General features: G+C 49.8%; 1 protein-coding gene across 2 annotated transcripts; it reads left to right on the top strand.

Moving 5' to 3' along the window:
• Nucleotides 1-14226: 14226 nt before the first annotated feature.
• On the top strand, nucleotides 14227-51064 carry Tent4a (terminal nucleotidyltransferase 4A). 2 transcript variants are annotated; one of them, XM_036206888.1, is made up of 13 exons: nucleotides 14227-15115; nucleotides 36058-36181; nucleotides 37086-37132; nucleotides 38990-39110; nucleotides 40125-40232; nucleotides 41028-41156; nucleotides 42234-42447; nucleotides 44237-44363; nucleotides 45255-45355; nucleotides 45910-46082; nucleotides 46613-46771; nucleotides 47674-47838; nucleotides 48910-51064. In XM_036206888.1, exons 1-13 carry the CDS (start codon nucleotides 14391-14393, stop codon nucleotides 49099-49101), a joined length of 2385 nt encoding a protein of 794 aa, XP_036062781.1. In that variant the 5' UTR covers nucleotides 14227-14390; the 3' UTR covers nucleotides 49102-51064. The 2 variants fall into 2 exon arrangements, with proteins under 2 accessions (XP_036062781.1, XP_036062780.1); XM_036206887.1 differs by having other exon boundaries at nucleotides 48907-51064.
• The last annotated feature ends 19549 nt before the right edge of the window (nucleotides 51065-70613 follow it).

The following is a 70613-nucleotide window of genomic DNA, read 5'->3' as shown; positions in this document are numbered from 1 at the left end:
TAGGTACGTTTACCCCCACCTTAGAAGGAACCATGCTCACCTCTGGAGGCAGTGGGTCTATGCCTGTATCAAAGTAGCATGTAGTCCAGAAACTTTTTTTTTTTTGTACTAGCTAAGGCTAAGTCCACCACACAGCATAATGTGCTTACAGACACTTCATTCCCGCCATACTGCAGGTCAAGCGCGCACACCAGGAACCCGCCATAGTAGCTCAAACCTGCAGGCTGCCACTAACTTGAAAGAGACAACTAGGAAGCTGTTTTTAGCTCCATTTTAGAATCTTCTTTCTCAGGTTTTATGTGGAAACTCTTGCCAACCCGCTGGGTGCCATTTGTAGCTAGAGTTCTCTCCAGTCCTGCCCAGCCCCATGGACCCCACAACTGCTTATAAAATAATCACTCAGAAGCTCATATTAACTAAACTGCTCAGCCATTAGCTCAGGCCTACCATTATATAGCTCTTACACTTAAACTCAGCCCATTTTTGTTAATCTATATGTCACCACATGTTCCGTGGCTTTACCTGTGTGCCATTACATGTTACTCCCTGGATGGCAGACTGGCATCTCCTCACTCAGGCTTCTACCTCCCAGCATTCTCTTCTCTGCTTGTCCCACCTATCCTATACTTCCTGCCTGGCTACTGGCCAATCAGCATTTTATTTATCAATCAATCATAGCAACACAGCATACAGGACATCCCACAGCACTTCCCCTTTTCTGTTTTTTCAAAAAAAACATGGAGTTGCCTTAATATTTCAACCAATATCTTTGCTATCATTTAACTTGACAATACTAATCCATAAAACCTTTTATGTTTCATACCTACAGGCTGAGAACCATATGCACATTTATCCTCAGTTCTCTAGCAAAGCCAAGCAAATCATAAAACAAAAGACAACCACAGAAAGTTAAAAGATTTTTCTCCCCCAGAAATGGGCTCAAGTTGATCACATTTTTTTTTTTTTCTCCCATGGAATTATACTGGACTTTAGACATCAGAAGAATTTAGGTCATAAGGGGCTGCAGCTCAAATTCAATCCTGTCCAGTTTTTAAAAAATATTAACCAGTGGAATATAAATAATGTGCAAGTGTTGGCAACACTCACTTGAAGTTATTCTTAAATCTTGCAGTCTGGATGGGCTTCTCCCAGGGCAGCTTACTGCGTCCTCTGGGGACTTTGCCGATTCCATGCTTTGGTAATGGGCTTTCTCTCTCCCCTGAAATAATTTGTGAGCCACCCCAGGGTTTGCCCTTCATTGTTTAGACTGTCACTCATCAAGCCTTCATTAACTACTAGCTTGTCACAACATTTGTGCATACATTTCCTCCAGCACTCCAGGCTCACAAGCTCCTCCTTAGAAATGAGGTACAGGCAGCGAGGGTGGCTTTCTGTTCTCTGCCACAGCCTGTGCCTTCTGGAAGACATGTGCCAGGGCCCGCATCTCTGAAATGTGCAAAGAGCATTTGAAAAGAAATTGCTTCTATGAAGACAAAAAAAGAAAAACAACTCAGACACAGTTACTCTGTAACTTGATGATAAAACCAACCAGTCGACAGATACATTGTTGTTGAAATGCACACATCCCGCTGCAAAAGAAGTAAGTGGATTTTAAGTGGTTTTGCAGATGGAGCTGGAAACAACATAAATGAAATGCATCTTTTTACTGTTTCCTTGAAAGCTTGAAACACAGGGATTTGGTTTTCTTCCTAAGCAACCCAGTTCAGCCTGCTGATTTGCACTTATTGATTATCACTTAAGATGTGTATAAACACCTGCCCCTCTTCCAGGCTGGCCTTGTTTCCAGGGGATGCATTCAACCGCCAAGGGCTTGAAGGGGTTTCTGGTCCCACAGACTGTCTTTGCACATGAGTGTTGCCTCTCTTGCTCTACTTTAGGGCTTTCTCCTAGCTTTTCTCTAGAACCCAGTCACTGCTAGGGAACTTTCTGCTCCGGGACAACTCCTTGGGATGCCTGTTGCAATCCCAGAAGGACCCTGTTCCCTGCCTCCACATGAATGACAAAGACAGAGAAGTACATGGGCAAATACAAATCATGAGAACATGTGTTAATTGAGTGCAGGCCCCAGAGGTGGGGCTGCTAAAGGGCTGAGATTCCCAGAGGCAAGGCTCTTGCTATGACAAAGCCTGGTAGTGCATGTGGGGTATTCAGTTAAAAAAAAAAAAAAGAAACATTAAATATTGCATATATGACTTATGTCATTTTTTTAGGCAACAAAAGAATAAACCAATATAATTAAGGCAGCAACTGGAGTCCTAGCACTCATTTTCAAATTGTGTCAGTCGCTGTCATGTGACCACAGATCTCTGTCTCCATTGCTTTGGGAGCGTTTAACCAGCAGACCCCTATGAAGGCTTCACAGATAGACCTGGGTCCAGAAGGCTTGGGATGTACTGAGGACGGCAAAGATAGAGGTGAGAGGCATTCCCGAGCTTGCATGGTGGGATGGCTGTAAGCATCTGATGCCTCTAAATTCCAGACTCCAGCAAGTGGGTGGGTGGCTCTAACAAGGCTGGTCTGGAGCTTGAGAGCCAGATAGGGAGGGTCTCGGATGCTAGTTCATTAGTTCAGTTGACACAAAACACAGATCCTGCTCCAAAGGAGGTTGTTTGTTCTGAGTCTAATATGAGGGACCGTAGCCTAGGAAGACAAGATGGCTTTTGTTGCTCTGTATGACATGTTCCTTTGTGGAAGAGTTTACATGAACATCTATAGTTACAGAACAAGAGAAAGCCATAATTAGCACGTTCACTAGATCCATGGTGCCGACAAGACTCAGGACATTTCTTTCACACTTTTCAGATGTTAGGATATTCCTTCTTTGCTTTTGAGTTGGTGGGGGTAGTGATCTGCTAAGGTAAAACATGCCCAAGTTTTACCTGATAGGTATAAATGTTAGGTCAGACAAAGAGAGGTTCATGCCAAGTGGCTAAGAAGGGAACTAAAGATTGACTGTAATCTTCCATCTTTACATAATTGTGATGTTCTTATCAGTGAATCAACCTACAAGACTGATTCTAGGATTTCTTTCTAGATGTGGCTTTCTCAGGGAACTTCAGATTGTAGCCAACAGTGATGCCGGTGGCGGGGGGGGGGGGTCTCCTCCAGGGTTGGTAGTGTTCCTGCTGTTGACCCCAGGTACAGGCAGCTGATGTAGAAATGGAAGTGAGTGAACTCAAAGAAAAATAGCCATAGGTCAGGACCATGGACAAAAAAGATGGCTTCCCAATGGCTAGCTAGGCCAGATATTAGGTGTGAGTGGGACCAAAGGAGACTAGCGGCTCACAGGCAGGAAGAATGACACTCATGCCTTGCAGTGTGGAAGCAGGATGAAGAGAGGTGATGGCAAGTCCACACGCTGGAGAGGGATCCACAAAGATGGAGAGGGTGGGGTCTGAGCAAAGGCATTCTAGAAAGGGCTGTAGCCAGATGCTGGACCATGGACAGTGAGGAGGGGGCTGGGCAAGCACATACCCACTCTGAAAGGATGCAGGGTCCTTACATGGTACGAATGACAGTCTCGGCCAACAGGGGACTTCTCTGCTTCTATTCTTTAGAAACTCTTGTTATGGAGAATTGGATAAGAACCTGAGTTGGCTCACAGTCTCTTCACGGCTCACACTGTAGGCAGTGCGGAAACTCAGCACAGCCTTGAACACCCGCATTGAAGGATTTGCTTTGTCTGAGCTCACAGACACGGGCTTAGTGTTAGAGACCACTGGGGGTATTGGACTTGAATCCTCATCTAGCCTTCTGATGGAAAGTGCCACAGGGGTGGATTCCTGCCTTCCCTTGCTGAATACCTAGCACCTACCACATGGCAGAAACACTATGTAGATTTGTTGCCTGAATAAGTCATAGATGGATGAATTTATTTAAGATCAGATAATAACCCACAAAGACAAGGTGTGATTTTGAGTCTTATTTTTCCCCCTTTCCCCAAACAACTTGGGGTCAAAACATGTATTAATTTTAAATGCTTTTATGATAAAAGGCCGCAGACTTGTTAATGGCTGTTTTTAAAGTTAGCCAGATTGAGGCATGACAGACCAGTGAAGCACCGACTTGGATCACTATTTGTGGATTAGGTCAGTGGAGAGCCAGACAGCCACAGGGATGCAGTACTTTGTGGAGGTTCTTTATGTCAAGGAGAGAGCTTCCTGCTGCTCCTTCTTGGTCTCTGCTGGGCAATTGCACACCCCACCCCACATCATGAGGTTCACCGTGCTTCCCCAAGGTTGATGCCACCAGTGAGATGTGATCTGAGCGACATCACCACATCCCTGTGGCATCAGCAGGGCCTTTCCCTGACCACCACAGCCATGACACTGAGACTGAGGAAGGCCGCCAATCTGGCCTCTGATCCCGAATGGAAGTATGTGGAGCAGAACCAGAGAGAAGAGACACCATTCTGTGTCATGTTTTCCTGATCGGCCACCGAGACCTGGGGGTTGTTGCTCTTTACAGCAGAAATGATCAAAAGACAATTTATGAAGACATTCACATTTAGAGAACCTGAGTGACACAGTACAGGGATTTCGACTCATGGGACTCCTCCCAGTTGTGCTCCATCGAACACACTGACCACCCTCCAGGAAGGAACAACTCCTACAACAGGCATTACTCCACATGCCAGCCCATGTCCTACTCGTGTGTGTGTGTGTGTGTGTGTGTGTGTGTGTGTGTGTAGGAGGCGCTGGTGGAGAGCCCTTGGAAGCCACAACCAACCCCTGTCCTCTTTTTTTGGGGGTGCGGTTGTCTTCCTGGCCATCTGACTGACTGGATTACTGAGATATTAAAATGCTGCTGCAAACCAGAGCCCACATCCAGGCGAGGCGCAGAGCTCCTCTGTGGGGTTGCCACATTCCTAAAGGTGAGGATGATTCTCAAAGTTAAACCGAACTCTGACAACTTGAGGCACAGGAACGGCAGCAGCAGGTACCACTGTCCTCTCTTGGACGTTTGCCTGAGCACCACCCCTGGGTCACTTCTCTGCTGGGGGTCAGAGGACATTCTTCCAAAGAGTGTCTATGAGGGAGGCCCTGAAATGAACAAAACTGACCGCTTTTCAAACCTTAGATCCTGGGGTAGGGGGGCGCCACACATGTTCAGTCTGCCTGCTCTCTATTCTCTCACCTGCTGCCCTTGGTGGACTGTGTGCTCTGGCCACCATCGGTCCAATGACTAAGGTTAAAAAGGAGGTGAAATTCTGAAGAACAATCCAGAAGGAAGGAGCCCTGCCGGCAGCAGGCAGTCTATGCCTGGGCCAGTGAGAGTGCTGGTCATGGCCAAGCTTTTGCAGCATGCAGTGTCCCCTGGAACACCCCAGCAGGCAAGGCTTTGAGCTCAGCCTTGGTCTGTCTGTGTCTGGAGCTGGGGGGGGGGGAGGGTGCCTCCCAGGCAGCCAGCAAGCTCGCCAGGCCTCTCTGTCATGAGGAAAGAATCTGCAGGTCTGTAAACTCGCTATTTTTAGGCCTTTGTGGGGCTGAGCCAGTTCCCCAGTGTGGTAGGACCCACATATTTTACTGAATAGAACCTTGAAAAGTTATAACACATGTCTTCAACCGACTCAGAAACTTCAGGGGGTTCAAATGCCATACAACTAATTCCTGAGGACAAAGGGGCAAGCCCCCAACCACCTCTGTTCTCTCTGGTTGCTCCCCTGGTCCACACCCACCTCAGTGTGCAGCTTACCCAGTGCCACCCACTATGAGTCTTCCTGCATGTGATCCTCACCAATCCTGGCTAGGCAACTGTGCTCCATGCCAGCTCATGTCAACTAGCTCAAGGTGCCTCCCACATAGGGGGCATTTCCTGCTCTCCCTGGTGTCTCCAAAACCAGGAAAACAGGACCTCCAGACATTGTTAAACTCATATCCCAGAAACTACTCTCTGACCAACTCTTCCAAGAGACCTGGTGGCTCTCTTCAAGATGTATGCTGTCTATGGCTACCTGTCCCCATTGCCACTATACAGAGTCCTTCCCAGGGCTTGGCATGATCCCTAGCCTGCTCCTGTGCATGGAGTATACCAGATGGCCTTCTAGAGAAGGCCTTAGAGATTCAATCTAAGTGGCTGGCTCAGAATTCTCCAGGCCTAATCTGTGACTGTGGGGTGAGAAAGCCTAGTCTGACACAGGTACTCAAGGTGGCTTCCCTCTAGAGGCTTACCTAGCTACTCCTGTCTCCCCTTGGTAAATGCCATGGATAAAAGTTAATAACTCAGCTGGATATGGTGGCTCACACCTATAAACACATTCAGAAAGCAGAAGTAGGAGACTGTCCCAAGTCTGAGGCCAGTTTGGGCTAAAGAGTGAATTCTAGGCCAGCCCAACGTGTAGGCAGAGAATATAGAACAACTTGAGAAACAGAGATGAAGAGCAGCTCTCTACAACTGGTGAAAGAGAACCAGCCTGATCCGAGAGTAGGAGGCAGGGTGTGGGTTAATGTGCCGTCTTCCTACCTCACTTAGAGGAAAAGGCCCAGAGATGCCTGGAAGGCTTAGAGGAAATCCTAGATTCTTACAGAATCTCAGAGTAGAGTTGCCTGTTTACAGGGCCTGTGAATGGTCACTCTTGAAATCCAGCTGCAGTGTGAATCCCTTTAGTTTTCATATAATCCTATGTGTAAGTGACAAGGGCCATCCACTCCTTCCTGAAGGTGCAGTGTGTGAGGTCAGAGGTTTACCAGATGGCACAAAGCTGTACGACAAAGCACAGAAACTAGGCCCATAGGCCCTGGTCTTCACTGAAACAGGAGAGGTCACCTGACCTGTTCACAGTCTTGGTTCCCATAGGAGCTTTGCATATTTTCCCTGGGGTAGACAGGCTGCGTTTACTTACCTAGGCTGCCTGCCTGGATGGGGCCTCTACTTACTGACTGATGGCACCTGAGGGGGTGAGGTGTGGCACTGGGTTGTCCTGAGACATGACCTCAGCCAGGAAACACAGCCAGCTCGGCTGTTTTGGCTGCAAGAAGTGTCCTAGGGTGGCCTGTGGTGTGCAACACTGGCACTCAGCAATCACTTCCTGTTGTCCCTTCAGGCTACAACCGGGAGAGACAGAGAGGGGATGTGGAAGAAATATGGAAAAGCATGGATGGTCCTGTCTTACTTTTAAGTTATATGTCTTCTGTACTATAGATTCTGGTCAGTTCCAAAATAAATAAATAAATAAATAAATAAAAGAAGCATCCTATAAACAGAATACAAGCCAGAGACACCAGTGTTTAATGTCCAGTGCTCCATGGTGCTTCTACCATCACCCATGTTGTCTTGCACCAGTGATGGCTCCCGTGTTCACATCTGAGGCCCGCTGCCATAGTCTCTTCAGCAGAAACCCATAGCTCTTGACATCCCTCTCTCCTGCTTTCACACACTAAACCAGTCATGGATCCTGTGACTTTACCTCCCCAACAGTTCGTGGCAGAGTCGGTACTACACACCTGCCAGTTCCAGTGCTTATGTTCTGGGCATGGCTAGACTAACTTCCAGCCTTTCTTGGGAATAGATATCTGAGCTCTGGATGCAGAGGTACTGACCACCCCAGGCCTGGCCATTCAACCTCCTTCAGGGCTTCCTCCATCCCCTGCTGGCTCTCCACAGGGAAGCAGAGGACTCTCAGATCCCAGGAAATGGCAATGTTGGGAAGATGCCTGGATCAGAGTGAGTGGATGGTACTGAGTCACACCTCATACTCAGTTCCCTATTGGCCAGCTGAGATCTCTTTGGCCCCACCTGGATGGGGTCACAGATCAAATGCTGATTTCTAGCACCTTTTGACAGCAGCTGGCTGGTGCAACGGGCAGGAAGCAGGCAGCCCCCTCTGATGTTAGCATTCCTACACAGCACCTCAGGTCTTGGGACCCGTGGACCTTGGACGCAGCCGGTGTTAGAGCTGTCAGCCTTGGGTCTGTGCTCCTTGGACTTGGAAGACTTGGCAGTTCTCTGGAGGTCTTTTGGTGACCACGGCCTCAAGCTCTCTTCTCTGGCTGTTTGTAGCCTACTCTGTCATTGTCTATTTCCCATGGTCCTCTGGTCTTGGCTGTTCTTGGACTGTTCAGGCCTCCTTTAGTTGTTAGTGGCTGCTGCTGGGACTCAACTTCACTCTGGAAAACATACCAGAGCCAGGATGCAGCTGAGGCATCCTGAAGGCCAGATAGGAATTGGGCATTGGGTGTAGTTGGGATCAGTCAAGTGCAATCACTTCCTCCTGTAAGAGGCGGGATGCCAGTGGGCCAATGGAATGCCCAGGTGGGTGTTGTGAGAATTTGTTCAGTTCAGCCAATGACCTTTGGGGTGACTGGCCTGATGGGCGTGGTTTTCTTTGGGTATGTGACTGGTTAAAACTGGGAAGGGGACAGGTGCTCTCTCCTGGGTGGCAAGGACCAGTCAGGCGGCATGAAGCAGCTGGCGGTTGGTCTCCTCTTCCCTGGGCAGGGCAGGACAACAGCTGGATCAGCAGGATCAGCAGCGGGCATCTTCCTTATTCTGTATCAGTGAGTGTATTATCCCCAGTCTCTACCTTAACACATTCTTGAGACCCCGTAACAGACTCTCGTGGGTTCACATTACAGGTGGGCCCCAGTGGCACTGCCACACTGGTACTACTGCTGTGGTCTGACTGTGGGGTGCCCTGGGCCCCCATACTCAATGGGTAGCTACTTCAGCTGACTCTCCAGTCACATCCAGGCCAGCTGTCAGCCAGCACCCTCTGTCCTCACCCATCCTCTGCTGGTTCTGTCAACAGCTCAGCATGAGCTACTGGAAGCAGGACAGGCTAGTCAAGAGACACCTTCACGGGGTCTGATGTTGCAATGTCATGAGAGGTAGTAGTAAGAGATCTCCCAGGCAACTCACTAGGAATCTAAGCAGTCTTCTGACGCATCCTGGAAAGGGTGTGTTTGGACCAATCCCAGCCATTTGTTTCCGACCAATTATGGTTATTAAGCGTTGTGTCTTTGGCCACTCACAGGCTTGCTGCAAATCAGAGTCTCCCTCTAGGAGGGACATGTTTCCTCTCTTCCAGGTAAGAGTGGCTTGAGGAGGCTTGTGATCCCAAGCCTGGTGCAGACTGACAGCCCTGTCTGGGTCTGTGCCTCTGAGAGCCAGGGCAATCACCTGCAGCCCTTCACAGGTGTCTGGAGGTGCCCGCGGCATGTTCAAAATGGCTGACGTTGGCACAAGCATTATCCTGCTGGCAGTTAAGGGGACAGGCCTTTTGCTCAAGGCAGCGAGGGCAACAAGAGAGAGTTTTATATCTAATTAGGAGTCAAGTTGCCCCATTCTGGTGCTGGTGTTTTCCTTATTTGCAGAAAATACACACAAGAAGGAATGCTTACACACTTAAAGGACTCACTATTAACACTAACGCTTGAGCCCTGCCCAGTGCCCAGAGAGCGTCTACTTGTTCTGTCTCAGCTGAGCCCTGTACGTGGCACTCAAATCCTTGTCTGACTGGGTAGAGCTGAGTCCCCTCCCCACCCACATCCTGAATGACTGAATGGAGCAAAACCCCCTTTCCCACATCCCAGATCCCTGGATAACAAGGTACAGTTGAAGGTCCTTCTCTTTCACCCAGATTTCTGGATATTCAAATCCCTGGATGGCTGGGTGGGGGAGCTGAGTACTCCAGCCTATACTCCCTGCCCATCTGGGACCCGCACTGTCATGGCTGTGTCAGAAAAGCTCTCAATATGTAATCCCATTCCAGGTTGAGATTACTTCCTACAGTGGCTGTGGTTACTGACCCTCACTCTCTCCTCCTGAATGATCTCCACACGAAAGCCTGCACCCATCACTGGTTTCCTGCCTCTGCCAAAGGGCATCACCCCTTCCCTTCACATCCAGCCAGTAAGGCAGAGTGTCTCTTCTCACGCAGTCAGACTACATTGTTCTAGGAATAAACCTTTAAAGGGAGCCAGCATCCCCAGTGTCAAGGAGCCAGCCTCCCCAGTCGTCCCACACCTGTCAGCAGGTGTAGGCTCCAGCATTTTGGTCATGACCCTTCCCTAGGCGGCCTCCTGGAATGCATCCACCCCTGGTATTGGTCCAGAAGTTCTTCTTGCCCCCCCCCCCCCCCGTCCCCCACCCATCACGATTCTCTGTGCATTCAGGGCACTTCTCCACTTACTTCACTGAGAATCTCTAGGCTCTCTCTCACCTGGAGGCCGTGCAGGTCATCTGTCTGTCTGAACACACTGCAGGGACCGGAATCTTCCAGTTATAACAAAGTGCCCTCTTGTGGAGACACAATCAGCCCTGTTGACAATTCCTGCCCTGGAGTGAGCTGGGGAGAAGGCCATCTAGGGCCCTGTAATCAGAGGGTTGCATTCTCCAGGCAGAGTTACTCCAAGGATGACCAGAAAACATCAGAACAGAAGATGCGTACATTGGGTTTGGGGTCCCCTCCCCGACCTGGTTCCCCCTTGGCTAGCAGACCTCCTTTTGTCATCTGTCCCTTACTCATGCCCAGTACAAGCCACGACTCTATTGGTTTTGTGTCTCATTTCTTAGCCTCTCTGGCAGTTAAAAATGGCTATAATTATGGTCAGTTCATCAATACAATTTAAGATAAAAAAAATGGAGAAAGGTTTTCTTGGAAAATTATTGCTGTTCTGACAAAAAAGGAGGCACATGCAATAGACACTGCCCTTTACTTCTCCTTCATGTCCCAAGTATGGACATGAGGGCTGGGTTGGGACATCCCTCAGCAAAGGTCTGGACAGCTTGCATAGGTTATGAGAACAATAGCCTGCATTGCGTTGTCCAGTAACACAAAAAGACTATAATCAGACCCACTGGTCTGTATCAAGATCATATCTGTCACTTGGGCTCACAGTGTAGTGAGAAATGATGCCAGGCCCGCTCACAGGTTGTGCACACCTGCTTGCTTCTTGCCCTGCTTAGCCACACTAAGAACGAGTGAGCGGGACAGCTTGCTGCATGAGGAAACAGAGGAGGCCATCAGGCTTTGTGCTCCAGCTGCCTGACAGCCAAATGTCAGCTGTGTGAAAGGTGCCCTCTGGGAAGGCCCAGCTTTGGCTGTCCTGCCAATCGACTACAGCAAGATCAGCCATGTCTGATCTCAGTAGAACCATAGGCTGGCGTTGAGAAGTACTAAACACTAACTACTCTGCCATTGGGTTTGAGGGCAGCCAGCTACCCAGCAGTAGCGGAGTGAAATGCCACTCAGCCAGGGAACTTGGGCCCTTCAAGCCCCAAAGAGAAAGTGCTGGGTTTTTTTCTCTGTGGAAACTGTTGACAAAAAGAATGATCTCCCTGCCCAGAGTTTCAAAGACTGGATTTTACTCTCAGCATCAAGGAATATATGGCTCCTGTGGCTGGAGAGATGGCTCAGCAGTTAGGAGCACTGCTGTTCTTGTGAGAGGGTTTGGTTTGCACCCGCATGGTAGGTAGCTCATTATCATCTGTAGCTCTAGTTCCAGGGGATCTGGCATCCTTCTCTGGCTTCCATGGGCACCAGATACACACATAGTACACATAAAATACATGTAGGCAAACACTTATCTATACACATAAAATAAAAATAAGTAAATCTCAAAAGGAAGAAAGATATGGCTTCTAATTTACATAAAAACATTTGTGATCAAATACACAACAAAACCTTTGTTCTCATTACAAAACTTGTCTGGTGGCTGATTAATCAAAGGAGGGGGATTAGCTAAAGGCAACTATAAAGACAAGAGCATGAGACTATGAGAAAAAAACACAGGAAAACACGGTAATAAAAAACGGCAGCATGGATGGCAGACTCTGGAAGCTGGCAAGGGGACTGTGGTGCTCATGTCCTTGGCTGTTCTGCCAACACTCAGGGAGGACTTAATCCCTGTGCCACACTGTCGTAGAGCTGATGTCCAGCAGAGGACAAGCCGTCATCTCTGTGGGGACCTGTCATTCTGATGGAGTAGAGGGGACACAGATAAATGATGTAGTAGATGGTGCAGTGGGTGGTATCAAAAGGTGTTGAAGCCTTTACCCTGGGGGCCTGAATGGTCTTATAGGGAAACAGATCTCTACAGATGTTCTCAGCCTGATCCAACGTAACAGGTGTCCTAAGAGACAGACACAGGGGAAGTGCCATGGATGATGGAGACAGGTTAGTGCTGTGGCCAAAAGAGCAGGGCCAGGATTGACGGGGGAAAGGAAATACTTGGAGGAAAGCAGGAAGCAGGGGCTGGCTTTCCACGAACAACCTTCTCAGACAACATGGCCTGCTGACATCTTGATGCCAGATGTCCCAGTCTCCAGAACTGGGAAGGCACAAACTTGTTTTCTGGGCGCATGACTGGTAAATTAGGGAAAGAAATGGGGGGAGTTGAGGACACAGTTTGCAATTTAAGCAGAGCCACTTGGAAGTCATGAAAACGTGAAAAGGGGATAGAATCCTCTGTATGTCTGGGGAAGAGCATGCCAAGTAGCTTTAAGAGCCAGTGCAAAAGCTCTGGGACAGGAGGGTACCCCATCCTCTGTGGCTGCTGCAAGTGAGGTTATAGGATAGCCCGGGAGAAAAGGTGTGAAGAGGGTGAGGATGACAAGGTAGAGTCTAGAAGGTTAGCAAAAAAAAGCAAGGTCATCGAAAAAGCAAGACACTGGGATACATGTTCTAATTTCTTAAAAGTAACAACTTAAATATGTATGAATACATGTGTGGACATACAGGCATCTGAATCACTTAAAGAACCACCTGTGGGAAAGAACTAAAGGGGCAAGGATGGGATGTGGGAAACCATCTGGGAGTCACAACTTAAAAACAAACTGAAGGCAGAGGTGATTGGAAGGACCAAGGAGAGGAAAGGTAATAGGTTTGGTTTTGGATGCTCCTGGCAGCAGCAGAGCCAATAGGGCAGAGGGATGGAGAAGGAAGAGGGCAAGGACTTGAAGGATTTCCCCTGAATCATTAAAATTGAGTTCCAAACTAAAGACTCTTTTCTTTCCTGTAGTATTTAACATAACACCCCCCTTCTCTTGGTGACAGGGCTTCTTTGTTTGATCCAGGCTGGCTTGTACTGTTTGCAATTCTCCTGCCTCAGCCTCCCAAGTGGTGGAATTACAGGCATGCACCTCCGTACACAGCTTAATGCACAGACTCTCATCGTAGGCTGTGATCGCCACATAGACAGGCGGTCAGAAAACGCCGGAGACGAAACATTCATTCATTTTCACGCCACTGAGGAAAAGAACTAAGTACGCACTACGGCTCTATCACGTTGGTGCCATATTAGAAGCGCCAAGCACTCATTAGGGTTTGCTCCTCCCTGGTACAGGCCAGGGGCAGAGCCGCTCCCTTTTGCTCAAAAATAGCGGAGCCCAGGTGCAGCGGGCCCCAGCGCAGCCGGAGCAGACAGCCAGCGTCTGCTCACGCTGCCCAGGCTCGCCCCGCACATCACATGCACAGGACACTGGGACTGCTTCCGACTTCACCGGCCGCGTGGCCCCGTGGCGCATCCCAAACCAGGCGGGGCCCCCGGTCACGACTGCGGCGAGCCACGCGGACCTCGGAGGCCAGGCTCTGCCCGGGTCACTTGACTGCACCGAACGCGCGTGCAGACACACGTCCGGAGGGCGGGCGGCGCCGTCGCAGCGGTTTCGTTTTCCCAGCCGGCCGGGGACCGCAGCACGCCAGCCGGCGCGGAAACTTCCACCCGGCCGCCCTGCGGGCCTCTGCGCACGCGCGGCGCGGCCCCCACGGCGCTGGCCCGCACCCCGCCCCCTCCGGCCCCGCCCTGTCTGTCTGGTCTGCAGGCGCCCGCGCCGCCCGTCTCTCCGCCGCCGCCCAGGGCGCGAGGTGCGCAGGCGCGGTAACCAAGGCGGCGCAGCCGAGTGAGGATTTGAAATCCCCGCGCGTGCGCACTGCGCCGCGGCCCGCGAGGGAGGCCGCGCCTCCGCCCCGCCGCCCCCGCGCCGCCCCCCCCTCCCCCCGCCCATCATTGGAGCGGAGGCGGCGCCCCCCCCATCCCTCCCCGCGCCCGGGCGCCGCCGCCGAGGGCGTCTTTCCGCCGCCGCGCCGCAGGAGCGCCGTGACTGACGGACGGACGGCCCGGCGCTCTGGGCCCGCCCCCTCGGCCGGTCGCCGCCCCTCCGATGGCCTCTCCCCGCCGCCCGCACGCAACGCCGCCGCCGCCACGGCCCCCTCGCCCTCCCCGCGCCTCCTGAGCCGCCCGGACCGCAGCTGCGCCGCGCGCCCCACCGATCGCCGCCCGCGCCCACCCGCGCGCACCGGAGCGCGGCTCAGGCCGGTGCCGTCCGTCCGTCCGTGTCCGTCCGTCTGTCCGCGCGCGGCCGGCCCGGGGCGCGGCGGGGGCGGGGCGGGGCGCGGCGGGCGGCGCGGGCCCCGCGGGGGCGGCGCGTGGATGGATCCGCGCGTGGCCTGGATCCAGCCCGAGCAGAAGGGGCCGGCCAATGCCCTGTGGATGCAGATCTGGGAGACCTCGCAGGGCGTGGGCCGCGGCGGCTCCGGCTTCGCGTCCTACTTCTGCCTCAACTCGCCGGCTCTGGACACGGCGGCCGCGCCCGGGGCTGCGGGACGCGCAGCGGCAGCGGCGGCAGCAGCGGCGGCGGCGGCGGGAGGCCCGGGGCCGGCGCCCGCCGCGTCGCCCCCACCGCCTGCGCCCGGTCCCGCCGCTGCGCTGCCCCCGGCTCTGCTGACGGCGCTCGGGCCCGCGGCGGACGGCGCGCGGCGCCTGCACAAGTCCCCGTCGCTGTCGTCGTCGTCTTCGTCGTCGTCGTCGTCCAACGCCGAGTCGGGCACCGAGAGCCCCGGCTGCTCGTCGTCGTCCTCCAGCAGCGCCTCGCTCAGCCGCGCGAGCGGCGGCCGCACCTTCTTCAGCTTCGCCGACGGCGCGGCCCACGCGCACCCGGGCCCACGCGGCCCCACGCCCGCCGGCTCGCCGCCGCAGCAGCACCAGTTCCACCCGGGCCGGCGGAAACGCGAGAACAAGGCCAGCACGTACGGCCTCAACTACCTGCTGTCCGGCAGCCGCGCGGCCACGCTGAGCGGAGGGGGCGGCCCCGGGGCCCAGGCGGCAAGGCCCGGCACGCCGTGGAAGAGCCGCGCGTACAGCCCGGGCATCCAGGGGTGAGTGCGCCCGACCCGCGGGGCTGCCGAGGACGCCGGCACTTTAAAAACTCCGTTAGGACGAGATTGACAGTTCGGGATGGAGGAGGCCTTGGGGGGCAGACTGGAAAGCCATTCTCAGCTTCCTCCCCTCCAGGGCTCGGCAGCCAGGGGAGCTCGCTGGTTCAGACGGGGGAGCTTAGGAGCTTGTTCTTTCCTAGGAGTTGAATCGTGTATTTTAGTGTAGTCAGGTTGAAGGTAATTTTTTTTTCTTCCATTTTTGAGACAGTAGGTTTTTGATAGTGATATAGCTTAGCCATCAGCTGAGATTGAGAAGTGGGGTGTTGTGTGTGTTGAGGTTACCTAGTACGTTTTAATTCTGGGCAGACGTTAGCAGAGCATCACCTGGGGATTCTAAAAAGCTGCTTAATGGCACGCAGAATCCTTTCCTGTGTACTCACAGGAAGGTGTCGTTTTCATTTAAAAAATTTCCACACATCCCAGAGGACCTTTAGGGTTTAATGTCCCCAGTGACAGCAAGGTGGGGTGTTGGTTTGGAATTGCCCCAGGTATGATTGCTCTTGTGTGAAGCTATTCATTCAACCCGGTGGCTTTTCTGAGCATCTAGAACAAAATATTCGTTTATACTTCGTGCATTTCAAGACTGGTGAGCCTGGCTTGCCTCAGTTCCTGCGGATCTAAAAGGCATCGAAACCCCTCTCCCCTCAGGCCTTCTCAGGGAGCTAGATCTGCTGACAACCCAGTTTATGTTGGCCCCAATGTTGCTAGACCCTGAGACTCCTGTGAGGTAACTTCTTAGGGGACTGATACTCTCTAAGCCTAGTGTGTGGTACATTGTAACGGTTGCCCATCATGCAACTTGTTTCACCTGGTTCAGGGTGGGAGTCATGAGCATGCACTACAGACCCTGGAGGAACCTAGTTTCTTCATTTCTCCAGTGCTTGTTTGTAGAACTGTCTGAGGCAGGTGTCAAGAACAGATTGTGTGTGTGGCAGGCCTCCTAAGGGAGGTTTCTAGACTGTTACATAACTGTAATGGAACCAGTATCTCTACTGTTAGTTGGGGCTTGACCCCTGACAGTTCCGCTTGTGCGCTTCTTACTCGTGAGCAGCGTTTTCTGCCCCTCTGATGTAACTGTGGCTCTTGAAGTGGTCTCCACGGTGGTTTGTAAGCTGGGCAGCCTCTGTGTGTTCTTCTGGGCTTCCGTCAGTTTGGGTGCCACTGTGGGCCAGGTGTGTTTCTAGAGTCTGGGGTGGAGTTGGGGTGGGTGACATATAGTCTTATGGATCCCCCAGACCCGGCCCCTCCCTGGAGTGCCCTTTCCTGGTCTACTTGAACACTGCTACCTGGGTGTTCACACTCTGCCTCCTGTCATCCTTTTTCCCCAAGTCCAGTCGTTGATGAGATGCTGTCCCCTGGACCTGAGTGTCTCCTCATACTTCAAGCACATCAGAATCATCTCTGGTGGAGGCTGTAGGAGCAGTCCTAGACTGGTGTCTAATGTCACTGTGGCCTAGCCTGTGTCCTTGATCAGAACTGTCAGTGGGATGAGGTGCTACCAGCTCCCAACTCCAGAAGACTGGCCTCATCTCCCACCCTTCCCCCACCTCCAAGAGAGATGAATGCCTGAATTCAGTGGTGCTTGGGCTCTGTTAACTCAGCTTGCCCTAGACCCTGCCTCAGTTTCCCATTTACTCACCTTAGGGTACTATGGTATAGGTCCTAAGAGGACTCTGAACCAGCTAAGAGCCTTGATCCTCTCTGGACCAGGAGATGCCACCCACATCTCTTTCCCGTGCCTGGTGACTTGTCTCAGGTGGCTTGTGTCATGGTTTTGTTGGGGGAGGGGTGAGGGGGTGAGGGAGGTGAATCCTGGAGGAGGAGCTTGCCAGCCAGCTTGGCCGGCCTGGGAGGGCAGGGTACCCCTGTCTGGTTCCTCCGGTGACTGACCTTTCACAGGGGGTAGGGAGAATTAATCAACCAGGACAGTAGTAGAGTTGGGCCTGTGTGTTAGGAATAAAGGCGGCTCCAGTGATGGTTTCATGTGGCTGGTTGGTCTTATGTGAACTGACCTTGGGATGGCAAGAAAGAGACCTGTCTGAATCTTGTCTCGTCTACCAGCTTGTCTAGAGGGATGTGTGGGCCAGCATCAAGCCTTTGTGACTTAGCAAGAGACAGAACTAAGGTCAAGTGTTGGCTGAAGTGTGGCCCAGTTAACAGTGAGGGGCCACCAAGTGTTCTTTCTAGTCCCACTCTGCAGACCTCAAGGAAGGTGGGGTGGTTTTCCGGTGGGTGAGAGTCTGCAGCTCCTGCTGAACCCAGCTGGGTCTCTGCCTGGTGGACACGTGGCACCTGCAGCACCCATCCTTCTCTGGGAGGAGTCTGCCCTTGGAAGCTGCTTGCCGGCCTGGGTTCATGGACTGCTAGACTGCTTTCTACCTCGGGTACAGTGAAGAATAGGGGGTGAAAGGACAGGCTTAGAGCTTGGAGAGTAAAGACTGTGAACCCCGGTGTGAGTGCTGCCCTGGGTACAGGCCTAAGCTGAATTCTGAGACCTTTGTTTCGGACATGGCATACGTAGTGTCAGACATGCCCGCTCCACAAACTTCTCTCCTAGAGATGGAGGCAGGTGTGGATGGGCTCTCTGGGTTCTCCCTTTTCCTGTTTAACCCGCTTGGCTCTCTGAGTCCTCTGACCCACAGTTTGATTCCTTTGCCGTGGTCAGTCTCAGTGGCTTTAGAAGCTGCCTCAGGTTAAAAGTAAGGGAGAGTCCTTTAGGTGAGGGTGGGAGTGTGGGCTCATGCATTAGCCAGATCCTCACTGGTGTCTTCCAGCAGGAGTGCAGGTGGACATGGGGAGGCCTTTGCATGCAGCTGCAGCACCGGGACCTGAGTTGGCTCTGTGAAGGCTGTGGCCTTCCAGGTGTGCCTGTAGTGGCTGCTCTCCTCGCTGTGGTTAGTCTTTAATGTGCTCTGTGCCCTCGGTGATGGGAATCCCATTGTCTGTCTGAAGCCTCAGGGTCAGCAGTTCCAATGTGGTTGGGATTGGTGGTACTCACAGGGCTCCACGTGTGCTCTTTATGCTGTACTCTTGTGAGGGAGTGAGTTCGAGCTTGATGGAGCGGCCGGGTTCCCTCTCTTCCTGCACGCTTCCTGCCTGCTTTGACAGAATTGGTGGGCCTTTCCTCAGAACATCCCGGAGGCTCCACTGGGAAGGCACAGGTGAGGGCCCAGTGGGGTATGCTGTGGAACATAGGTGTCGTCACCATCATCTCCTTCTCTATCCTCCTGTGAGCATCGGGGGCGTGTGGAAAGTTGTGAGCACTGCCTCTGCAGGTGACGGTGGTACCAGCGTCTTTCTTCACCGAGATCTTCATGGTTGAGGAGGGAGGTGAGAATGGTCACACCACACAGATGCCTGAGACATACTGACCACATTAACCACACTCCTGTGCAGCGAACTCTCCTCCACATGGAAGCGGAAAGGCTAGTGCACATGCTGCTGCTAGGGAGACTGAGGGGAGTCCTGGAGAACCACGTGCCTGTCACTAGTGAACCATGGCTTGCTCAAGTTGGAGAGCTGATTCTGGAGAAGGCTACCCAGGAGGACAAGGCCAGTCTATTTTTTGGACTAGAATATTAAACAGGCTGGCAAAACCCTTTGGAAAAATGAGAGGCCCTAGAGTTGGAGAGGCCCTGGGTTTGGTTTCTTCCTCCAAGGAGAAAAGAAATGGAAGGGGCGGGGTGGGAGAGGTGAGGAAAAAACGGAAGCCTAGGATGACTTTTAAACAGAAATGTGGCCATGCTGTAGAAGTTAGGGGGGTCTTGGTGTCTTGCTGTTGTGATCTTTGGATGAAAAAACAGTACTGTTTTCACTCTAGGAACAACATGCTTGTGGCCGAAAGTATTTTTTAAGTAAACTTTTATATATTTTTCTTATTATATATTTACTTATGTTTTTTTTGCTTTTCGAGACGGGTTCTCTGTGTAGCTTTGTGCCTTTCTTGGATCTCCCTTGGTAGACCAGGCTGGTCTCGAACTCACAGAGATCCGCCTGGCTCTGCCTCCCGAGTGCTGGGATTACAGGCATGAACTACCACCACCCGGCTTACTTAGGATTTTTATGTTTGTGCCTGTGTGAGCTTAAGTGGATCATGTGTGTAAGCATCCAAGTGTCCACATTTGCCAGAAGAGGCCATTGGATTCCCCTGGAACTGTAGTTACAGGCAATTGTGGGCTGCCAGATGTGGGTGTTGGGAACAACCTGGATTCTCTGAATGAGCAGAAAGTGCTCCTAACTGCCAGGCTGTCCATCTAGCTCCTTAAGTAGACATTTAAAAGAAAAAAAATACCTAATTTTAAGGCTTGTGCTTCAAAGTCTTGGCTATTTTTGATCATAAATGTGAGCTTTTGGGTATCATCTTTAAAGAATTCATACAAAAGTGGCCTTTGGGGAGCAGGGTCCCAGTGCACCTTGGACAGTAAGAGGCTGTGCCTTGGTGAGGTGGTATGGATTGGCATCAGATCTTAAGGTTGTGAAGGGAAAGAGTTGTACTTAGAAAGTAATCCAAGATCTCAAGTTCAGAGGCTTCTTGTGATGATGCAGCCAGATTCCAAGCTGCAGGAGTGACCACCCTTCCCAGCAGCCATCCCTAGAGCTTGTCACGGGCCAGTGTTGCTCTGTAAGGCCAGGTCTAAGACCAGCCAGCCTGTTAGCATTGCTTTTCCTTTAAGCTAAGCTGGATGGGACACTAACTCCAGAAGGTTGCCCAGGAGAGTGTGGCCTGCAGCACAGGCAAGCAGGTAATGCTCTGTGTGAACATGCCCATGTGGGGCAGCCATGTCCTCTCCCCAGTTGGTATGTGCGCTGACTCAGACAGCATCATGCTCTTGAGTTTTCTGTGCTATCCTACTTTTCTGTGGTCAGGTAGCAAAGCACTGTGAACTGGGATTTGGAACAATTGCCTCATTAAGCATGTTCTTTGAGTCAGATTAGGAAAGCTTGGGTGGGTTCTCCACTCAACTCTTAGAAAGCAGGAGTCTGAGTATCGTCTGGCTGGTGTCACATCTGTCACCACTCTGAAGCACATTCCTGCCTTTGTGGCACATAGGCTCTCTTCTTTTTTAGGGGCTCCCTGTGTTTTCTTTGGGCCTTTGGTCCATTCCATCTTCAAGCCCTCAGGATGCCTTAACCCTGTTGTCTCCTGCCAGTTAGAGGAGGCCTCTTCCCTCCAAGGGCTCACATGACTGGGTAGACCATCCAGACACCCTATCTTCAGGCCACGTAATGCAGTGTGATTCAAGGATTGTTTCGTAAGACCCACAGGTTCGGCCACTGGGCACTGACTGCCACACATGCGGGCATTGTTCAGTGGGGAGTCGGCACTGCTGTGGAAAGAGGAGGCAGTGGTGTCTTGTCCTTTGCTTGGACATCAGCCCATTGGCAGTGACTTTTGCATATTGCCACTTCTGTCCTTCGGCTTGATTATCACTCCTGGGAGATGACAAGAGCCGTGTGACTTTCTGTGCCTTTTGAAGGTATATCATTCTTTAATCTCTTATTTTAAAAAAGTTTACAGAAGAACCGTTTGATCGCACAGAAACTGACTGAAAAGTCCCAACCATGAGGTGTCCTGCATTGGTCAGATTGTCTTGGTGAGCCACTTAAGCTGCCACTTGATAATTACAGAGTAGCCCATCATTGTTTTGTATAAGATGTGGGTAGCACCTGCTCTACAGGTCAGGTTGATGGGAATGGTGGCTTGCCTAGGCCTCGGCTGCAGAGCATGTGCCGCCTCCTGGAGGAGCAAGAAGACAGCTCACAATTCTTGCCTTGTCCCTTCCTGAGCCCCCTCGGTGTTTAGTTCCTGTACAGTTAACTTCCACTGCCCCAGGCTGCACTCTGGAGTTAGCTTCCACCTTTCTCTGCCTGCCTTTCTCTACTGGCTTGTGACGTTCCTTTGCCTTTCCACAGATGCTGCTTTGCACAACTCTGGGTCTTCCTTGTGTTTGTTTCCTGAGGGACAGCAGTGGGCATAACCTTCCAGTTCTAGTCCTGGGAGTGGCAGAGGTCGGCTAAGGGAGCACAAAGTTGAATTATTCCCATTTCTACCTGACTTTGTTTCCCATATTGGGAAGCATGCACTTGGCTTTGAGAACCTGCTGCTCACATACTTGGTGGTCTGGTTCTAGCTGGTTTTACCTGGGTTGTAATTCCCACACCTCAGCTTCCCCACCTGAGAAGTAGAACCTGTGACATCTACCTCATAGCAGTCAAAAGAAAACTTAGCCAGTTTGTGAGCTGGTCTGCATGTGTGGGAAAGGCTTCTCCTTCTCTCTTTCCTCCCCTCAGGAAATAGAAACCCAAAAGGGCTGCTTATTGCCAACAGGAAAAGCCTTCCTCTTTTCTTTTTTTAAATAGGCAAAACTACAGACCCAAACCTCCAAGTCTTAGAAAGGGGAGGAGGATGTGGGCTCAGCTGAGACCAGGATTGACACTGGGAAGTTCTGGGATAGTCTTCACCCTCTCCTTACCCCCCCCCCCCCTCCAGATCTGCAGTTGTATTTTAACTTCAGACAGCACCTCAGTGAGTCTGTTCTCGGTTGTGAGTGTGTTGTGTAACTGGTGGTTGGTGAGTTATGAGATGCGTGTGTTGTGGTATTGGTCGGTGGGTTATGAGTTCTTAATCTGTGCTCAGAGTGAAGTGAGGCAGGAGGTGACTGATTCTTAGGTCTTTGCTGCTTCCTACACCATGGTGAGTGGATTTGTAGGGAGGACACAGAGTGAGCTGGGGAGCCAGAACAGCCTGAGTGGCAGAGTCCTGTGCAGAGCAGGGCGTCTGTGTCTGTCCTGGGTAAAAGCCACTGGCCCTGTGTACAAGCCAGCACTTAGAGGGTGGCCAATGCAGGTGAAAACTGAGTTGAAATTTAATTTATTGATTTGTTTTTGTGGAGTTGGGAATCAAGGTGCTCAGCTTGAGTATGCCAGGAAGACACTGCTTGTGAGCACCCTCCTGAGCCCTTATTTAATTTTAGTTAAAATTTAAATGGCCTTGTGTTTGGACAGTGCTGACTTCGTGTAGCTTTGCATTCTATTTGAAATAGTTTGATTCAGTAAGTTGCTGAAATAAATTGAAACTCAACAGCAGTAAAAACTGTGTTGCTCAGCAAGTCGCTAGGGATAAAGCTCTAGAAGTCATGTTTCTGACTTTTCAATGCAAATCTTTTAGGAAAGGCTGATATTTTCATGACTCAAGCAGCATAGAGTAGGAGAGTGCAACACAGAGCAGCTTTGGGAGTTGGAGCGTGCAGAAGACGTGGTGGCTGCTGGTGTTTCACACACGGGTTACTGATAACTTTGGAGGTCTCTCCTACTCTGTTTCCCCAGCCACGCGCCGTCTCCCAGCAGCTCTTGTGCACAGGATTCTTGGAGGCTAGTGAGCCCTGCTCCACTTTCCTCCTTGACTTCCTGGTTCACAGCCACAAATAAGCAATATTTATTGTGTTTTACAGACACAAACCCAGTCTAGATTGGCTGCCATGCTCTGGCAGAGAGCACTGCACTCGTACATGCTGGCCAGTGCTGTTAATGAGGGAGCTAGCTACCACCAGGCTGAGGCACTAGGCAAACCCGAAGATAAGTTCGTAAGGGCCTTACTGTCCCCAGGACCCTTTCCTAATGAGAATGGGCAGATCAGCCCTGCCTATGGTCCTCTTGGTGGGTGCTTACCTGGGTAGGGGAGCGGGACAGACAGAGGACGGCCTCTGGGACTGGATCTTACTTCCTAGGCAGTCTTAGAGGTTGAGTTCTCAGCAAGATGGAGAAGTTGTGAGGTGCTGACTTGCAGACTCCCACTGGGAAAGCCGGGTACCCTGCACTCCTCAACAGTTCATTTTAACCAGACAAGAGAAATGTTTGAGAGACCCTTAGATCTTGTCCAAGGGTCTTGTAGGAAGTGGTAGAACTGGGCCCAGACTGGCTCCTTGTCTGGCAAGTCCATGTACTTCACCACTGCCTTCCAGAGGGCGTGGGAGCATTTGAGTTCAGAGCCAGAAGCATGATTGCAGAGACAAGAGGTATGGTGGAGTGTAATGAAGGAGGAGTATTTTGGTCACAGGCATCTTCTCTAAATTTAAGTAGCATTTTAAAAAGTGAGAAACAACCATGATATGGTGTCTAAAAGTGAAAAGAGCACTTGGCATGGTCTGGGAGAGTATAGCTACCAGTTACTCCATGAATCAGTCACCAGGGATAGTGTGTGCACAGGAGCAGGATGCTAGAAGGAAGGCCATAGCGCTCACATGACACTGAACTACAGAGTGGGCTTGAACACCATGTAGGGCTTGCAGGGAGCAGCTTGTGGAATGAGGAGAGCTGGAGGGAGCTCACTGTGCAGAGTGAGCCTTCCTTAGCTTTCCCTTGGTTCCCACCTGGCAGTGGCCTGCTGTACTGGCCAGTTGGAATTGTTACTGGCCCTGATGACTCACACCTGGCCAGGCCTGCTGTCTGTCCCTTTATCCAGTGTTCGCTGCTGCCCTTTAGGATGCTCCCAGGAGGTATGGCACTAAGCAAAGCAATCCACCCAGAGTACCACAGCTGGTAGGGGCAGGCTGTCAGTGGAGTCCAGGCCCTGTAATTCCTGGCTCGCTTGTTAACTAGGAGCACTGCAAAGGGGCTTGCCAGAGAGGTGAGGTTGATGGGAGCAATACCTGGGACCCCTGGACTCTGGCTCATCTGGAGAGAGGCCAGATTCTGCCATGACTCCTTCCCTGGCTTCTGAGGACTGGCTTTGAATTCCTCCAGGAACATGAGTGTAGCTTCTCACAAATCTAGTTGGCAGGACCTGGAGCTGTGTTCTGCTAGCTAGAGAGTGGCCTCCTCCTTGCTACCTAGTTTACAGGTGACCTTTCAGAGTATTATGCCCATTCATTTATTCGTGGTTTTTTTTTTTTTTTTTTTTTTTTTAGGACAGGGTAGCAGCCACTGCTGACCTCAAATTTGGGGCCATTCTCCTGCCTTGGCCTCCTGGCTGCTGGGATTACAAATCTGAGCAACCGTATTTGGCACCAGTTTTAAAATAATGATGTATTTTTGAAGCCGCTTCATTTCCTTAAAAGTGGGAGCCTTGAAGTACCTCAGTCCCATCACCCAGAAATGGCTGGGATCATTCGGTGACCACATCTATAGATGGCATTCTCTGAGGTCCTATAGGCGCCACTTGGAGCCACCACCAACAAACTCGCTAGAACCATCTTCATTGAAACTTCAGTGAATTATTTATTTTGCTTCAGTAAGTGCAGTTTCAGATAGAAACACAGGGTTCTAAGAGGTGCTGCCGAAGCTAAGATTGTAAGCTGATGAGGACCGAAGTCTAGAGACCATGTTAACCAGGCACTGATTGCTCTCAGTGTGCAGGTCCTCCTCCTGATGGCACACAGGCATTGCTGTCAGTGTGTAGGTCCTCCTCCTGATGGTACACAGGCATTGCTCTCAGTGTGTAGGTCCTCCTGATGGTACACAGGCATTGCTGTCAGTGTGTAGGTCCTCCTCCTGATGGCACACAGGCATTGCTGTCAGTGTGTAGGTCCTCCTCCTGATGGCACACAGGCATTGCTGTCAGTGTGTAGGTCCTCCTCCTGATGGTACACAGGCATTGCTCTCAGTGTGTAGGTCCTCCTCCTGATGGTACACAGGCATTGCTGTCAGTGTGTAGGTCCTCCTCCTGATGGCACACAGGCATTGCTGTCAGTGTGTAGGTCCTCCTCCTGATGATACACAGGCATTGCTGTCAGTGTGTAGGTCCTCCCCCTGATGGTACACAGGCATTGCTGTCAGTGTGTAGGTCCTCCTGATGGTACACAGGCATTGCTGTCAGTGTGTAGGTCCTCCTCCTGATGGTACACAGGCATTGCTGTCAGTGTGTAGGTCCTCCTCCTGATGGTACACAGGCATTGCTGTCAGTGTGTAGGTCCTCCTCCTGATGGTACACAGGCATTGCTGTCAGTGTGTAGGTCCTCCTCCTGATGGCACACAGGCATTGCTGTCAGTGTGTAGGTCCTCCTCCTGATGGCACACAGGCATTGCTGTCAGTGTGTAGGTCCTCCTGATGGCACACAGGCATTGCTGTCAGTGTGTAGGTCCTCCTCCTGATGGTACACAGGCATTGCTGTCAGTGTGTAGGTCCTCCTCCTGATGGTACACAGGCATTGCTGTCAGTGTGTAGGTCCTCCTCCTGATGGTACACAGGCATTGCTGTCAGTGTGTAGGTCCTCCTCCTGATGGTACACAGGCATTGCTGTCAGTGTGTAGGTCCTCCTCCTGATGGCACACAGGCATTGCTGTCAGTGTGTAGGTCCTCCTCCTGATGGTACACAGGCATTGCTGTCAGTGTGTAGGTCCTCCTCCTGATGGCACACAGGCATTGCTGTCAGTGTGTAGGTCCCGCCTCCTGATGGCACACAGGCATTGCTCTCAGTGTGTAGGTCCTCCTGATGGCACACAGGCATTGCTGTCAGTGTGTAGGTCCTCCTCCTGATGGCACACAGGCATTGCTCTCAGTGTGTAGGTCCCGCCTCCTGATGGTACACAGGCATTGCTGTCAGTGTGTAGGTCCTCCTCCTGATGGCACACAGGCATTGCTCTCAGTGTGTAGGTCCTCCTCCTGATGGTACACAGGCATTGCTGTCAGTGTGTAGGTCCTCCTGATGGCACACAGGCATTGCTGTCAGTGTGTAGGTCTTCCTCCTGATGGTACACAGGCATTGCTGTCAGTGTGTAGGTCCTCCTCCTGATGGCACACAGGCATTGCTGTCAGTGTGTAGGTCCTCCTGATGGCACACAGGCATTGCTGTCAGTGTGTAGGTCCTCCTCCTGATGGTACACAGGCATTGCTGTCAGTGTGTAGGTCCTCCTCCTGATGGTACACAGGCATTGCTCTCAGTGTGTAGGTCCTCCTCCTGATGGTACACAGGCATTGCTGTCAGTGTGTAGGTCCTCCTCCTGATGGCACACAGGCATTGCTGTCAGTGTGTAGGTCCTCCCCCTGATGGCACACAGGCATTGCTGTACAGTGTGTAGGTCCTCCTCCACAGCATTGCTTCATGTGTAGGTCCCTCGAACAGGCATTGCTGTCAGTGTGTAGGTCCTCCTCCTGATGGTACACAGCATTGCTGTGTGTGTAGGTTCCTGTCACCAACAGGTGCTGTCAGTGTGTGCCTCCCCTGATGGTACACAGGCATTGCTGTCAGTGTGTAGGTCCTCCTCCTGATGGTACACAGGCATTGCTGTCAGTGTGTAGGTCCTCCTCCTGATGGTACACAGGCATTGCTGTCAGTGTGTAGGTCCTCCTCCTGATGGTACACAGGCATGGCAGTGTGAGGTCTCCTGATGGTACACAGCATTGTGTCAGTGTGTAGGTCCTCCTCCTGATGGTACACAGGCATTGCTGTCAGTGTCGTACGTCCTCCTCTGATGGTACACGGCCATTGCTGTCAGTGGTTACGGTCCTCCTCTTCTGATGGATTACACAGGCATTTGCTGTCAGTGTGTTAGGTCCTCCTCCTGATGGTACACAGGCATTGCTGTCAGTGTGTAGGTCCTCCTCCTGATGGCACACAGGCATTGCTGTCAGTGTGTAGGTCCTCCTCTTGATGGCACACAGGCATTGCTGTCAGTGTGTAGGTCTTCCTCCTGATGGTACACAGGCATTGCTGTCAGTGTGTAGGTCCTCCTCCTGATGGTACACAGGCATTGCTGTCAGTGTGTAGGTCCTCCTCTTGATGGCACACAGGCATTGCTGTCAGTGTGTAGGTCCTCCTCCTGATGGTACACAGGCATTGCTGTCAGTGTGTAGGTCCTCCTCCTGATGGCACACAGGCATTGCTGTCAGTGTGTAGGTCCTCCTCCTGATGGCACACAGGCATTGCTCTGAGTTTGCTGAGTTCACTGTCATTTGTTGAACCCTTCCTGAGCCAGCATGCTAGGCCCTGTTCTCAGGACTACCTGTGTGATTCTGGGCAGGTTCCAAGCTGCTGTCCTGTGTCCTCTCATTAGCTCAGCATGGTCAGCCCTGATTCCCCTAGGCATGGTGTCTTCTGGCTAGGTTCTGGGTTATCCTGCTCTGACCCTGTGTCTGTAATTCTTGCCTGCAATGTGGCATGGTGGTTCTTCATACTGCACAGCAGCTTCTGCTCGTACCTTTTCTGTGAAGGGACTAGATGGCACGTTTTTTTGAAGAGAGGGTAAGGGCTGCGCTGTCTGAAGGGTCGCTTGGCTGGCTTTCCATCTCAGAACAGTGCCACCACCACCTGTCCTCCCAGGCAGGACCTTGTCTTCTCTGGTTTGAAGATAGTTACTAATTGCCCACCTGTCCAGAACACCTCTTGATCCAAGCAGGCATCTGTGAGGCAGATTTTTCTGGACTCAAATGCTGTGCGCTGCAGGCTGAAGTTGGCCTGCAGAGTAGGGAGAGGCTCTGTCATGTTGCTGGCTTTGCCTTCTTGTTTTGGCAGTGTTTGATACCTGTTCATCTTTGGATGCCTTGTTCTGACCCCTGACTTTTCCATACATTAGGGACATGTTCTCTCTGGTTTTTCCGTGGAGCTGGCAATGAGATGGCTTTCTCTTCATCTTTTAGTTTTCCCCTTCTGGGTTTACTGTTCTTCTGATGCCATCCCTCTTTCCCTGCCTGGGCACAGCACACTTTCCCTCACTGCTTGTCGTAATCCTGACTTGTGTGAATGTGTTCCTATGGGAGCAGCCCCCAGCCCCAGTCCATCTGCAGTTCTGAAAGTCTGCCTGTGCCATGAGGATCACCATTCTGTGGCCTGCTGGTGCCAGATACTGGGCAACTGAGGTGCAGCCTGAGCCGGGAGCCGTCTTGTTGGGACCTGGGCTCCGCTTTGAGTTGTCTCAGCTTTCCCGGGCTCCGTGAGTTGTTTAAGCTTTCCCGGGCTCCGTGCTCTTGGCTTACCCTGGACTTCCTAGAAGGCCTGGAGGCCCCTTGTATGCAGTCAGCCCCTGGGGACAGAGAGATGCTCCTGGGCTCCAGTACTCAGTCTGCAGGGTAGGGATGCTCCTCCCCAGGGTGTCCTTGCCTGGGGCTGCTGTTCCTGTCTGGCTGCTGCTTCCCCTTCCAGCCCCAACTTCAGCACCAGCCCCTTGGAAGGTGGTCCCTGGCAACTCCTTCTGAGCCATGCAGCACCAGTTTGTGTTTCTTCATAGCTCTGGTTGTTTATTCATTTCCCCTCCACGAGGAAGCCCCTTCCAGTAGAGCAGAGTGAGAGCGAGGGCCTCCTTTTGTCCTGTCTTGCTCACTGGTCTCCAGTACCTGCTGCGCAGTAGGGCCTCAGTAAATGACTGGAGCATGTAGGTCACTTCTGCTTTCTGTACTAAGTACTGGCAGAAACCTCTGGGCCTCTTGGGTTATTTTCTTTTCCTCTCTTAATTCCTGCTCTTGCTTTCTACACGTTTGGTAATTTCCATTCTGACCGAGCCCCCTTTTCTTATAAGGTTCTTTTTGTCATCTTGTGTCTCACGGCTAGGGGTATTATGACTGCAGTGGGGCTGTGTGCATGGTGGACGGCAGTGATGGATGCAAGACTCCTCAGTGACAAGTGTCACACAGGAGAGGCCTGAGCAGCTCTCCTGTACAGCCCGAGTCTGCAGGCAGCTGTAGAGCTAGCTAGTCTGCACAGTTTCTGGTCTTGTGCCTCTAAGGAGGCTGAGCAGCTGGGCTGTTGGGGTGGGGTCTGATCTGGTGCTTACTCCTACCCAGCTCCCTGTTCAGTGCATGGAACTGTGGGATAGGTTTTTAGGGACTCTGGCTTTGCAAGTGGGGTGAGGACCACCTGGAGTGACTCCCTATAGTAGTGACCTGAGAGGAACCCAGTCCAAAGGACCTGCAGAATGAATGTGTCTGCCAAGCCAGAGAGAACCACACCAGGTTAGCTTTAAGGTAGAGGCTATGAGAAGTGGGGTGCTGCTGGAGATGCAGGCCTAAGGGGCCTTCTGCTTGACTTCGGTGTGCCGCTGGCAAGAGTGGTAAAGTTAGGGTGTGTTAATGTTTGGGGATCAGGTTATAAAAGCAAGAACTTACTGAAGACAATTTAAAAGGCTTACAGAAAGAAACTGCCCTGGTTCCCCACTGCTGACCCAAGTGTGTGTGCTTCTATTTTATGGGGGCCTTACTCTTGTAACAAATGTGTCATTCATACTTGCTTGTTACAGTCTAGTGCCAGGTAAGTTTCTTACCCTCATAGTTGTAATGTCATTTGTTTCCTAAACCACTGGGAATCACACACTGCATCCCTTTGTGTGGAAGGCTTGCCTGTAGGTGGTATTTCTAAGCAAGGTGGATGCCTGTTTCTTTGTTGGCTCCAGTAGCCCGTGGCATGCAGTGAACTGAGGGTGTCCCTCCAGTCTTGTGCACAGCGGCCCCGTCATCATTCTGAGCTCCAGTCCTGCTGCTGCATTTCCGTGTGCTCAGTGGCTGAGTGCTGGAGCTGGTTTCGTCTGGTCCGGGGCTCACCCGCTTCCCTCTGTAGAACAGGGGCCGTGGACTCAGCGGCTCTGCCAGCACTGGCAGAGCTCTAGTGAAACGCTTTCTCCACGGTGTGACTACTGCTGAAGCTAAGCTCTTGCTCTGCTTTATGAGGAAGAACGTTGCCTGCTGAGTGGCTCCAGGACTTTTGCAGTGTCCTTGGGTATGCTCTGCCTGGGTGGCAGTCTTGGATCACTGAGGGTGCATATGGGCACCTCTTATAACCCCTAGGGCTCTGGAAGGTTTTTGGACTTCTGTCTGTTTAAAGTCCAGACTGACAAGATTGATCACTAAGCTGCAGGGTGCTCCCTTTCCATCTCTTGTGTATACTAGCTGGTATTAACCTGTTGTAATTAGTTTCCTGATATGGGAACCTCAATTGAGAAGTTGCCTAGATCAGACTAGCCTGTGGGCATCTGGGTGGAAGATGGTCTCCTTGTTAATTATGTAGGAGGGGTACCAACTGTGGACAGTGCCATTCCCTGGGCAGGTGGTCCTCGGCTGTATGAGAATTCTAGCTAAGTGTGAGCCTCAGTGAACCCTCAAGCACTATTCTCTGGGGTTGCTGAATTCCTGCTGGGATGTCCCTCAGTGATGGCTGTGACCTGGAAGTGCAGCCACCACTTTGCTTGGGTCAGTGTTTTATCACAGCAATACTTTAACCCTAGCCTCCCTTGGTGCCCCCAGGGAGTAGCTGCTGCTAGAGACTTTTCTTCTCTCCTTAGCTTCCTGAGGCCAAGCCCTCACTCACCTCTGTAGTATAGCTGTCATCCTCCTGCTTGTGCCTCCACATCCCATTCAGCAGCCTGTGTAGAAGATGGGCACCAGCAAGGTCCTGCGGCCACTCAGAGCAGCCAGTGGGAGTCCCACAAACACCCATGGCCAGCACCAGGCTGCTTCCTTCCTCTTGTTTTGAGCCTGCAGATGTAAAAAAAAAAAGTGTTTGATAGTCTGGTTCAGGGTTTCCTAATTTGTTTCTGATTCAAAGTTTTCTAATTTGTTCAGATAGTTGCCTTGTGCCATAATTAAATAAGTGATTTATAATTAGTTCATTAACTGTGCTAGTTAATGATGCTTTAAGGAAGATTATCTGCCCTCAGAATAGTAGAAGCAGTTGTTTGATTCCCTCATGGATACTTGTATTTGTCATTTGTTTAGCAGCCTGTTGCTTCTTAGTAAAGAGGTAACTGCAGCTCAGTGCCCTCGTATCAAAGAAAGCTGCAAGACCCTTCCTGTCCTGGATGCTCTGTGTACCCTAGTTGGTATTAACCTACTGTAGTTAGCCTTAATTGTCAGCTTCACAGGGGTAGGGGTGTGTGTGTGTGTGTGTGTGTGTGTGTGTGTGTGTGTGTGTGTGAGAATTGTATCAGTTAATTTCACCAAGCTGTTTTCTGGCAAAAAAGGTGCCTGAAGTTAAAGGTTCTGGTCTCTCAGAAACTACTGTTTGTAAAGTTTTTTGAGGTGTGGTTTTGCACACCGTTAATGCCAGTACTTGTGGACAAAAGCAGGTGGATCTGTCTGAGTTTAGGTCAGCCTGGGCGACATAGCAAGTTTCAGGTCAATGAAAGCTGTGCAGTAAGACCATGTCTGAAACCAACAACAGTAAACCCCAAAACAACAGTAAACCCCAAAACAACAGTAAACCCCCAAACAACAGTAAACCCCAAAACAACAGTAAACCCCAAAACAAAAGCTTTTGAAGGAAAAGTTGGAGGAAGAGAGGATCAGCTGACAGCTGAGGACGGTTTTCAGTGATTTGTACTGGAGTGCAGCCCGGCCATCACGTGCCAATAGAATTGTGAGCTGAGAAGATGAATGCCGGGCTCTAGGTAAAGGAGGCAAGTGTGGACAGTTGGAGAGCTGTGGACCTGTGGGGCGCTGGAGCTGTGACTGGGCAAGTTGATACTGTGGTACCAGCTGCTCACAGTTGGATCACATCCAAGGAGGGTAACCCATCCTTGCTGAGTGTGCTCTTTCTCACTTGCACACACACACTCTTTCTGATTCACTGTTTGTGTTATGTAGATGAGTGTTTCACCTGCATGTATGTCTGTGCACCACCTGGGTCCAGAATAAGGCATTGGGTTTCCTGGACCTGGAGTCCAAATGGTTAGGAGCCTCCATGTGGTGCTAGGGACAGAACCTGAATCCTCTGCCAGAGCAACAGATGCTTTTAGCTCGGTTGTCTCTGTAGGTGTCCCCATCACACTCTTGATGCCCCTTGCTCATAGAATCCTTCTTCCCTCTCTTCAGCTGGACTTGTGGAGCTTGGCCTGGTGCTTGGCTGTGGATCTCTGCATCTGCTTCCATCAGTTACTGGATGAAGGCTCATGTTTGTCTTTCTGAGTCTGGGTTACCTCCCTCAAGATATTTTCTAGTTCCATCCATTTGCCTGTCCAGTCAAAGAGAGGGAAGAAGGATTCTATGAGCAAGGGGCATCAAGATCATGATGGGAAACCTTCAGAGACAACTGAACCAAGCTAGTGGGAACTTATGAACTCTAGACTGACAGGTGTGGAGCCTCTGTGGGACTGGACAAGGCCCTCTTCATAAGCGAGACAGTTGTAGCTTGGTCTGCTTAAGGGGCCTCCTGGCAGTAGGATCAGGATCCATCCCTGGTACATGAGCTGGCTTTTTGGAGCCCACTACCTATCATGGGACACCTTGCACAGCCTTGATGCAGGGGGAGGGGCTTGGACCTGCCTTAACTAAATGGATTAGGCTTTGCTAAATCCCCATGGGAGGCCTTGACTTGGAGGAAGTGGAAATGGAGGGTGTGTTGGGGGGGGAGGAGGGAGGAGGGAAGAGAAGGGGATCTGTGGTTGGTATGTAAAATGAATAAAAAATTTCTTAATTAGAAAAAACAAAAAGCAGATGCTCTTAGCCCCTGAACCATAGCTTCAGCTCCAACTCAGTTTCCTTCAGTAAAGACACTGCTGTCCCTCAGCATTAGGGTGCTTGCTCTCTTTGCCCACTCTTCCTGTAGCTGTTCTGTCTAAGCCATCCTTGCTGCAGGCTGTGGTTCTGCTCTGCTGCTCATTTCCTTGTGTTCTTTACTGGAGGCAGTGCAGCTCCTGGCCTAGGGTTGAGAAGAAGGAAAGGCAGCACCTTTGGACAGCTTCCAAGTTGTGCTGGTTGCGGGTGGGGAGTAGAGGAGCCGGCTCTGCCCAGGCAGGAGCAGGAAGAAGGGTAGGAACCAGGAACCCAGGTACCTGCTTCGCCTGCCTTGGATTTTTGCATAGATGGTTTGGGTGTAGCACTTCCACAGTGGAAACCATCCTCCCTCCCAGGATGGCTATTGCTTTCCTTGGTAGCTGGATTTGCTATGCAGTGATTTGGTTTGGCTTTGTAGCTGTGGTCTTTTCTTCTTAAAAATAGCCCAGTGATCCAGGCTCCATGCCCCTGATTTGGGTATGAAGGGCAGAAACTGATGGAATGCACAGAAGAGTCGTGAGAAAATCTGTTCTATTTCCCTCTGGTGTTCTAAGATGGTCTCATGTAGTCCAGGCCACTGTCAACTCTCCATTCTCATGCCTCTATCTCCAAGTGCTGGGATAATAGATGTGGGTCACCACACTCAGTCTGCCATTACCCCTTGAATGGATTTGGACTTCCAGGAAAATGATTATAGAGGAAAACTACCTTGTTTTTCTGTGAACTTTAATTTTCAGTAGAAAAATATACTAGAAAAGCCAGCCGTCTAGTATTCTCATGGTGAAAACTAAAGCTAACCAAGAAGCCCCTGGTCTGGCCATTTTCATCCCCAGAATAATCACAAAGTACCCAGTTCAGACACTGCAACTTTCAGTGCAGTCCCTGTCCCCCATGGAATTGGAGCTAGGTTGGCCTGTGGGCCAAAAGCCATCCTCAGTATCTCAGAGACAAGCATGGTCCCCTTGGTTACAATGTTCTGTTCCTACACTGTAGGAAGAACAAATGGAGAACAAAACTCAGGATGCTCTGGGAATCCAGCACTACAAGGTAGTGGCAAGCATTGCACCAGAGGCTGGTGATAAAGGTTGAGCACAGCTGGGCTGCTTTCCCAGGGCACGCAGCCTGGCAGTTGGTGAGTGGCAGGCCGTAGTGTATGAAGACAAGGTTCTGACAGAGTGCACACACAGGCCTCTGGCACGTCTCTTGGTCGTCTTCCTTCTTTGCACCTAGTGGAGGCTCTAGGAGGAGTGGAAGCAGGGCTCCCACCAGGCTCCTGGGCCACTGGAAACCTGTCCTTTAGCTGGCAGCTGCCTACATGCACAGCAGTGGCTTTCTCACTGGGGCAGTGCTGACCACAGCAGGGTTAGCATCAACTCCCACTAGCTATGGGATGCTACCTCTGTGGCCCATGAGAGCTGGAACGTGAGGCAGCCACAGGCTCTTGAGGTCTGCCCAGACATGACAGTGATGCTCTGATTGCCCATGTCTGTTAACAGCTGCCATCATCAATCATCAGAGATCCTGTCCTTACTGACTCAGTTTTATGGTGCCTTCATGACCCTGCCTCCTCCCAGGAAAGGGCAACAGGAGGCTTGGCTTTTTGTCTCACCCCCTTGTCTGAGTTAGGGTTTTTCTTGCTGTGGAAAGACACCATGACCGTGACAACTCTTACAAAGGAGAACATTTAATTGTGGCTGGCATACAGTTCAGAGGTTTAGTCTCTTATTGTCATGGCAGGAATCATGTCGGTCTGCAGGCAGACATGGTGTGGAGAAGGAGCTGAGAGTTCTATATCTGGATCTTCAGGCAGCCAGAGGTGAACTGGCTTGAACTCCTGAGACCTCAAAGCCCTCCCCCTAGTGACACACTTCTTCCAACAAGGCCACACCTGATAGCACCGCTCCCAAGGGATCAAGTATCCAAACCCATGAGTCTATTCAGACCACCACACCCTCATCTCAGAGGCACCAAGACAGTCTAGCAGCAGCAATATTCTGTTCTGAGAACACAAAGCATGTGTTCTTGACTGAGTTTTTCCCAGAAGAGTAGTAATGTTTACATTCCATTTATCACGATTTCAGACAGGACCACAGCAGTGGAATGAGAGCACCTGTGTTCTGAAGGGTACCACTTCTTCCTTGGGCACCTAGGTCGGCTGTAGCCTTACTTACTTGGAGGGCCACTCTCTCTTGGCCCGAAGTGAGTGATGAACCATCTGAGCGCACACTGTGTTTTATTGGTGGGTGTTTGCCCTGGAGCAGAGGACTTGTCACCTCCCGGTGTCCTCCTGGTGACTTCCCCTGAGGCCTGGGGAGCAGGAAGGTAACTGTTTTGTACTGTTGGTGTTTCAGACATAGCTTCAAAGAAGGTTGGCTGTGTGTTCTGCTTTGCTAGTGAAGACTGGAGCCACATTTGGCCATCGGACCTCTCTGTCTACAAGATGTGTGAGTGTGGCCAGTCTGTGAGCTGTGCGTGAGATTTTAGTGAGCTGGCCTCTGTCCTGCTGTGGTTTGGGCCAGTTATTTGTCTTCTCTGTCTCTGTGTTGGCCTGTTTCTGAACCCTGTTCTTGGGCTGTGAACTCTACTGTTCTCATCCTGAGCTGCGGAGACCTGGGGCTCTTGGGCTCCTGTGGATGTTCATGAATCTTTCCTGTCTCAGGCTGTGTGTATTGCCTGTCATGAGGCATCCAGTGGAGGTACCTGTGGTTCAGGAGGCCTTGATGGGACCTGCACCTTTGGCTGGCTGCTGTACTGCACGGTGGCAAAGTGCAGCTCTCAAACTGACATTGTTTTGAATGTATCTTTAAAGGCTAGTCAGAAATACACTGATGTTTGGAACTGACAGGAGTTCACCTGTGCAGGCAAACTGTACTGTGAGGTTTCGTGTGCTACAAAGTTTTCATTTCATTCTGTATTTTCATAGAAAAGAAACTTGGGGCTAGAAAGATGCCTCAGTAGTAAAGAGCACCTGGGCTTGATTCTCAGTGCCCATATGGCAACTCACTGCTGTGTGTAACTCTAGTTCCAGATCTGATGCCCTCTTAGGGCCTCTGAGAGTACCATGTGTACAAGTGGTGCAGAGACATGCATGCAAACAAAACTCCCATACACATAAAATAAATAATAATATAAAATTAAATAAGCTGGGTTTTTTATAAGTTTAATTTTTATTTTATGTGTATGGTTGTTTGTTGTGTGTTCTGTGTACCATGTGTGTACAAGTGCCTTTGGAGACCAGAAGAGGGCATCAGGTCCTCTAGAACTAGAATTACAAAGAATTGTGAGCCACCCTGCTGGTGCTAGGAATCCAACCTGGGGTTCTCTGGAAGAGCAGCCAGTGCTCTTAACCACTGAGACATCTCTCCAGTCCCAGAAGCTGGGTTCTGAGTGGCTCCAAACATATTTTAATCTATAGAAAATGGTAGGCTTCTGCTTAATCGTAACTTTTTTTTTCTCTTTTATCCACCAGGCTTCATGAGGAAATAATCGATTTTTATAACTTCATGTCCCCTTGTCCTGAAGAGGCAGCCATGAGAAGGGAGGTGGTGAGACGGATCGAGACCGTGGTGAAAGACCTCTGGCCGACCGCCGAGGTGGGCGTCTGTCATGGCACCACACACACACACACACACACACACACACACACACACACACACAGTCAGTGTGAATGCCCTGTGATTGTTTTGTCAGCTGTATCCACACCCCCATGGTGGGTGTAGTGGCCTCTCCAGGCACAGTCCTGGGCAGCGTCACCTGGGAGCTGCTTAGAAAAGCACTCTCCACTCTTGCATTGCTGAGTCAAACTGTGGAGTGGTTCAGTCACTGGTCAGCTCACCAGTGCTCTGTTGGGTGAGGACCTAAATTAGCTGAAAGATTCATTCCTATCTATACTCTCATATTCATTTATGTATCCTCCCGCCCCTCTCCCTTGCCCTTCCTCTCTCATTCTTGTTTTAAATTCTCCGGAAGGTTAGAAATCGCCTCCTGTCCCACCCCACTTCAGTCACTGCACTTCATAGCATGTAACATGTTTGTTTCATTAGACATTGCAAATACAAGTGGAGCATGGTGGGGCTGCATGCCTTTAGTTCCAGCACTCAGGAGGCAGAGGCTGTGAGTTCAAGGCTAGCCTGGTCTACATAGTAAGTTCCAGGACAGCCAGAGCTACATAGCGAGACCCTGTACATACCTACATAGAGAGAGAGAAAATTGCAGTGTCCATAGGACCACACTCTCACACGATGAGTAAGTGTCTGTGGAAATGAGGTACATGGGTATTTGTAGTTCTTCCGCAGGTACCATACAGTATGTCATCTGTGACCAGGTAGCTAATAGCCTAGCCTGGATTTTGATGTAAACATACAAGGAATTTTCTAGTTTGTTGTAGTATTTCACCTGCTTCCTCCCCTAACTTCCAAGCTGGTTTTCTTGTTTACTCATGTTTTGCAAGGCATAATAGGAGTCTGCTGACTTGACCTGTGGGGCATTTTCTTTCAGGTGCAGATATTTGGCAGCTTTAGTACAGGTCTCTATCTTCCAACAAGGTGAGTGCCACAAAGATGGCTGTGTGCTTTAGTGTTTGTTTATGGAGGTGCGAATAGCCAGCTAACGGGAAGGATTGTGGAGCACGGCGGGACGATAGGCGGAACGGGAATGTACATTAGTATTAAGGCACCAAATTGCTTGCTTGGCATTTTTGTCTTGCATTTAATTTCTTATGGTACAGAAATGTTGGACATTAGGGACAAGATGAATGGGAGTTGTCTTAGTCTCCTGATACAGTAACACAGTACCACAGGCTGAACTGTGAACACTGTCTTAGTCTCCTCTACAGTACCACAGTACCACAGGCTGAACTGTGAACACTGTCTTAGTCTCCTGATACAGTAACACAGTACCACAGGCTGAACTGTGAACACTGTCTTAGTCTCCTCTACAGTACCACAGTACCACAGGCTGAACTGTGAACACTGTCTTAGTCTCCTCTACAGTAACACAGTACCACAGGCTGGACTGTGAACACTGTCTTAGTCTCCTGATACAGTAACACAGTACCACAGGCTGAACTGTGAACACTGTCTTAGTCTCCTGATACAGTAACACAGTACCACAGGCTGAACTGTGAACACTGTCTTAGTCTCCTCTACCGTAACACAGTACCACAGGCTGAACTGTGAACACTGTCTTAGTCATCTGATACAGTAACACAGTACCACAGGCTGGACTGTGAACACTGTCTTAGTCTCCTGATACAGTAACACAGTACCACAGGCTGAACTGTGAACACTGTCTTAGTCTCCTGATACAGTAACACAGTACCACAGGCTGAACTGAGAACACTGTCTTAGTCTCCTCTACAGTAACACAGTACCACAGGCTGAACTGTGAACACTGTCTTAGTCTCCCTCTACAGTAACACAGTACCACAGGCTGAACTGTGAACACTGTCTTAGTCTCCCTCTACTGTAACACAGTACCACAGGCTGAACTGTGAACACTGTCTTAGTCATCTGATACAGTAACACAGTACCACAGGCTGAACTGTGAACACTGTCTTAGTCTCCCTCTACTGTAACACAGTACCACAGGCTGGCTGAACTGTAAACCATAGAAGCTTATTTGGCTCTCAGTTTTGGGGACCGAAAGCCCAAGATTCAGAGGCCACATTTGGATCAAACGCTTCCTTTTTGTAACTAACACACCTGTGTGTCAGTGGTCTTGATCCACTAACTTGGTCACTAAGACAGTGCCCCCAGAATCTGCTCACATCAGAAAGGCACTGGTGATGTTTGTTGGCAGCCACATTTCAGTGAGGGTCTTTGGGGAAGGGATGAACATTGGTTTTACAGCAAGTACTGGGGGATGGGGATGTGGTTGCAATAGTGAATAGAAAGCTTTAATGAATAGTCCAGCACAATTCTGTTTGGACAGTATTTCATGAAGATCTTTATGTGGAAGAAGTGTCAGATTTACATCCTAAAATTGCCTTCTGGGTTTGTATTTTCATGTGCATAATGTGTAGGTGGTTTCTGTTGTACAAGCTATTTAGCATTTGGAGGCTAAAATGACTATGATGTCAGAACTTAGGGGCCCTAGAAGCCGAGCAGATTCAGTCCTCAGAGATCCCTGGGCCATCAGGCGAGCACCAGTAACAGTAGCTGTCTGGAGAGTGGTATATTCATTTCACCCCTTGATTACGGGGGCTTTGAGGACCTTTTCATGCTTGGTTTGCATAGTTACATGGCTCAAGAGCTGCATTCAGTGCCCAGCGCTTAGGTGCTTAGGGATTCTGCTGTTACCTTGTGGTGTAGAGGCAGCATGCTGTGGTGCTGGCCTCCCACATGGGAAGGCATCTCCTGGTGAAGTGTGTTGTGACTGAGGTGTATTTCTCTTCTGACCAGTGACATAGACCTGGTTGTCTTTGGAAAGTGGGAACGTCCTCCATTACAGCTGTTGGAACAAGCCCTTCGGAAGCACAATGTGGCTGAGCCGTGCTCCATCAAAGTCCTTGACAAAGCTACAGTGAGTATGGGGGCCTGACAGCTCATGTGAATAGGAGTCCCCACATGGTGCCAATGTCCTCTGATCTTCCTGACAGTGGTTACTGCCTACATTTTGAAGACTGTCCTCTTGTGGTATAAACATGCAAGTGACCGTCTTCATGCTTAGCCAGCAGGGGAGCTGTTTGGTGATAGTTGGACTTCTTGATATTTGTGAGCTCTTCATTCTTGGCCCTAAGAGACAGAATTGTGTTCGTGTACATCCAGGAAGTAGGAGGAAGAGGAAGAAAGCTAGGGAGAATCCTGCATTCCTTGTGCTGTGGGCAGGAGTGCAGCGTCGGGGCCTGTGTGACTGTGCTTTCTATATGGGAAAGACAGCATGCTAGCTTACATTGAAAGGGGAACACCTAGAGTCCCCTCTGCTGCCCAGAGCTGTGTCTTCATAGGAAAGGGCCCCATCTCAGAGGCTGGAGGGTGTTCGTGTGGGGTTTGTCACAGTGGCTCAGGTGTCCCTGGCCTTGGTATGCACCAGTACCAGCTCTGCCACCATGGATTCAGATCTTGGGGTGCAAAGGGATTTGTGTGTGGTGCTGCAGCCTGTCTGTTTGTATCAGCTGCTCCAAAATAAGTATGGTAGTGTTACTGCTTATTTCTCAGTGTGTCTGACCCCTTGCCCCCAAGTCTACCAAGCAGAAATGGGGCTTATCTTTGAGCATGTGTGATAAGGTTTCTTAGGGTACATATTGCAGGTCAGGCCTTCCCCCCTGTGTCCTCTTTCTCAGGCTCCTGTTCCCTTCTGGCTCTCCCACTTCAGAGTCAGCCTGTAGGAGCAGGTGCAGTGGGAATCCTGCTGTGAGGGAGGAGGGGAGATGGACATCATTTGGGTCTCTATGACCACTGAGATGAACTCTTGACAGAGCCCTTCTCTTTAATACTGCTGTTGAGGACTGCTCATTCCCGTTTGTGAAGAGAGAGAGGTGGATGGATGGCTAGAGAATGTGGATGTCAAAGCGGTTTTTGAATCAAATCTTCACAGGTGCCAATCATAAAGCTCACGGACCAGGAGACTGAAGTTAAGGTCGACATTAGCTTTAACATGGAGACTGGCGTCCGGGCGGCAGAGTTCATCAAGAATCACATGAAGGTACGGCTGTCACAGGTCCACAGTAAAGACAAGGAGTGCGAGATCCTAGCACTCATTTTTCTCATGAACGTTAAAAACTTTGGTATGGGGCCTTGTTAGTAATACAGATGATGCAATTATGAGTACCCTTTAGTGGGGTTTCTAGAGGAACTCCAGAAGTACATGGCTGTTTTTCTGATTTACTTGGAGTAACTACTTCCTAACATTGAGCCTCATTTTAGAGAGCTTGGGAGAAATGTTCTTTCTGTTAGTGCACAGCCTTGTTCCCGGCTCAGGGCCACACTCACAAGTTGAGGTGGACATTCCTTCTGTGGGTCAGCTCCCTTTGGAGGCCTCAGTGCCTCTGCGTGTGAGAATTGGCTTGGTGCTTGAGCTGATGCCTTCTGGAGCTTTGACCAGGCTGTTGGTAGTCAGGCAGACGGCTCCCTCCTGAACAGAGCCCTGGGGTCTTCTGTCTGTCATCCACTTTGTTGTTGGATCTGCAGCGTTTGCACCCTAGAGGACACTGGATCAGTCTCTCCCCATATCCTAGCCTCCCTGATTTCCTTCTGCTCACAGCCTGAGTGCACCTGCTTACTCCCTCAAAGTGCTCAGGACTCTTGTGACAGGGTCCTCCTGTGTCCCACCCACTGAGTCACTACTAGGGGAGAGAGGACCTTTTCATACTCCCTCAGCTAGTGTGAATCCTTAAGCCTAAAACTGGAGACAATTCTTGTTTGGAGGTGGGGGCAAGACGATGGATAAGTAGTTCTTTCTCTTGTCAGCTGACTGGCACGTGTTTGCTTGGCTTTACAGAAGTACTCGCTACTGCCGTACTTGATTTTAGTGTTGAAGCAGTTCCTCCTGCAGAGGGATCTGAATGAAGTCTTCACAGGAGGCATCAGCTCCTACAGCCTCATCTTAATGGCCATCAGCTTCCTGCAGGTTAGTGGGTCTCCTCTGAACCGGTTCTCTTGACGGACATGGTTGAATGGCTCAGTTTTTATTCCCTGAGTACCCCTGATTTGAGGTAACACATTTCGGTTATCTTGTAAGAACAGTTACGATGTGCATGTCACCTTGAGAGGGGTTCCCAGGGCCTCCTGGTGTGCTTGTTAATGGAGTCCGGACCTCACAGGGCCATATGGACAGTTTGGGATTGCTATTTCCTCTCCACCTTCTGTGCCTGTGTTAGAGCCCAGCTGCCTCAGGCTGGACCTGGTGTATCATCATGCTCATCTCACAACTGCCTGAGGGAAGGAGGCCAGGCCCTGGACTGGGCTGACTGGAGCATCCGATTTCACTCAAAGGCAGAATGCCCTGTTCTTTGGAAGAGGTTAGATCCAGGAACCCAGAGCTCTGATGTCACAAGGGATCTCTCCTGGGGGAGCTTCACTTCATGCTTCAGCTCCTGTGCTTCCAGACATGTGTATTAGTGAGACATGACCCTCACCATCTAGAATTGCGCAAAGGACAGAGTTCTCTGTGTGGCTAAGGAGACTGAGCCATACACAACCCTGAGTGCTTGAAGTGTGACCAGTGAGACTGACAGGTGCTGCTTACGCTCATTCCTTAGTGCTGGCTGCACATCACTGGCACTTAGGAATTGTCGGGACAGTGGGCAGGGGTCCGAAGGAGCTTTGGTTTTTGAAGAGAGTGGTGATGACCTGGGCCTGACAGTGGTGTGTATGAAAGCAGCCTATGAGGTCCCTGTGCAGAGTTAGGCTTAGTCGCTCACATTCTGGTTCGCATTCTTGTTCACGTGCTGTGTGGCTCTGTTCAGTGTCATCCTGCCACCTACTGGTGGCGTTTCAGGATGATGAGAGTTGCAGACTGGAAAATGTACCAACTGTTGGGCAGCATGAGGCCAATTAGATGCCTGTGTTTGGAAGTCGTGGTCTGAGTGGCTGACGGGTGGCCTAGGGCTGTTGAGTGGGGACTCCTGTCACTCTGGAGAGGCTGCTAGGTGAGGTCTGTAGTGTACCTTGAGCTCATATGTCTGTGGCTGTGCTGCTTTTACAGTTACATCCAAGAATTGACGCCCGAAGAGCTGACGAAAACCTTGGAATGCTTCTTGTAGAATTTTTTGAACTTTATGGAAGAAATTTTAATTATTTGAAAACTGGTATTAGAATAAAAGAAGGAGGTGCCTATATCGCCAAAGAAGAGATTATGAAAGCCATGACCAGTGGGTACCGACCGTCGATGCTGTGCATTGAGGACCCCCTGTTGCCTGGTGAGCTTACTCCTCTGGCTGGGAGCACAGTGATGGTTTTTGTGTCTGCGGATCTCAGTGGTGACACTTCCAGGAGTCCTTATCTAGCTAGTTTACTGCCTTTTAAAGTGTTTACATTGTGTAAACCCCAGAATTAGGAAAGGTTAACCACTGTATCCTTACAGAAACCATTCACTTCTGGGAAGAAGCTTGTACCAGTAAGTGCGAAGTCTCCCCCAGGTGGTTCTCCCACTGCTTTCCTGTGTCCTGGTGAATGTTGCTTACTGGGTGGCCGAGCTAGAAATCTCCCAGCCTCACTCCCATTGGCTTGTGTCACCATGGTAACAGTTGGTCTTTAAATCTTTGCCAATCTGATGAAGCCATGCTACAGATCCTTGTTTAATTATGTTCCTCTCTGATGGTTACTGTTCAGTTCTGCACATGCCTGTTGAGCATCTCTGGGGTGAGATACCTATGCTGGTGAGAGACTCGGTGATGGGGAGGTGACAGGATGGTTGTGACGACCACAGGTCCCTGCTGCTTTGTCTTTTTCTCATGGGATTGCATGAGCAGCAGCTGGGGTCTGCTGAGCAGGCTCCTCACAGGCTTTCTGTGTTAGGGGACCTTATCCCTCACAACACTCCCACACCCCTATGTTAGGGACTGTCCTACACTACACTCCTATACCCCTACATTAGGGACTGTCCCTCACTAGACTCCCACACCCCTACATTAGGGGACCTTGTCCCTCACTGGACTCCCACACCCCTACATTAGGGACTGTCCCTCACTAGACTCCCACACCCCTACATTAGGGAACCTGTCTCTCACTACACCCCTATACCCCTACATTAGGGACTGTCCCACATTACACCCCCACACCCTGGGTTGTGGTTTCATTTGTGTTTGTTCCTGTTCATTATTTATTTATTTTATTATCCTAAAATTTAATGATCATTTTAATAGTGTTTCATTGCTTCCAGGGTAATTTCTTTAAGAATCTACTGGAAGAAAATATACTGACAGTTCTACTCAGCTGTCTTTAAGTGGCATGACACACTGCATAGATGGGGAAGTGTGGTTTTCTGGGAGTGCTGTGGGGGTGTCTGTTGGACCATCAAGCTGTAGACACCCCTTATCTTCAGGTGTTGGTTTCAGTGTACCTGTATCAGTACTGTTCTGTACCTGAGTCTAGGAAATGAAATTCCCATGTCCTCCCTACAAAGTCCATACCTCCCCTGCCTGTGGGGAGTGAATGTGTGTAGGATTAAAGTTCCTCTTGGCTCTAGTCATGGCTTCATTGGTTTGCTCTGAGAGTTTCCACCCTCCCTCTTCCTTAAAGAGCATACTTCCACCAGTTCTGATAGTGTGCTCAGGTGAACTACCCCGTCACGCTGTGGGTCACTGTCAGGAATTATCCATGAGGTGGTTGATCATGGCAGGTCCACACTGCTGGGTGGGGTTTGGGATGTTGTGGATTTCCTTGTGATGTGGTGGGTTTCCTTGTGCATTTGTTCTTTTTCTGCCCCTGGGCACTTAGCAGAGCTCATGAACTGTCAGGATACCTGTGATTGTCTTTTCCCATTTGTGGTAGTAGACTGATCATGTGGAGTCTGATGCACTTCCATACCATGAGCTATGTGCTGCAGTCAGCAGCAACTCAGTGCTGCATTCACATGCCTATTGCATGAGCTCCTGACGTTGGAGGCATTTAGTGATGAGGCCCCGTTCCCAGTCCCTTGTCTAAGAAGTTGGGAACAGCAGGTGATGTTCAGGTCTGAAGCAGTGTGACAGTGGCCTTTCATTGCAGGAAACGATGTCGGGCGGAGTTCCTATGGGGCCATGCAGGTGAAGCAGGTATTTGACTATGCGTACATTGTGCTCAGCCACGCTGTGTCGCCGCTCGCCAGGTCTTACCCGAACAGGGACTCTGAAAGGTAATGGGTTCTGGGCTTCTCTCCTGTGGAGTGGCAGCTGCACTTTCTCTAGTTGTGTGTTTCAGTGACATTGGTGGGTACACTGTCATAGTTGAGTGGACCTTGGTGATCTTGGTGATTAAAAAAAGCCTGTTGGGATTCAGGATGGCTTTTGGGTGGCCCATGGTCTAGGGCTCATGAACATTGCTTGTGGGTGGTATTTATTAACATTTACTGATAGGGTGTTCTGTACTGGGGGCAGATTTCTGACGTCTAAAGCCTTGGGTTGGTGCTTGTCCAGCAGCCGTCAGGTGTGCACAATTAGCATGTGAGCAATTCTCTGAGCACACTGCTTTGCCCTCACCCTCATATGTAGCTGTCTTCCAGTCAGACATGTTTATCTCTGACTCCAGGTGTGCTGTTGTTTAGTATGTTGGGGGTAGATAGCAGACGGCTGGCAGGGGATGGAAGGGAAGGGAAGGGAAGAAGTGTGTGTTTCTGTCTGTTCCAGGGTGGGCTCTCCCAGGAAGCTGTTAGGAATGACACTGGCTTTATGTCCATTGGCCATACACAGTGTGGCAGGCCAGCCTTAGCCCTGTGATGGGCGTGTAGGGTCTCTCCTACTTGTGCGGTGGGAAACGAAATCAGAACTTCGTAACTGCTGTGAATGGGAGTCTGGGCTCCCCTAAGAAATGGATTGAAGCCATCATCTTTTGTAGACAGATCTTGGTTAAGGACATCTACATAGTGAACCTCCTTTTGTCCTACCATGATCTCAGGGTACGCTTGAATGTAAACTTGTCAGAACTCATGGATGTTTTGTAAAGTTCACTCAGTGCAGTTTCTTTGTCCTGAATGAGCCTCACACCTCACCTCACACCTGGTGTCGGTGTCCAAACTTGTTCTTTGCAGTACTTTAGGAAGAATCATCAAAGTCACCCAGGAAGTGATTGACTACCGGAGGTGGATCAAAGAAAAGTGGGGTAGCAGAATCCTTCCGTCTCCAGAGCTGGGTGAGAGACTGATATAATGTGAGGCCTGGCCCTCTATCCAGTTAGCACAGAAGCATCTCTTACCCTCTTGTAGGTTGCTCAAGCCAAGAAAGTGACTCCTTTTTCTACTTTTTCTGATAGGCCGTTCGTTCCATAAGCTCTGACCTGTAGAAATAGAAGTTGCAGTTGGCATGTGGGAAGGGGCAGGGGAAGGAACTGTTAATGTTGACTCAGCCAAGATTCTTGCATCCCAACATGTAAATTGAGATAGGTATTTTTTCGTTTCAAATCTTAGAATTCTGGTGTGTCATTGTATTTCAGAATTCTACATTTCTATTGGAAATACTTACTTTATGTTATAATTTATAAAAGCTACAGATAAGATTTATATACCCAGTGCTGGACAAATATTTTAATGTTTTCTGATAACTAGTTTAATGCACATTTAAAATTAGATTAATTCAGATTTAAGGTTTGGTTTGTTAGTCACACATGCAGCATTTCAGAGCTCAGTAGCCCTGTGCTGCCCACACATTGTACTAATTACTGAGCCAGGCTTTGCTTTCCTGCCCCAGACAACAGGATTAAGATAAAGGAGAGAATCAACACGTGCAATGGGGAGCAGATGAAGAGCCGGGAGCCCAGCTCCCCTTACAGTCAGCGCTTGACTCTGTCCCTGTCCAGTCCCCAGCTGCTCTCCTCAGGCTCCTCTGCTTCTTCCGTGTCCTCGCTCTCTGGAAGTGATATTGTGAGTAGGCTTTTGCTCTTGACTGTTTCCCTCATCTGTGGGGTGGTGTCGGTGTCCTTTTTATCTCTAGCACAGATATGCTCCTCCATCTTAGTCCCTTCCTGGATATTCATGGCTGCGTGCGTGCGTGCGTGCGTGCGTGCGTGCGTGCGTGCGTGCGAAGTCTGCTCAGCTTTCTTTGGCATAAGCCTTAACCCCAGGCTGTGTTGCTTACATGACCCATTGACCAAGGTAGTAATAGCACTCAGCCAAGCTGTGGACTTATTTTAGTGTTTTGTGTTTTTTTTTTTTTTTTAAATCTGGTTTAGAGATTTATAAACTGAAGCCCACGTGTCTCATCTGTATTTCCTATAGCCTAGTCTTCCTCAGTTTTGAAGTGACTCTGAGGAAGCGGGCTACACTTGGACCACCTGCCACTCAGCTGTGTTTGCTCTCATGACCTTTCCTGCTTGCCTCCCCGAGGGTGCCTGTCTGAGACCTCAGAAGCACACTGTGCTTACAACTCTCCTTGTTTCTGTGCTGGACTGTAGGACTCAGACGCGCCACCCTGCAGCACACCCAGTGTTTGTCAGCTCAGCCTACAAGCACCCACCACCCTGATGGCCAGCCTGCCCACAGCCTTGCCAATGCCCAGCAGCAAACCTCAGCCTGCTGCTTCCAGAACCCTGATCATGACAGCGAACAATCAGGTACAGCATCCGAGGCAAGCAGTGTGAGCATAGATCAGTGTTTACTGTAAATTGAGTCTCCCGTAGGCACGTTTGACCCTAGGAATTGATGTGTTTTGATGGCTGCAGATTAAACCCGGGTCATTCTGTACGACGGTCTCTGGTGTGCTGGAATGTGATACAGTTCTTCAGAACTGAATGCCTCTGATGGTTGCTGTCTCAGTGTCCTGCACACAGTGTCTGGGCAATTCCCAGCATTACCCATTGCTAGCTGAAGTAGACACTTTCTTTCCCTCAGAAGTTCAGTGTACAAACCATTGACGTGTTAGCATGGATTTGGACTCTCTGCTAATTACACATTGTTTGGGAACTTAATTCTTTCTAAAATGTATATAAAATCAATATAAAATATACTCAATTTTGTGTATACATACCAATTATTTATCAATTGGATTTGTATACACTCAATACCTTAAAGTGAAAGTAAACTGGGAGGTAGATGCAGGCGGATTCTCTGTGAGTTTGATGCCACCCTAGTCTACAGAGTAAGTTCCAGGACAGGCAGAACTACATAGAGAGACCCTGTCTCTAGAGGGGGAAAAATTAAAAAGCAGCTTTTTGAAATGGAGGGCAAGTGTAAAACAGCACAGAACATACAGATGTGTTTCCTGGATCACTTGGCCCTGCTGAGATCCAACCTACAGACCTGCTTTGAGGCTGTGAGCTGCTTAAGCACATGACCCCAGTTGGGGCACGTTTGCACAGTTCACCCCACAGTGGAGCTCAGACCCCAACTAGTGCACACGTGGAGCTTCAGTTGTTTAAGTTATTAAATTGTGTGCCAGATCAGCTTGATTGTCTTCTGGTAGGGACCTTGGTCCCCACCTCCCACTCTGGAGGCCTCTGTTTCTCTTTCCTTCTAGACCAGGTTTACTATCCCTCCGCCGACCCTCGGAGTTGCCCCTGTTCCTTGCAGACAGGCTGGTGTTGAAGGAACCACATCTCTGAAGGCTGTTCACCATGTAACTTCCCCAGCCATCCCCTCTGCATCCCCCAATCCACTGTCTAGTCCTCACCTGTATCACAAGGTGAGTGTCGGCTACTGTTGCCATTGAGCCTGGGCCCCTCCCCCTCGAAGACAATTCCAGAAAGTTTTAAAGGGGCTTTTGTGTCTTGGCTGTGCAGACTCATACTTGTCTTCTTTTGTAAATGGTGTTTAAAATGTTCTAGCCTGACAGTTTAAATGGTAGCACACTCAATTCTTCACTGGACTACAGTGTGAAGGAGAACAGGGGTCAGAGTTGAAGACTTACTTGGAGTTCAGTGTACTCAAGTTCAGTTTACCACATAGTTTGGGTTTTGAATCAAGAGGTAACGCCGAGCATTCCTCTTACAACAGCCTGTAGTGTGTGGCACTGTGTCATCCTGTCTACCCTGTCCCTGGCTTCCCTGCCAGGAGTGGGGAACTCGGTGCTGGACCATCCTTGGATGTCTTGCCAAGTCTCATTAGCCCTGGGAGTGCTTCATGCCCTGAGGTCCTGCTCCGTCCTCTAGGGCATTAGAGAGAGTCCGTGCATCCCGTGTGCAGGACCGTGAGCACACAGGGCTGGATGCTGTCCGGGACCCAGTGCAGTTTGGGCAGCAGTCATGCTGGCCGTCCTCACTCGGGGTTCCTCTTTGCTCGCCCCAGCCCAGTGTGCGCTGTCACTCATTCCTGACCGTGGTGTGCTGGCACGGGTGGGAGAGCACTCCGGCCTTCCGCTCTGCTGCCTTTTCTTCCTCCTGGGCTCCTGGACCTGGTGGGCTCACCCGACTTCCCAAAGCACCTCCTGTTGCTCTTGTGCACTTTGCAGTTGCTGAGAATAACCCAAAGCTGCGCTGCTGCCCGTAAAGATGCTGAGGAGCAGGCAGGCATGTGGGGCTCCTGTGTGTGATTCCAGGCCCCAGACAGGGCCCAGGGTTATAGGACCGTCTCATATATGGAGAAGCAGAACAAGTTACAAGTCTGTGGAGGACACGGAGTGAACTAAGGTTCTTGTCAGAGTGAAGGGTTGCCTCCTGCCCACTGCATATCCCAGCGGTGACGACGCGGCTGTGAGGTTCTTGTCATCTGTGGTCTGCATGCTGCACTCCAGCCTTGTTTTCTGTCTTTCCAGCAGCACAGTGGCATGAAACTGTCCATGAAAGGCTCCCACAACCACACCCAGGGTGGCGGCTACAGCTCTGTGGGCAGTGGAACCGTGAGGCCTCCTGTTGGCAACCGAGGACACCACCAGTACAACCGCACCGGCTGGAGGAGGAAAAAGCACGCGCACACGAGGGACAGCCTGCCTGTGAGTCTCAGCAGATAATGGCTCCTGGCTGCTCCCACCCCAGACTGCCCATAGGCCTCGGGTACCCCAGGGAACCGAGACCAACATCCAGCACCTCCACCGTGGGCTGCCGAGTGCCGCCCAGCACTGGTCACTCTGCATGTTTGTGTGGTGGCCGCATCCATCTTACAGAGCAGCTCCATGTGCTCATCTGTGAAGCCTTACTACATGTGGATGTGCGTCTGCCTGCCTAGAAGTCTTCGTCCATGCCCACCAGGGCGGCTCAGGAGTGGCAGGGACCGGATGTGCTCGTGCGGGGGTTCTGCAGCCCAAGTCTGCCTGACCCAGGCAGAGTAGTTAAGCCCTGCTACATGTCTTTCTCATGGGAGTGTGCAGGCTGCCGTTTTACTGCCCTCATGTCTTGTTTGAAACTTTGGGACTGTTTTTCTATGTAAATATTGAAAACTTATGATTTGTGCAATAACTCAGATATTTTTTATTTAATTTCATATTTTCACATAAGTTATATTTAAGGGAGGAGGGAATTTTTTTTAAACACGCTTAGATCCTTTCCCAATTTGCATTTTCTAAGTTGGGTTCCTCGTGTTGGCTGGTTGTCTGTTAAGCGTCATTACATGAACACCGTGAGGAGGGGCTTGTGGGCTTTATTTTTTACGTCTTTTCTTTTGGTCAGATGCAGTGAAGGGGCCAGTCACCTTGATGGTTTTGTGAGGCGCTCAGTTCCCAGGCCTCCAGTGTACACCTGGCAGCCTTGCTGTAGGCCTTGGGCTGTGTCCTGCTCTGACCACAAGTTCTGACATTTTGGTTTGGGTTTTTAAAAACTAGACAGCAAATCCAGCATTTAAAAGTGCCAGAAGTAAAAACCTCGAAGGGGAGAAGAGGTGGTCACATCGTACAAATCGTAAAGTGTTGTGACTGTGGACGTGCTTCGGTCCCTTACGTGATGCGGTCTAGAGCCGTGGGCCTGGTGAGTATCATCACAGACAATGGCACCCAGATTAGGAATGTGGAGAAAGGAATTTCCTTGATTCCGTTGAGGAATCTGCATAGCGGTATGCACTCGTTCTGTTAAGAGCAAATATCTGAAAAGTACCTCCGCTGTTCAGGGCACGCGGGGAGTCTATTAATGTATCACAGGAGAGCACAGCCCAGCGTGGGCCCAGGAGCGGCTGGTGCCTGGCGTCAGAAGCATACAGGTATACTATGCAAGTAGTCTGCCACAACAACCACTGTCTTTGTTACTGTTTTTGGACAAGAATATATCCATCGCCTAACCCTGAGTCTCTGGAGCACCACAGTTGTCCTGGGAGTGCTTGCATCTTGTAGGCCCTCTGGCTTCCATTTCTAAAATGGGGTTCTGGCCCTGCTAAACACTACAGGTAGTTTGGTCTGGAAGTCCACTAGTGGAGAATGTCAAGGCAAGAAGCTGATTGCTGGGACTTGTGATTGACACACAGCAGTGGGGGTTGTAGATTGATGTCTGAATGTGATGGACGCCTAGCCAAGGACAAACTCTGCGTGTCTGGGTCTGCCTCTCGCTGCTGTGGTGGGGCCTATGGGAGACAGTCCAGAGCAGAGTAGCACATGGGGTCTGCAGCTCATGAGGAGTGGAATCATCCAAAATATTTAAAACTATTTAAATTGTGAAACCTGTTGCTAAAGAATATTTATGAACACTGGTCCATAGGCCTGTACTAATTACACATTAGCAATATTGACTGTATCTGCATTAAGGAGCCACCGTGGGGCCGTGCGAGTGACCCGCAGATGTGCGTTTTAAAGTACTGTCCCAGGCACAGGTATGTGTCCATCCCCCTAATGGTGAACCAGATGAATTGGCCTGGCTACCACTGTGGCCACATGCTACAGTTTGACAAAAAGATCATGTTTCAATTTTGTGTGTGGACAACAATGTGGACACTAAAATTGACATATTTTTATGTAAAGTTTTTCTATTCTTTGATTTTTAATAAACTTTAGAAACCAGCTTTGTGTTGACTAGATGCTTCCCTCTGAAGGTTGGGTGGTTTCTGCATTTGCTGCTTACTGGGTTAAATACGGTTCTGAGATCATCCCCATGGCCAGAGTGGTGATGGGTTGAGACTTCACTTGGTCAGACTTGACCTTTGCCATCACTTCCGCCAGCCCCATCTCAGTGTCCCGAAAGACCACTTCTCTCTTGGGGCTCCTGCCTCTCTGCACTCTTCAGCTAGGGTCCACGTCCTTTCTCCACTGCCTCCAGCTCCTGCTGACTCCAGCTGGTGCTGCCTGCCCTGCTCAGCTCACTGCAGTATTTGTGCCCAACCTGATTTAGCCTCTGCAAATCCCCTTCATGGGCTTTCTCCACATACTTTCCAGAGCACTCCTAGGCACACTGGCCGGGTTCCATGAGCACTTCTGGCTTGGGCCTGTCTTCTTTTCATATATAACCTAGACAGGGTTTCTGTATAAGTGCCCCCTAGGCTGCCAACTCAGTGGGTCTCAAGCATATCTCCTCTTGCTCCCCCAGCTTTGCAGCCACATGCTGTGGGTGGAGCGCCCTGGTCAGGCAGAGTGGCCCTGAGATCCGCTTTATTGGCTAGTTGTCAGCCTCTGCCAATCGCCTGACTGCATTCCTTCACCACTTAGAAGCTGCCATCCCTGTGTTCCCACTCCCTTCTAGGTCTCTTATACCTCCTCTCCAGGCTGCACGCCCCCAGCCCTTTCTCCCATATCACCAAGAGAGCCATCTTGTAAAGACACAGTGCGGTACCCAGTATTGGGTGGCAGATGAAGGGCAGTCCAATTGAGGACATTACCCTGGTATACAACCCTACCAGCTGACAGCCCCAGCCAAGGCCAGAGGGTGAGGTGTGGAGTTGTTGGGGACCCAGAGCAGGCAGGAAGGGACTGAGTCTCTAGAAGGACAGTGTTCTTTAATTGCTTGTGTTCTCCCTGCTGGGGAAGTGACCCTGCAGCCATCAGGCCACCCACCCAATCTTCTGTTTGTCAGTCTTCTGTCCCAGTTGACCTCCCTGCACCATGTCCTCAGGCTGTGAACTACTCCTTATACACACAGAGAGCTCCAAACTGTCACCCAGAAAGGCACTGATCAGCATAAACTGGTGTCAGACCTAAAGGGATTGATTGCTACATGAAGCTGGGCCATCAGTTTAAAGGTCTAATTGGCTCGAGGAATTAATTTATTATAACAGGCCAAACAAACATTTTAATGCCTGCTTCTCCCCTTTCCTGCATTCAGTCTTAGTGTTCTTTCATATTTAAGGTTCTTGGGGTCTTGGACAATTTGGAAGAGAGTATTTAATACAGATTTAATAATGTCACTTGGCATTCCGATGCAATGATTTATGAATGATTGCAGTACAACACAGTGGACACTGCCTGTTACCCAATAGCTGTTTTCCTTGATCACTTAGTAGCTTTACCAGTTTAAAGTGCAAAGTGAACTTACATTTACATAGAAAGTGAAGGATTTTTGATGTGTTTTCTAGATATCGGATGGTTACATTGGGTGCTCTGCATTGTGTTGGGTTCAGTGTTGCTTGGGGACATCAGATGCACAGTAAATATCTTTGTGCCCATGGGTGGCCAGGCAGACGGATCTACTCAAGTTACATTCTGAATTGAAGGCGAACTGTTTTGTAGCAGATCAGGGCCGGTCGCTCTCCAGGTCACTCTTCCCTGCTCCTCAAGGCCCTTCATCCAGACTTCTGCCCCATTCTGCCACCTGCTGGCACCCACCCCTACTGATGGGACAGCTGTATGTGGCCTATTTGCCTGGCCATATTGAACCTACCCTTCAGGAACTGTACATGTATGCCACAAAGGCCTTCTCAACATGTGACCAGCTTGCTGGTAACCAGCCCACCAAACATTCATCCCCACCTTTTATTGTAACTTCCATTTTTTTTTTTTTTTTTTTTTTTGGTATTGAACCCGCTTGACCTGTGCTAAGGAAGGCAGCTTTCACACACACTGCATCTTGGGCCTGGAACTGGAGCCTTTTTCATGGGAGGGGCAGCTCCCACATTGACGCCTGCACACCTGGAATGTCTGGAGAGGGACAAAGCCCTATCCACCCCGGTTTCTTTCATCTCGGTCAGGGGACTCCCTCCTCTGCCCATTCAGGGCTGGTTTCTTCCGTGAAGCCCCACATTACAGCTTAACCCGAGCACATGGCCAGCAGCCACGTGGACAGCTGTGGCTGTGGCTCTGGGATGCTGTCCTGTAGAGTCCTGTCGTCCCTACAGGTGGAAGTGTCCATTCATCCTCTCAACCACACCACACCCACGGCCTGCCATTCAGAGAGTTTGCTGTTCCTGCTTCGGAAGCAGTGTTCCCGAGAGAAGAGAGATGGCACCCTTGTTCCAATCTTGCAGATGTTCTGTGCTGCCAAACCACTGTCAGAACCCTGGAGTTCCCCTCTTGCCAGGCTGTGTGGCCTTCGACCTCCAGGCAAAGGTATTCTGGGTTCTATTTACTTAGAAACCACACAGTACAGTCAGGATTTCAGACCCTGGGAAAAGGGGGTTGAGTTTTTCTCTGCTGAGGAACAGAGAGGTCTGTGACATCCTGACAATGAGGACTGCCTGGGGATGCTGCCTCTTGGGAGCTATGGGGCCTTTTTTGCTGCCCCAGGACTGCCTAGGGAGCAGTTGGGAGTGTTTCCGGATTTTCACCCGATGAATCCCCTTTCCGGGACCTGCTGTGGAGTTCTCGTTCTGAGTTCGAGTGTGGCCAGGGCATTGGTGGACTTCTGGTCATCACAGCCCCCCATGCTGGGAGGGGGATCCCCAATGGCTCCATGGTATGCTGCTCTGTCCTTCCGAGGATGGTTTCCTCACCCCGGGGGGGCCGAAGACGGTGATGAGAAGCAGGGACTACATAGAGTTGAGGGTGGGATCTAGGATTCCTCTCTTTCTCAACACTGAGCTCTGCCTTTTTACCTGTGTGAAGAAGAGGCACCCCACTGTCTGGGTGTGTTGGAGAAGGGCAGAGCACGCCACACTGGAGTCAACACCACGCACAACCAGCCTCCCCTTTAGACTAATGTACGTGGTCGTCAGATGTGGCCCCCCGGCCCCCTTTCTTCTCTCCTTCTCTCTGGTGCTCTCTGCCTGGCCACCTTGACACAGGCTCTCTGCAAGGTCTGAAGCCTTTCTAGCCACAGACACTCTGCTGTGGGTAGGCAATGTGGGCAGGGCAAGTCAAAGGCAAGGGCAGCCTGGGGGCAGGGAGGGCTCCCGACCAGACCTGCTTCCCACCAGGTCCGGTCCAGGAAGGGATTCTGTGCTCCGGCTGTTTAGGTGAATATGCTTGTGGCTACAATAAGGGAATAGCAACTTGATGAATGGCCTATACACAGACACAACCTAAGTTATTGGTGATTAAATATCCCATATTTTATCAGTGAGTGAACTCCAAACATGCTTTTCTGTAACATCTGCCTCCTTTCTGGTCATCATGTTCCATCCTGGGGGCACCTGACGGTCTGACTGGGTCTGAGCTACCTCTGAGCATTAGGGATCACCCACCGCTAGGTCCTTCACAGTCTGGCAGCTGCCCTCCTCTCCAGTGGGTGTGGCCCATGCAGCCCCAATGAGGATTCTGTAAAGTCCAGCTGCTTCTTCCTCGGAACATGGCTCCCCATTCTCTGGGTCCAGTGTTTGATATATCTGATGGCATACAACCCACATGTCTAACCCATGGTCCATGGGCCCCATTCACCCCAGAGGTCTATGAATGCAGCCCAACACGAAAACATTACAATGGCCTTTTGCAACTTTTTTGTAACTTAATTGCATGGTTCTCCAATGCGAACTTTTTGGATGACACCATGTCCTGATGTCATAAGGTTGGACGTACCTCAAGCCAAATGACCATGGAAAACTTCCTTTTCCGCTTCTCCTTCCTCTTGGGGGACAATATCAAGTGTCAAGTCCTGTGTGCTCCCCATCATCCATGTCCCTCCTGTCTTTCTTTCCCCCTGTTCAGTACAGGGAGCCTCAGGTCAGGACAGGAGCACTGTATGGGGAGGGAGACAACATTTGACACTCACAGCTGACTAACTCAGAGGCCCGTTCTCTCAAAGGAAGAACTTGACCACTTTCCCCAGAGATGAGAGAGGACAGGCCACCCAAGTGACACCCACTGTGGCATAACACAGGATGGGACAGACCAGGTCGCCCAAGTGACACATTGGGATGGCTGGGGGCATAACACTGGAGCCTGGTCAGCACTGGGATGTGCCTTGGAGAGTCAAGGCAGGAGCGTGGCCAGCTGCCCAATGTAACTCCAGGGTTCTGGGCTGTAGAGGTGGCCTCTAGTGGCAGGGAATTGACCTGGGACAATATAGGCAGGGGATGTTGGCTTGGGTATGAATGTCAGGCAGAGAGGTAGACAGCTTAGTTTGCATGTGGGAGGAGAGCCTACCTGCCTTGCAGGAGGGCCGCCTGCATATGTAGGTTGGTAGTTCTGTCCTGATTAGTGGAGGTCAGGGGAATCTAGTCAAACACACTCTTTGGACAAGAGTGGGCTTTCCCTTTTTAGGGGATGGGGAGCATGAGGAGAGATTTTGAGAGGAGGTACAGATTTCTAAGTTCTCTGTAAGTGCATGGGAAAGTGTGTGTATCCTGATGATGTTGCCTCTAAGCACCTTGAATGGATGAGGATGCTAGAGGATTCAGCGCTCCTGGCCTAGGGACTTCAGGCACAGGGACATTGTTCAGCTCATTGGCAGCTTCTCGAATAGGATGGCATCTGATTGGGTACCCCAGAGCCTCCAAGGACAATGACCTCAAGGGACCCTAGAATCCACATGAGACAGACCCATGCAGTCAGGTGTGCCCACAAGAGGACAGTGGAGGCTGATAGGTCAGAGAAAGTGCTGAAGTGAGGCTGCTTAAGGCCAAACTACATTATGTCCTGAAGGGTAAGAAAGCCACCTGGGTGGGGTGAAGCTTCAGCGGTAGAGAGATTGCTTAGTGTAGCAGGAGGCCTTAGAGCCAACACCCAACACCTTAAAACAAACAAACAAACAAACAACAACCAAAAACCAAACAAACAGGCTGTATCTACAAAAGAAACCTTTCTTACCTTGGAGAAACTGTCAGCCACTTAGCCGGCACTCTCTGGGCCTGGTTCCTGGCAGCAGGAAAGAGGAAGGAGACAAGGCTGAATCTCACAGAGCTGAGTTCCAGACAACAGTCCCATGGGTTGAGATCTCTCTGGCCTGCGTATGTCACACACTTCCACTTCTTTTTAAAAGTGTTATTTTATGTGTATGGTTGTTTTACCCGAGTATCTGTGTATCACGTGCTTGCAGTACCTACATAAGCCAGCAGAGGGCATTGAATCCCTACAAAATGGAGTTACAGACAGTGATGAGCTACCTACCATGTGGGCGCTGGAATCAAATGCAGGTCTTGTGGAACAGTAGCCAGTGCTATGAACCGATGAACCATCTCTTCAGCACTGCTCCATCATACCTCTTGACCTGCTCTTGCCTCCTAAGTCTGGATGCTTGGCGTTGCCTTGTGGGTAGAGGGCTTCAGGCTCTTGTGTAGGCAGACTTGTGTCCCAGGGAAGAGGGAACCACGCTGTGCATTCCTATGGTATCTTCACAGAGACAGGGACCTGTGTCCCTTGAACGGCTCTTAGTCTTTGAAATGGTTTTACAAGCATAGTAGTGGTGGGTGAGTGTGGCTTTATCTGGCAGCATCTGGGTTTCTCAACACATTCCCCCAGGAAGGGCACCCCTGCTGCCTCTGACTACCCTGCTGGGAACAGACAGATCTGTTTTGTCCCCTTCCCTTCCATGGAGACTCCAGTACTTCAGCAGGGCACTTTCTGCCACAACAGGTTTGGGCTATGCTTTCACCTGCAAGGTCTCAGCATTGGGCGTTGGGAGATTTGGGAGGCGGAGCCTGAGTTCTTCCATTTCACATGGATTTGGACAGAGCTCCCAACCATGACAAACGTGAATACTGGGTTCTCAGCTGGCATGGATCTTTCACACCTGATGTTTTCTTTGGGATGAGTTGAAATCACTGGCTTTGGGACTATATTGGGGCTCCAAAGGTCACCCCAGTTTTCAGCAATTTTCTCAGAGCACTCAGGACATGATGTGTACCCATGCACCACAATGAAAGGAGACACATGCATATGGCAGGGAGCTGGGAAACCTTTCGAATGGAGTCCCTAGAAGAAGGAAGAGGCCAGGGAGGATGCATCCTTCATGGGGAATAAAGGAACAGGAGAGCATGTCGGAGGCTGGCTGCCCCCTCCACTGATCTCTCTTAGGGAGAGGCTCTGCCTCACCACCTCACAGTACAAGTCAGTCCCCAAGCAACAGGGCCCGATCAAAGGTATAAATAGTTCTTATTCTCCACACCGAAGAGCACTTTGCATGTTTGACTCCTCAAGGCTGCTCAGGCATGGAGTCTGCTACTGCTTTGGATTAAACAATTCTGAGCTTCCTCAGGAGACAGGGAAGATGAAATGCATTCAGTGAAGGGCAGCAATTCAGTAAGAGAATTGCTTCACAGACTGCTTGAGCTTCGTGTGAGAAGCGACATCAAACCGTTCCTCCGGTGCTTTTTAAGTTAGCAGATAAAAATCTGTGTTGTTGGCTGCAGGGGGTTTTCACACAGGCAGCTGGGATGACTTTTCTGAGACTCAGCATGGACTCATGTCTCTGGTTTGCTTCAGGAGGGAAAGAGAAATTGTTCACAAGTTCCTGTTAGCCTGCCTTTGGTAGCATAGAAGGAGTGCTGTGCTCAGGAAAGCCAACTCCACAGGCCACAGTGGTGCTGGCACCTCCAGCATGAGGAGCTAAAGCATGCTAAGGGGCGGGGTCTGTAGGGGACCCCTAGGTGCTCCCTTTCTTCACACTGTTACCTGAAAGTCAGCAACTAACCCCGTATCAGAACACAGTTCTAAAGATCTACTTTCCCTCTTATTCATGTGTATCTGTGAGTCAGTCTCTCTCTCTCTGTGTGTGTGTGTGTGTGTGTGTGTGTGTGTGTGTCTGTTTACAGTTGTCCTAGAGAGCACAGAGGGCACTGGACCCCTTGGAACTTGAATTATAAGTGGTCGAGAGCCACCTGATATGACAGTTGGGAACTGAACTTGGGTCTTCCGGAAGAGCAGCAAGTGCTCTTAAACAGTGAATATTTTAACTAGCAGGAGGTGCTTTAGACACCATGCTGGTCCCAGCACAGCAGATCTGACCTAATCTCCGCCCTAAGACCCTACGGGTGTTGTTCACAGTCCACACTGATGAATGACTCCCATAGGCTCACCCAAAGGCTCCATTCTCTAGGAGCCTGGAGTCAGTCTGTTCCTGGGACTCTGAGGTTTCTTTAATGGCTGCTCCATTCATATGAGTTAGGTTTGATTTCCAACTTGAGACAATGCCCTGCCCGTGGCCACCTGGAAAATGCCACTGAGGCCTTCTTCCAATGGAAATTGTCAAGAATGTATCTTCATCGAAGACAGTTTCTTCCCACCCTTCTGGAGAAGGAGTCCTGGCCCATCATTGTATTTTCTTGATACTCTGTCCACCCTTCCACCACCATTGTGGCCTCATTGGGAGGCAATGTTCAGAGGAGCTGATAGGCAGTTCTGGACGTCTGCTCCATCCCTCTCGTCAATTACGTGGATGTGAGACGTGACACTGGACAAACTGACCCTCACCTATTGGTCATGACTGGGCAGCCTTCCTCTTTCTTGAGTTCAAGGCCACATTGGTAAGCTCCTGTTAGGCGGGATCCTCTCTCAGTTGGCTGATGGAGAGGCTGAGTCCTGCAGGTGGGGTGCCCCTTCCACAGTTGTGTTGAAGCCCTAACACGCAGAACCAGTACATGTGACCTTGTTTTTGGGAACTAGATCTTTTAGGAATAATTAAGTGAAGCCAAGGCCATACTCAGTGAAGGTAGGCCCTAGTCCAAAGTCTGTCTTCCTGACAGAGAGAGGAGAATCTTCGGAGAAACCATGCAAAAATCAGAACCAGACTGGAGCAACTTGGAGGGATGTGTCTACGAGACCAGGCATGACAGCATGGCTGGCAATGCCAGGACAGAGGGAGAGGCTTGGGAAAGGTTTTCCCTCTGGGCCTCTGGAGGCACCAGAGCTCTAGCATCTAGTTCTGAAAGAGTAAGAGCCTATTGTCTTAAGCCGTTCCTTTGTGGCATTTTGTTACAGAGGCCAGACTTCAATAGCCAGACCTGAGACTCCTCCACAGTCCTGAGAGTTAGGGTCTTTTTCAGGAAGCTGTAGATGGCGGCTATTGTCAGTAGCCTTTCCCAGTCTTCAGTTTCAGTATCTGGCAATGCAGAGGCTGAAGGATGCCGGGAAATGGTCTTGTAGCCCTTTCTTCAGCTCCTGAGCTGTTCCTCCTTTGGCACAACTACAACTGCCTCATGATCAGTGCAGTCTGCAGATGGCCCTCCCTCTTGTGGATCTGCAGTGTCCCAAAGGCTTGCTCCCTGGTTATGAAGGTGAGGCGCCCTGGCTGACCTTGATAGGTGTTCAGGCACTTGGAAGGGAGTATGGCTGACTGAGTTCTCCCTAGGGTGAACACACAACTCTCGGGTTTCCTTGGGGTGGTCAGTAGGTGTAATATTCTTCTTTCTTCAGCAGTTCTGGGATGTTCATATATCTGTTTCTGGGAGTCTTCCCTTTCCCCATAATGGGCATTTAGTTTGTTTCCTGTTTTCAGAGTCTTTTAACAAATAACACTTGCCATTTGTTGTGGACACTTTCTTAGTTACTACTCATCACTGTAATGAAATACCCCGACAAAAGCAATTTAATGGAGAAAGGGCTTATTTTGCCATATAGTTCCAGAGGGATGCATTCCATCGTGGTGAGGAGGATGCTGTGTGCTCACTACACGGCATCATTCCCAGGAAGCAGAGGAAGCAGTGAGACCATACTACCAAGCCTCAAGGCCCACCCACAGTGACCCACTTCCTCCAGTAAGGCTCCATTCCCTAAAGGTTCCCCATCCTTCTCAAACTGTACCAACAGCCAAGGACCAAGTGTTCAGACAAGTGAGCCTTTGAGACATTTCACTCGTGGTGGTTTAAATGAGAAGGCCCCTCCCCCCCCAGGCCCATGTTTGATCCCAGTTAGTGGATCAGAGTGTGTCCTTATTGGAAGAGGCATGTCACTGGGGGTGGGCTTTAAGGTTTCAAAAGCTCATAGCAGGCCCAGTGTCTCCCTCTCTCAGCCTGCAAATGAGCGAACTAGCTTCCTTCAAATAAAGCCATTTCTCAAACTAGTGTCCTCTGGATTTGGCCTTCAGGTCATGGTTTGTGGACATCTGTTCTTGTCTGTGGGCAATGGACTTGAGGTGTATTGGGCAGAGAGAATAGTTTCTAATACTTCACAGCACAGTAGGGTAACTGCTTGATGAAAGTTAATTGAATATTTCAAAATATGTATAAAGAGGATTTTGAATCTTTCCAACACAAGAAAATGATATATATCTGAGATGTCATATGCCAGTTACTGAGAGAGGAGGAGGGGAGGTGGGGGTGGGGGAGGGGGATTTCCTAGTGGTAAGAACTTGGGGCTGGCTTATTCTGTCCCTTTGATCTTTCAGCTTTAACCCCACTATCTGGCTCTGTTTTTTTTTTTTTTTTTATTATTAATAAGACCATTTAGCAATTCATGTTACATGTCCCTCTGCAACCTTGAACTTATTTCTACCAGTGACAAGGGACATTTTTATCCAGGTTGCTATGCAGCCTCTCACCATGAAGATGTCTGTTCCTCTTGTTATAGTCTGCCTGTGAGGACAGTGTATCAGTAAGAGCAGGTTCCAAGCTGCCTGCCCATCAGAGTGGTATAGCATGACATGCATCTTGACAGATTTGTGTTGGAACTCTCCCTTGAGAGAACTCTTCCATTCTTTATGCCTGTCTTAGGCATGAAAACATCAAAGTAACCAGAGTCATCAAAGTGCTAACTTGTGCTAGTGAGTTAGTTATACCACCATGTCAGAAAATGCTCTGGAGGGCAGGCAAATCGGCTCAGCGGCTAGAGGCACTTGCTAGGTCAGATGATTTGAGTTTGATCCCAGGGACATATATAAAGGTAGAAGGAGAGAACTGACTCCACAGAGTTGTCCTTTGGCTTCTACACAGGTGTCTTGGCATGAGTGTGTCTACACTTAGACACTTATAAACCCAGGGCCTCTCCTCTCTAAACTCACATTCCTCACTAGGCTCAGGCACCCCCTCACTCTTTCCCTCTAAAATCCCAAAATATAAGGCACTTCCATTGTTCTGAGTGGTGTTGTTTCATATCTCAACATCTCCCTCAGCCCCATCCCATGAGATTTTCCCCTGAAATAATCCACCCCCAGCACATCTCTCTACTGCACCTGCACAGAATCTTTATTACAAAAGGAAAAACAAACAGACAAACAAAAAGTTGAAGATGGTGTGTGACGGCAATGCAGCTTTCTGGGGAGTGAACATGGCCCAGATCCCACCTAATGTTGCTTTTGCCTGAGACGACTATTTGGCTGCATTTGGAGCCTGGAAATGCTGGGAGTTTTGCACAGCACATGGGAGCCAGAGCGTGCCTCTGCCGGCAGACCTGAGAGCCTCTCTAAATTTATCCTGTTTCCTGCTGTGCTAGATCCAATTTGACTTTGAACTTTAAGAAAAACAGCTCTTTGGGTTATGTAACAGGCAGCGTGCGGATGTGAGCCGGGAGGAGGAGGTGACAGGAGCTCCCGCGAAAAGAAGGGAAAAGGTTTCCCTTGCTCCAAGGCAGGTGGTGCTGGCGGCTGCTAGGCAGGGTCGGGGAGTGGGTGGCACCCCCAGCTTCTGTTTGAGTCAGGGTTTCTCCTGTTTCCCCTGGACAGGTTGCTTCTGGGCTCTGCAGGGCTCTGGCAGATTCATGTGGAACAAATTTAAGATGTGAGCGCTATAAGGGCTTGACGCAGTTGTCTCTCCACTTTGGCTGCTCATTAGGTTCACCTGGGAGCTCCTGAAAATAAAGATACAGGGTCCTACCTATGACAGCAATTCTGATTTAATTAGGCTGGGGTGGAGTCTGGTGAGAAATAGGTTTCAAAGCTCTTGGCGGCTTTGATTTATGGCCAGGTCTCTGCTCAGCAATTGATGACTGGGGAAACCGACATACCTTCCTTCTGACTCTGTAATCTGAGAGGTGTGGGTTTTGTTTGTTTGTTTGTTTCCTTCGGGACAAGGTTTCTCTGTGTAGAGATCCTGTACGGGATCTCACTCTGTAGACCAGGCTGGCCTCGAACTCATAGAGATCTGCCTGCCTCTGCCTCCTGAGTGCTGGGATTAAAGGTGTGTGTCACCACCACCTGGCTCCATTTTAGTTTTTTAATCTTATCAATAAAAGAATTAGAAACAGATTTGAAAGGAAGCTCAAGGACCGTTTTCTTAGAGTTTGAGAGCAGAAGCAGTGGTCAGCATGCCCCTGCCGTAGCTGCTGGGAGCAGCAAGACAATTACATTGTGGGTGCCATAGTAGCTCAGCTGTTGACTTGACAGATTCCGGGAGTCACCTAAGTAGGGGGCCTCAAGTGAAGAACTGCCCAGGTCAGATTGGTCCATGGGTATGTCTGTGAGGCCTTTTCTTGTTGTTTTGGAGGGCTCCACCCACGGTAGGTGGTGCCACCCTCAGGCAAACGATCCTGGGCTGTCTTAGAAGGGTAGTTGCATTTGAGTCTGGGAGCAAGCTTAAGTGGTATTCTCCTGTGGCTTCTGTTTCAGGCTCTGGTTTCCCTCAGTGATGTACTGTAACTTGTAAGATGAAATAAAGCCTTTTCTCCCCAAGCTGCTTTTCATCAGTGATTTATTTTGGATCCCCGGTTTTTGGGTAGCTTCTGCTGCTGATGTAATAAGCCAATCAAACTGAGTCAATAAATCCAGGTTTAATCTGAACAGAGCAAAGCACCTCCCAGGTGGCTGTTGGGAAAGCAGGGGAGAGAGCAGGTGAGCATGTTGGGTACAGGGTCACACAATAATGGGGGACAGACCACCAAAGTCTATTAAACCAGAAGCAAACTTTATTCCAAAAAAAAAAAGAAAAGAAAAGAAAAAAAATCACCACAGGGCACAAAAGCTTATCAGCTAGCTGAGACCACAGCCAGTGTTAGGGATTCTGAGGTAGTGGCAATGGAGGCAGGTTCTGGCCCTCCTTTTTATAGTAGGGGGGAAAGCATCAGGCATGGGGTGCATGCTAGGAGTCACATAGAAACATCAGACATGGGATGCATGCTAGAAGTCACATAGAAAAATCTATTAAAAGTTAACTTTGGTCCAGGCAGTTTTTGGCTATAAGGGGTAAGGGCATTAAAAGTTAACCCCTGGCTGTTGACAGAGGAGCTGGCTGTAAGCAGAGAGCCATTGTTAGAAGTTAACCTTTAGAGCTGGTGACTGTCAGATTTTATTTTATTTTATTTTTTTTGGTTTACAGTTTTATATTTCTATATTCCTGGACCCTTCAAGCACAGGGCAGGAAGGTTGTCCAGGTCCTCAATAGCCTGTAGGCTCGCTCTTGAGCAGCCTGGGGTGGGAGGAGGGTAGGGGGGGGGGGGGGGCTGACTCTTGCTTTCAGAGGGGAGGGACTGCTACTTGGCATGCTTTCTGAGGGGGTGGCGTCTGGAATGATAGGAGTGAGGCGGAAGTGTGGAATGCCTCCCCCCTCCAGCTGAAGATCCCCAATATCCCAACATTTTGGGGTGTATACGGACAGAGGTAGGGCTTCCGCCTAAACAGTCGGTGCCTGGTCACAGCAAAAGAAAGCAAAGGAGAACAATGGGCAAAGAATGGAGGAATGTGGCTTCCAAGAAGAAGACTGAGCTGAGTGCGAAGTATGCCCGGCCTTAGGCCAGTGTCTGAAAGAAAACCAAACAGAACCAAGGAGAGGCTACGTGTTTCTGAGTAACCCGGACAAGTGCAAGACTCCAGAGCCACACGGTGGGAGCTCTGCAAGCACCTGTCCAAGGGAGGGGCTCCCAGGAAGGACAGGTACTCGATCTCATTAAGGGGATAATTATTCCTCCCATCTTAGCATGTCTTCAGGCAACACAGCTTTCCTGGGGCCGGTGGACTCCTAGCCAGGTTACCAACAAACCCAGTTGGGTTTACTCTTCTCTTTGGAGCAGATCAGAAGGTTGTGTCTTTACCCAGGGCCAGAGGTTTCCCATGCTTTGACCAGGAGGCCTAAGGAGCGACAGAACTGACGTTCACTCTGGGAATTTGACTGACAGCTTGGCACAACTGGGAAGAGGGAAACTCAATGGAAGTGCCCCCATGGCCCGTGGGTGTGTCTGTGAGGTGGGAGGGGCCAGGCCAGTGTGGGCAATGCCATCTCTAGGCAGGTGAACAAGCAAGAGTGATCCCCCATGGTCTCTGCTTCTGTCCCTTCCTTCTGTTCCTGCCTTGGCCTTCCTCAGTGGTAGGCTGTAACCTGTTAGCTGTAATAAACCCTTTCCTCTTCAAGTTGCTTTTGGCTATTTATCACAGCAAAAGAAAACAAAGTTGGACACTTTACCTTTCGGGTGCTGTTACTAAGCAGAAAGGAGGTGGGGTCCATCCTCAGTGTTCTCCAGGTTCCTAGTCCCTGTCGAGCTTCCTGTATTCCTCCTCAAGAGTTCAGATCCTAAGATCACTTAGGAGACAGGTGAAATTAGGGTATAGATATCGCCCTTTTCCAACAAAACAGCCACAACAAAGGAACCCAGAGATCCAATTCCAAAGCTGTGCACCAAGAGAGACTGGAGTTTCAGCTATACCTTCATATGGAGCTCAGGAAGGGGTACTCCTTCAGGTGCAGAGAGAGAATACACCAGAGCCCCATTCTGGTGTTTCTGACTTCTAGCCAAGGCAGAACCAAGGACATTACAGCTTCTGGTGAAGGGTGAAAGGGACGCTTTTGGGGTCCAATCCCTAAATGGCCAGACAGGTAAGCTTCTACCCCCTTTTCTGATCGACTGTAGGAATTCGCCAGATGAGGGGTTTTCTCTCACGGGTGTAAGTGTGGCTGTTTCCATTCTGGAGTCACTTTAAAGTCACGAAGGACATTCTTTTAATTGTCTCCAGTTTATAGCAAGTACTCTTAACTCATTTCCTCCAGCCCTCTGCAATGCAGAGCAGGTCAGCACATTTAAGAATGTTGCACAGGGAGTGGCCCACCGCCGGAAGTCTGTTTGACTTTGATGCAACTTGCAGAATGAAAGCGATCATTTCACTTGTTTTTAACGGAGCTGTTTGATTCTAAAATTATGCGTAACCACTGTTGAATTTCCTGAAAAATGGATACATGGAATTAGTACTGGGAACGATTTGTAGGCACTGTTGGCGCCCATTCTGTCTTTGCGTCCTGGGAGATGGGGGCAGGGCAGAAGTGAAGTACTAATGAGACGGAAGTGGAAGCGAATTCCTCTCCTGGAAATGGTGTGGACTAAGGACACAAGCCCACAACGAGAAAGCCAGCTCGACATGCTCTCAGCTGGGCTGCTTGCTCAGACCTAATTTCTTTTCTGAAGAAATAACATGTGGTGGTTTCTAAACACTACATATCTAAAGCTGATGACGGTATCCTCTAAGTTTCTCTAGGATTGTGGAGAAGAGTGGAGGAGCCTTGAGCCTATAGCCTAAACTTGGCCATATATTCAGAGCAGATGTCAGTCTCATATAAGATCTAGGCCACATGAACTCCCTGTCATCTTAAATCGTTCTTTAATAGTGTTTTATTAGAACCAGGGCCCAGCTGGCTTCATTCATTGTGCCATGTTCTCAGCCTCAGTTAATACAGAACACTTGCCTCATGGAGTGGTTTGAATGTGAGATGTCCCCTGTAGGCTCCTGTGTTTGAAAGTTTGCTGCTCAGTTGGTGGTATTCTTTGGGGAGGTTGAGGTGGAGGCTTGCTGGAGGAAGCAGTCACTGGGGGAAGGATATGAGGGTTTCTGTCACTTCCTGCTCCTCTCTGCACTCTGCATGTGGATGGTGGATGGTGTGACCTGTGGGCATCCTGTTCCCACAGCCATGCTGTGTCTTTCCCACCATCACAGGGCATCCTCATCCCGTGGAGCTGAATAATAAACTTTTCATTCCTTCAGTTGCTTTTAGCTATGGTGTATGATCATAACCATAGAAAAGTAACTACTGCACCCCATTTTTCACAGACACTTTGTTACTTTGTAGAACATTCCATGCTTGAGGCTTTTCCCATCATTTCTCCTTTGTGTTCTTTAACTTCTTTTTCTTCTCTGTATATTGCCTGCAAGCTGGAAGTTAGTTTTGAAAGTCTGATTGGATTCAAATGCAAGACTCTTGGCAGGAACACTCGGCGGGTACATTTTCCCATCACTGTGGGTTACACAATGCCAGGTGATGTTATTTTGGTGTCACTACATCCAGGTGGCTGTCTTAGTTAGGGTTTCTATTTGCTGTGAAGAGACACCAGGACCATAATGACTCTTATAAAGGAAAGCATTCAACTGGGGCTGGCTTACTGCTCAGAGGTGTAGTCCATTATCTTCATGGTGGGGAAAATGGCAGAGCGTAGGCAGACATGGTGCCAGAGAAGGAGCTGAGAGTTCTGTTTCTTGATCTGCAGGTAGCAGAAAGACACTGCCCCTCTAGACCTAGCTTGAGCATATATGACCTCAAAACCCATCTCCACGGTGACACACTTCTTCCAACGAGGCCAGACCTGCTCTGGCAAAGCCACACCTCTTCATAGTGCCATTTCTATGGCCAAGCATTCAAACACATGAGCCTATGGAGGCCATTCCTATTCGAACCTCCACAGTGGTCATGGTCAGTTTTCCACAGAAGAGGTTTGTTTGTTATACTGTAATAGCTGGAAGGCTATGGGAAGATGTAATTATTTGGTTATCATGTTCCTCAGTATTTTTTGTTTGTTTTTTTCAAGACAGTGTTTCTCTGTGTAGCCCTGGCTGTCCCAACTCACCTTGTAGACCAGGATGGCCTTGAACTCACAGAGAGGCCTCTGCCTCCTGAGGGCTGGTTCAGTCAGTCTTTGTAGAGAAGTTGAGGATGGGAACTGGAAGTAGCTGGTATGTCACTCACACACTGTCAAGTGCAGAGAGAAATGAATGCATACATGCCTGTGCTCAGCTTGATTTCTTTATCTCATGCAGTTCAAGACCCGAATTCAGGAAATAGTGTTGCCCACTGTCGCTGGGTCTTCCCTCATCAATAGCCCAATTAAGAAAGTCCCTCACAGGCATGCTCGCAGGCATGCTCACAGGCCAGCTTGATCTCAACAGTTTCCCACTGAGATGCTTTTCCAGGGAAGCTCTCATTGTGTCAACTTAACAATGAAAACTAAGGACCTCAGACACTGCTGGGAAGGCTCTGGAGCCACTGGCTTTCTGCTTTGCATACGTGGATGTGGGCTGCTTCCTGCCTTTGTGGAACTCCAGTGAGCCCCCAAGGCTCCTCTGTCTTCTGAGCCACTGGCATCACTGCTTGGTTGTGGCGTCCTACAGATTCGGTAGAGCTGAGGCTCTGGTCCTTCCATAGAGTGTTGTCCTGGGGAGGGACTCCAAGGCTGTCATGTGATGACCCGGCTCTGTCCACGCTGCGCTGGCACAGCTGTCCTCCTGCCGGGCCCCAAGCAAATGAGCAGTGAACGTAGTTGTGAAGAAAACTTGACTAGGGAGGGAGATGTGTTCCTCATCCTGTAGTCACAGGACATGATACATCCATACTACAGGGCCGTTTGAACAAAGAAGTAATTTAAAAAGTCCTTTAGGTAGACATATAATTGGGAAATATTTATAACGCATTTATAATGTTCCGGGCCTCTTTATATGCAAAAATTTATTGACTTTTCTTTGTTGTTTTTTTTTTTCTGTAATGGACTATTTTTGGAGCCAATTAAGTTGTTCTGGAACAAAGTACATAGATGGGTGAGAATTAAAAAAAAAAAAAAAACCAAAACAGAAAGGCAAGCATTTAATTATTGTGATTTAATTGCAGTTTTTAGAAAATGATACATAGATCTTTGAACTTTAAATCTTTTGTGAGTATTTTCCCCATATTAATAACTTACTGACTTTTTTGAATAAAGAAAACTATTGAGTATATTGGGGAAGAAACCTGGCTTGGCTGATGTTGATGGGCATCTGTTTCTTTCATGATGTGAGATTCAGTAATTGGGATTGCTGTGACTGGGAGGAGAGAAGACACTGGTTTGTAGGACATTTACCAAACAGTGATTTTTCCTGATCTTAATTATTGTTGCTGCTAGGTTTTTCTTCAGTGTCTTATGTAGCCCAGGCTAGCCTCTAGCCTGTTGTCCTCTGGCCTGAGTGCTGAGATTACAGGCATGTGCCACCATGCTTTGCTTTTATTCCCCTGGCTCACATTAGGATGAAATGATAGCAATATTGGGACAATTTCCTTGAAGAGGGACATTGGCAGACCATGGGAGGCAGAGTGGAGCATCCCAGAAGGTTGGAAAGTCATGGGCCAAGATGCAGAAGGAACACTTAGGGAAATAAGGTTTCTTGCATAAAGAACAGGGTATCAGGTGAGAATCACAGGCTAGTCCTCCAACATCTGAGGGTCTATCTTCCTCCTACCACTGTGTTGTTTCCAGAAGGGAGACCCATCAGAGGCCAGCTCTGACCTGCCGAAGGGTTCTCATGGGGAGGAGTGAGGAATGAGGAAGTATTATCTAAAAATGTAGACAGAGATGATGAGAAAGACAGACACAGGATAGCTTCAGACAGGCCCCTGGCTCCATACCTAGCTGCCTCTAGTTTTATTCTAATGGACTTTTTATACACTACCAAGGGGAGAAGCAAAAGACCTTCCCCTTTCAAGATCAAAGCACAATGTACAGCCAAGTGTAGACCCTTCAAAACACCTGGCAACCATGCTCGTGGCCAAATCATCCTATTACACAGCCCTGCTGGGTAAAACAAGCTCAGATTCTCTGAACTTGAGTAAGACCTTACTAGAAGCCGCTATGGGTCCCCACAGAGTCTTGGCTAGGTCTGTGAGAACATACAGAGCTGGTATCTAAGGGTGTGTACACATTGTACCGTGTGAAAAAACAAGGTCATGTGTCATATGGATCCCATATCCTGAAAAATCCTGAAGACCCACAGCCTCCTGCTTTCTAGGACCTGAAATGTCCACCTTTTGGATGATGTCTTCTGAGAGACAGAGCCACACAAAGATGAGCTTAGTCATTTCTGGGGCCCAAGTGGTAGAACTGCAGCCAGGAGAGGCCTCCCAAAACCTTCTGCAGGTACCTTGGCCTCCTAGAGGGATTTCTTTGGCCTCCCTGCTGGGTCTTTAAATGGAGGAGAAGCTATATCTCTCCACACTGAATGCACATGGTATTATGAGTTCTCCCCTGTATGTTTCTGGGTCATCTCTGGAGATGAGAGATGGGCCTTGGAACTATATGTTAGGGTTGATTCTGGGATTGCTTTTTATAGCAAGTTCAGCCCAGATGTATTTAATGCTACATTTTAGAATGAAGGTATACTCATTACTCTCTGGCTTTAGCTAAAATTCTTTGAAAATAAGAAAAGTTCCATTTAAACACAGCCACACAAGTCTATGACTGCTGTTGTGCAGTCTGTTTGGGGGAATGCATGTAAATGAGAGGCACAGAATTAGGTGGGATGTGGCCAGGCCTTTGGCACGAATACCCAGGGGGGTGCCTTGGTGTGGTATTTAGTTCTTAGGAACTTAGGGAATTCTTGTGCGCATCACCTTTTTCAGGGAGGCTTGGTTTGATGATCCCAAGAGCTTCTTCTGGTTTGAGCTTCTAGGGCTTGGATGAGTAAAGAAGAACCATCTATCCAAGTCTTGCTCTTGGCTGTGCTCTCTCAGTCAGCTCTTGTCAGAACACAGTCCAAGAATGGAGGAGACCTAGGAGAATTCTGAGTGATTGTGAGAAAACACCAAGAAAACAAGACAAGAGCCTTGTGGGGTCAGTTTCTTAAAAAACATGGAATCATTCTTGGAGTGTGTTCATGCTCTTCCCAGGTATAGCAGATGGGAGTGAGTTTACTTCAGCTGCTGTTTTTTATGTGCCTCTATGGAAAACATGTTTTTGCCACATGTAGCTTGTCCATGTGATTGAACACCTTACTCATGGGGTTCTTCTTAGCCCTCAGGATCTAAAATTGCCCAGTGTTCTAAATAAAGTTGGCTATTGCATGAGACTTGAGTCTGCCTCACTTTAGACCCCACTCTCCAGGTTCACACCACCAGCTAGAGTGATAAAGAAGTTCTCATTCATGATTGGTTATTAAAAATGCACATCTGAGAAAAATGTGTAATTTGTCTATAGAAAACTGATTTTATATATGTCCTTTATTGACCTATTAGAGTGGCAGTTTCAGATGGCTGAAAATGAACCAATGCATTAAATGCATTTTTGTACTTTTTTGTTTAGGGTGGGTGAATTATGTAAGTAGCTACAACAGCTGTACTTTTGAAATCCTTCTAATCCTTGCCTTTTAAGTACAAGTTTAGCCC

Source organism: Onychomys torridus, chromosome 15 (genome assembly GCF_903995425.1).
Source record: "Onychomys torridus chromosome 15, mOncTor1.1, whole genome shotgun sequence".
Classification (NCBI taxonomy): Eukaryota; Metazoa; Chordata; class Mammalia; order Rodentia; family Cricetidae; genus Onychomys; species Onychomys torridus.
The sequence above is the reverse complement of the archived record's forward strand: the minus strand, read 5'-3'. Positions and strand labels throughout refer to the sequence as shown.

Coding starts and splice junctions, on each gene's coding strand:
- Tent4a (XM_036206887.1), top strand. CDS start 14,391: ATGGATCCGCGCGTGGCCTGGATCCAGCCCGAGCAGAAGGGGCCGGCC. Junction 45,356..45,909: donor CCTTCCGTCTCCAGAGCTGG/GTGAGAGACTGA, acceptor TTCCTGCCCCAG/ACAACAGGATTAAGATAAAG. Junction 46,772..47,673: donor TCATGACAGCGAACAATCAG/GTACAGCATCCG, acceptor CTTTCCTTCTAG/ACCAGGTTTACTATCCCTCC.